The sequence below is a fragment of the Cajanus cajan genome, chromosome 2, assembly GCF_000230855.2.
Source record: "Cajanus cajan strain Asha chromosome 2, NIPB_CcT2T_4, whole genome shotgun sequence".
Lineage (NCBI taxonomy): Eukaryota > Viridiplantae > Streptophyta > Magnoliopsida > Fabales > Fabaceae > Cajanus > Cajanus cajan.
This window is the reverse complement of record NC_138518.1, coordinates 12,837,863-12,909,951: the sequence shown is the minus strand read 5'-3', so window position 1 is coordinate 12,909,951 and position 72,089 is coordinate 12,837,863. Positions and strand designations below refer to the sequence as shown.

Sequence of the window (72,089 nt, the reverse complement as noted above, 5' to 3'; positions counted from 1 at the left end):
TCCTGAGTACTAGGTCCCCCTCTTCAAATGGTCGTGGTTGGACTCTCTTGTCGAAGGCTCTCTTGATTCTCCTTTGATATGTTTGCCCGTGACAAATGGCGTCTAACCTTTTCTCTTCTATGAGATTTAATTGGTCAAATCTGGCTCGAACCCATTCAGTTTCTGGGAGCTTTGCCTCCGTGAGTAATCTCAAAGAAGGAATTTCCACTTCGACAGGTAAGACTGCCTCCATCCCGTATACTAAGGAAAAAGGGGTGGCGCCCGTCGATGTGCGAACAGATGTTCTGTACCCATGCAATGCGTAAGGTAGCATCTCATGCCAATCTTTATATGTAACGACCTTTTTTGAATGATCTTCTTGATATTCTTGTTGGCTGCCTCGACTGCCCCATTCATTTTTGGCCTATAAGGAGAGGAGTTATGATGTTGAATCTTGAAAGAGTCACATAATTCAATCATCATCTTGTTGTTGAGGTTGGACCCATTATCTGTTATAATTTTATCAGGTATTCCATAACGACATATTATGTTTTTTCTGACAAAATTGACTACCACTTTACGGGTTACATGTGCGTATGACGTGGCTTCAACCCATTTAGTGAAGTAATCAATAGGCACAAGAATGAATCTATGTCCATTTGAGGCTTTGGGTTCAATGGGTCCAATGACGTCCATGCCCCACATCGCGAAAGGCCAGGGTGAGGCCATTACATTGAGCTCACTTGGTGGGACTTGGATATTATCAGCATATATTGGGCATTTGTGGCACCTCCTAGCATACATGATGCAATCCTTCTCCATAGTGGACCAAAAGTATCCTGCCCTCATGATCTTTCTGGCCATGACCTGTCCAGCTATATGGGTACCGAAGGTTCCTTCGTGGACTTCTTTCATTAATGATTGAGACTCCTTCTGACCAATACATCTTAACAGGACGGAATCAAAACTCTTCTTGTACAGGATGTTCTCATGTAATACGAATCCGATAGCCCTTCGTCTAATTGTTTTCTTGTCATTGTCAGATGCCCCGACTGGGTATTTCCCTTCTTTGATGTATTGATTGATGTCAAAATACCAAGGATGGCCATCTTCCTCTTCTTCCAGTGTGCAACAATGAGCTTGTGTCTCATGTCGTCTGATTCTGATGACCGGTATTTCACATCTCTCTTTTATAGCAAACATGGAAGCTAGTGTAGCCAGCGCATCTGCTAACTGATTCCCTTCTCTTGGGGTGTGCTCAAAGCTAATGGATTCAAATTGAGACATCAAATCCTGAACGTATGCACGATAGGGGATTAATTTGTAGTCCTTCGTTTCCCATTCATCTCATAGCTGGTATATCACCAGAGCTGAATCGCCGTAGACTTCTAGTTTGGTGACTTTGTTATCAAGTGCAGCCTGTAGGCCCAGTATACAAGGTTCGTATTCAACCATGTTGTTGGTGCATTCAAAGTCTAACCTTGCTGTCACCGGAATATGTTTTCCTTGGGACGATATCAGTATGGCTCCTATTCCGTGCCCCATTATATTAGAGGCCCCGTCGAAGAACATCGACCAGGATTCATTTTGACTTTGCTTTTTTGGCTCATCCCTCAAGGTCAATATTTCTTCATCGGGGAATTCCTCTTTGACCATGTATTCGTCCTTGATTGGTCCATTTGCTAAATGATCAGCCAGGACACTACCTTTGATCGCCTTTTGTGAGACATATACAATATCATATTCTGATAGCAAAACCTGCCATTTGGCAATTCTCCCAACCAGAACAGACTTCTCAAGTAGGTACTTGATAGGATCCATTTTGGATATTAACTGGGTGGTATGTCTCAGCATGTATTGTCTTAATCGCTGGGTGGCCCACACCAAGGCGCAACACGTTTTCTCTAAAGGAGAATACCGAGCTTCGTAATTAGCAAACTTCTTGCTCAAGTAATAGATAACTCTTTCTTGATTACCCGTCTCGTTTAACTGTCCTAGCATACATCCCATGGAATCTTCTAAGACCGTGAGGTATAGGATGAGAGGTTTTCCTTCAATGGGAGGCATCAATATTGGTGGATTGATGAGACATTGCTTAATCTTATCGAAAGCAATCTGGCATTCCTCATTCCATTCCACGGGTTGATTCTTTCGGAGTAGCTTAAAGATGGGAGCACATGTATCAGTCAGCTGAGATATGAAACGAGCTATATAATTCACCCTACCAAGAAATCCCCTGACCTCTCTTTCTGTCCTAGGGGGCGACATTTCTATTATGGCTCTGGCTTTGTCTGGATCCACTTCTATCCCCTTTTCACTGACAATGAACCCAAGGAGTTTTCCTGATCGAACTCCGAAAGTGCACTTAGTAGGATTTAGCTTTAATTTGTATTTACGAAGCCGATTGAACAATTTTCTTAGGTGGATAAGATGATCATTTTCATCTTTCGACTTAGCAATCATGTCATCTACATACACCTCTACCTCCTTGTGGATCATGTCATGGAATAGGGTTACCATTGCTCTCTGATAGGTTGCCCCTGCGTTTCTCAAACCGAAAGGCATCACCCGGTAACAGAAGGTGCCCCAAGGAGTGATGAAAGAAGTCTTCTCTTGATCTTCGATGGCCATCTTGATCTGGTTATATCCCGAATATCCATCCATAAATGAGAAAATAGTGTTCGTAGATGTGTTGTCTACGAGCACGTCAATGTGTGGTAGTGGAAAGTCGTCTTTGGGACTGGCTCGATTTAGATCTCGATAATCCACACAAACTCGCACCTTCCCGTTCTTCTTTAGTACAGGTACTATGTTCGCGAGCCATTCAGGATACCGGGATACAACCAAAAACCCAGCATCTAGTTGTTTTTGAACTTCTTCCTTTATCTTGAGGGACCACTCAGGTTTAATCCTTCTAAGTTTTTGCTTTACTGGAGGAATCCCATTTTTTATGGGCAATTTGTGTTCAACGATTTCGCGGTCTAATCCTGGCATGTCGTGATAAGACCAAGTGAAGACATCGACATATTCCTTCAAGAGGTCGATCAATTGATTCCTGACCACCTTTTCCATCCTCGTGCCGATTGATATTTCCTTTCTATCCTCTTCTTGCCCTAGATTAATCTGCTCAACTTCCTCTTGATAGGGTTGGATTATACGATTCTCTTGGTCCATCATCCTTTGCATTTCGGGGGATAGATTCTCCTCATGCTCAAGCGATACATCACACGAGTTTAGATTTTGCTCAACTTCGTTTTCTTCGGCCATGTTCACTAGGTTCTGTATTTAGGTTTATAATTTTAATGCAGGGATGGTGAAAGGAAGAAGATATAGAGAGAAAATAGGATAGACACAACTTCTAAATGACGTATTTTATTATAAAAGAAATAAATTCATTACAACCCTTTATTGTGGAAAACCCACAACCTTGGGCAGAGTTGTGGGTTAAAACAGCAGCAAAATAATAAAATTCATAATGACAGAAAACATGAACCCTTAATGTACATCCCTATTCAGGCGGTCTTCCAACAGCACCGTTTCACGACATTTAATCTTCATGCTTGGGGAGCGGTTGCTTGTCGATACTAGGCGTGTCCGTGTCAAATTTTAACCACCCGGCGTCAATTAGGCCTTGGACTCGAAGCTTCAAGGCCTTGCATCGCTCCACAGAATGTCCTGGGGAGCCCGAGTGATAATCGCAACGCTCCTCGGGGTTGTACCATGGAGGGAAAGGGGGGCTGGACTGCTTCGACGGCGGGACTCGTACCAACATAGAAGCCTCTAAGAGTTGAGGTAACAGCACCGCATAGGTGGTAGGAATTTTGTCCACCGGCTTCTCCTTCCATGACTCGGTCTGTGTCGCGCCTCTACTCTTTGGAGGGGTGGTGGCTATGGTGACTGCATTGACCCCATCCTCCTTCTTCTTTCCATAGGACTTCTTGTAGTCGTAACTCCCTGAAGCCTTTCCTATTTTACCGCTCTTCAAACCCTGCTCCACCCTTTCTCCTATGGTGACTATGTCAGCAAAAACGGTCGAGGTATTCCCTATCATCTTATCATAATAGGGGCCAGTTAAAGAGTTGAGGAACAAGGTCACCATCTCCTTATCAGAAAGCGAGGGCTCTATTTGTGCGGCTAGCTCTCTCCACCTCTGTGCATAAGCTTTGAAAGGTTCATCCCCTTTCTTGCTTAACCCTTGCAAATCAGACCTATCGGGGACGAGATCAATATTGTACTTGTATCGTTGCAAGAAAGCGTCAGCAAGTTGCTTCCATGTCTGGATTCTTCCTCCCTCCAGCTGCATGTACCAATTGAGGGCCACATCCGATAAACTCTCCTGAAAGCAGTGTATCAAGAGCTTCTCGTTGTCCACATGGGCAGCCATCTTTCGGCAGTACATCTTTAGATGCATTTTGGGGCAGCTGGATCCCATATACTTTTGGAAGTCAGGACTTTTGAACTTGGGCGGGAATTGGATATCCTGTACCAAGCACATTTCAGCGGCCTCCTGGATGTCAAAGCTATGACCTTCCACCGCTCTTAACCTTTCTTCCAAAGCATTTAGGTGATCTTTGGACGCGTCTCCTGCGTGACTAGCGCTGTAGTCATCATGTTGGAGCTTGCTCATGGTTTCGCACATTCGAGCCATTTGCTCCTTAAGCTACTTAAGCTCTTCATTTAGTTCGCGGTTCCTTTCCATTAGTGCCTCCATAGCTTGTCTTTTTTGGATCCTCGTGAGTACGGAGTGTTGAGAAGCCACCTTCGAGGGATAACAATGGATTTCTATTATGCTTGTTTATAGATCTATTGAAGGAGATTCTTGACAGGATGACGCTTGCCCTTATAAAGGTAGGTGTCCCTTTTCGTAATATCTTACGATATGACAAAGGTTACACCGATCTTTAGGAAGTCGGTCATCATCGGTGCCCCTTTCCGTAATATTTTACGATATGCAAAGGTTGCACTGATTTTTGTCGAATACTCCTACCAGTTCTAATATATGTATAGCATATAAGCGCTTCACTATATTTTTTGTGTATATTTTTAGACAAAAGAAAGGGATTATGACAAAAGGCAGGCAAACCCTTTTTTTTTTGACAAACAATTATGCAACAATCATATGCTCAAACAATCGAACATCCATGAGCGGTATAAATCCATGATCTGTGGTCCCTGTAAGAAATGTGCATTGTATAGGACAGTTCTAATCTCACTGGTCTTAAGGCCCCCAAGGTGCCCCCATTAAAGGGACCCAGTATCTCTGTCGCCGTCACCTGGCAAACTTTAAGGTCTGTCACAATATTTCGGGCTAGAGTAACCGGTTATCACCTTGAGTGTGATTTCCGACAAGGCTCGCAGGCTCCAAGGCCAAACTTGGGCCGGTCGTACGTCAACCACTCCCTATGTTTATTACCCTCATGCCCCCGGGTGTAGGGGGAACTATTATGTGCAAAGGATTGTGTACAATTTTTATTTTAAACAAATGCTGAATTTAAACAGGCAAACAAATATTAAAGCCAAACAAATAAAGCAAACAAAATAAAGGGGAAAATATTTAAATCATTATTTTTATTTTATTAACTTCATCAATTAAATGGGCCTGACCCTCTTAAAACGTCTCCAGTGGAGTCGCCATCTGTCGCAACCCGAAAATTTTCGATCTTGCGACCTATGGTTTAAACATCCTTTTAAAAGGCTTATCAATTAAGGAATGCCCGGACACCAGACTAATCCTTAGTTAATGGTTTTGAAAAAATGAGTTCATGGAGTCGCCACCAATGTTTTACTCAAAACATTGGAAAAAGAAAAGGTTTTTTAAAGTCCAATAATGGCCTTGATAGCCAGAATTGGGTTCGGGGGTCGGTTACGTGTAGGGAAGGTATTAAGCACCCCTACAGCGCCCTAAATCGGTACCCTATGATGAAGTTAATATAATAAGAAATAATAAATTAAATATTAGATTCCCTTTTATTAATAATTATTTACATGCTTGAAATTAAAATTATACGATTGACCCTAAAATGTCTACATGATTATTTTTATTATAAATAATATTTATTAAAATAAGAAATAAAAAAAGAGAGAAGAAAATTAGCTGAAATACCTCTTGGACGAGCTCTATTGATCTTCAAAAATGGAGATTTGGGTGCTTTTTGGCAACCCTTCACACTACAGTGCCTCACAAAATCTCAAGAAATACAAAGAGAGGGGGAGAGAGAGAAAAAGAGAGAAATTTCGTGCTATAGGAAGTTTGGACGAAATTTCGGGGTCCTGAAAAATGAGCCCCAGCTGTTTATTTATAGACTTCGGGAAGGGGTCCAGAACGGACCGTTCCAAAATTGGAACGACCGTTCTGGATATGGCCGTTGTGCCTTAATTTGGACCCTGGAACGGCCCGTTCTGAAACCAGAACGGCCCGTTCCGGGGAACCAGAACGGCCCGTTCTGGTTTCAGAACGGCCCGTTCTAGGGTGCTGGTTTAGCCCATTTTTAGGAGACTGGAACGGCCCGTTCCAGTTGGAACGGCCCGTTCCAGTTTACAAAATACAAGCCTTTCAAAATCCTTGGAACGGCCCGTTCCAATTCGAGAACGGTCCGTTCCAGTCTTGGGAACGACCCGTTCCGATTTTGGAAAGGCCCGTTCCGGGACACTGAAAATGTCTGATTTGGGCTTCTGGGTCCCCTAATGTCCTATCTTGTCGCTTGCACTCTTCGGAAGTTCCTTCCCTTCATGACAGAGATCCATGTCCTTGTTTGTGTGCCCCCGGACGAAATTGGGTGTCTACATGTATGAACTCGATTTAAAATATCATATCAATATTAATAATTCTAAATTCTCTATCTACCTATAGCTTTTTCTATTTTTTTATTTGAAATGTATTTAGAATGTGTTTAATATTTCTAAGACATTTTTATATTTACTTTTCTATTTACTACTTTCTTTATTGAGTAGAATATATAACAAGTAATTTACTAAAAGAAACTCTGAATAGATGACAATTTTTTTTTACTAATAGACACATGATGAAAAATGTATCAGAAAATTAAGAGTAGCACCCACCATTTTAATGATAAATCTACATATTGGACTAAAAATATTGTTTGCGATAAATCATTTACAATTAATAAACTATAAATTGATAAAAAAAAAATATTTCTTTAACATCATTTACATGTAAATTTTTCTTTTTACATATTTACACGTGTTATCTCTTGTAAAGATGTGTGTTACATTAATGCATGATATCATTGTAACTTTATCATAACTTTATTTCTACATAAATATCGAGATAATCATCAACTAATTGTCATAACAATAAGAAAAATGATTTTAACTTCCAAATGATATCCATCTTACTTATCATCTCCATAACCTCTGCTGTGAATCCACCACAAAAGATTTGTCAAAGAGTTTCCATCGTCAAAACCTTTTAAACTCTTTATCTTCTGCAATGCACCTTCATTATCATAAATTGCTTCGAGGGCATAGACAAACCCCTTCCATGCATCCTCAGCACCTTCCTTATTCAAATCAGCCAAAACCCACTCCACAAGCTCAATCACATAGTCAACATCTGAGAAAAGGTCTTCTGTGATAGGGCTTATGGGCAAGTTATGACGCCAAAGCCTATACTCTTTTGACTTGTGAGAAGTAAACCACACATCAGTGTCTCTTTTATTGGCCCACAGAATACCCATTATCCTATTCTCCACTGTGAACTCATCCTCGTAGATTTTCTCACCCGTTTTCACATGAAACCACGTTTTGGCCGCACGAATTTCCATTGCTGCTAGGGTTGATCCTAGGGCAACAAGCTGCACATCACCATATGCCATACCCATCAAGGCTGCTGAATAATATGCACTCACAGCTTGACTAGTGCTCTCATGGTTCCTTCCATCTGCAAACTCAGTTAATCCTATTACCAAAAAGAAAATAAAAACAAAACATGTCAATATGTTACATTAACGGTCAATTAACGAGATCAAACGACCAACTAATAGGCTAACAAAATTTGTAAAATCAGTGTTTACGTTAGCAGTCAACTAATGACATTAGACAATTGGTGACAAAATTTTTATTTTTATTTTTTTAAAATGAGTGAGAAAATGTATAAATTTGTACCTGCAGCCCAAGAGTGTAACTTGTAAAAGTCAAAACACCTCAGTTTTGTGTAATAGGGGTTTGACTCTGTGTCCATGTTCAAAAAATCTTGCATTAGTGAATAGGCCTTGGACTTGTACTTCCTACCCCATGCTGGGTCAATCTTTGCAAGCACTGCAATGGCATAAAGGAAATACCCCAAATGATACTGGTGATCATTGTAAATTCCAAACCCAGAATCAGCACCAGCATCATCAGACCCTTTACTGGTAATAATGCCACCCCATTTGTGATCATACATGAACCCATTCAGCTTCAGAGTTCCATCCAACCATGGCTCAATGGAATCCTTCAGAAACTTCCTAACATTTGGAATCACATCATAGAAGAAAACCTCTTCAGCTATCAGTGCCAGCCTTGCAGCTCTTGCAATCTGTTTCCCATATAAGTAAGAGTCGGTGGTTCCCATTTTTAGAGTCTCAACATCATTAACAAGGGCTGAAACAATCTCATCTTGGTTTTCTTCTTTAATGCCTCTTGAAGAATGCCATGTCACTGAAACGGGATCAGTTTTCAAGATCCACGAGTCCCCAACAACACCAACAAGATCCCCATCAATGCTTCTGTACTTAAAGCTATCAACAACAGTTACATCAGTGTCTTTAGTTGACAAAAGCTGAAGATGGAGAGGGTGTGCTAGTAGTAGCAGATCTCCAGACCCTTTTGTCTCCCACTTATACTCCACACAAAATGGTTCTTTGATTACAGCATTCCCTGACACGGGGTAAGTAAAACTGAACAAATCAAGAATGGACTCGTTATCAGGATCAGAATTAGGTAAAAAGGCTATGCGAATTGTGCCAGAAAAGGCCTGAGAAGTGATCTCAGAAGTGGTGTGACTCAACTCGATGGGAGAGGAAGCATAGAGGAGCCATGTTTGGGCGTTGTCAAACTTAATGGTGAACTTGTTGATGGAAGTGGAACCAGTGGAAGAGAAGGAGGCAATGGAATGGTTGGTGGTGATGGAAAGAGGGGTTGGTTGGGTCACGGAGAGTGTCAAATAGGGGCTACCCCTCACGAGGAAAAACCGTAAGTTGGAAGAAGGGATATCCAAAGTGACACTGAGATCAGTGAAGGAAGTGATTGTGTGCTTCCCAGTGGAACTTTGCTTAGAGGTGATGGTGAGATCAGGGTTGAACTCTTGGTATATTACAGAAGAACTGGCTTTGCGAGAAGGGTATGAGAATGAGAGGAAACAGTTGGAGGATTTGACGAGGTAGGGATGAATGTATTCAGGTTGGTCACTATTTTTGAGGACAAAGTTTTGGAAGAAAGAGTTTGTGGGGAGTGGAGTTGAGACAAGGTTTGAGGAGAAGAAGTTGGAGGGGTCAGGGAGGACAGTGGATTGTGTCTGTGGGAAGACGTAAGGAGTGTTCTTTTTGTTGTTAGCCATTGCTTCTGATAAAGATGGTGGAAGTGGTGTTTGATATGATTATGGTTATCATCAATGCTTATGGTGATGGGTTTTGTATACTATAATTTATAGTGTCTGGAGGGTTTTGTTAGTGTTATTCTCCCCTTGAGTTTGGATATATTCTGCATTAGCAGCTACTCTATCTACAAGTTGGTTAGATATTAAATTGTTATAAGTGGGAGAGTGGGGTTTGGAATTTGAGATTTTGGGTTAGTTTATTGATTTTTGGTGATGGTTGAGCGTAGTTTATTGTTGTTAGCAGAAGTTGAGGTGAAGGGTTTGATTTGGTTTGTTGAAGGGGACTTGAATTAGATTAAAGAAAAATGAATAATGGAAGGGTGGGAGTAAAGAGGATTTGATCATTGATTTAAGGGAAGGGATCGATGGGAATACGTGTCTGTCTCTTCTTTCTTAGCCATCAGTTTAAGTGCTTCACAACCAATTAATGCATGCTGATTGCTGTGTAAATAATGTGCAATAATTGGGAAAAGAGTGCACAAAAAAATCCAAGTATAAAACAACAAAGTTGAACCAAATAATACTATATATGTGATCCTTAAATGTTAGTAAGAGTCGTCTGATTCATGTAGTAGAGATATTAAGATGTATTCCATCTTATCAACTCCCTCTGATCTCTATTATTTAAAAAAAAAAAACATATTTTTTTCTTAAATATAAACAAATTTAACTATTTTATATTATTTAAAATATTTTTAAAATATATTTGTTTAAATGTATGATCTTTTAGTTTCATTTCTATTTTTGATATTTATAATAAAAAATAATTCATAAAAAATCTTATGAGAGTAATAAAATTTAATATAAATGATTAATTTTTTTAATATACATAACATTAGTTATTTTTGCGTTGAGAATTTATTGAACATTACTACATGCAGAAGGTGTACATCGGCATTGGCAAAATATCACAAAAGACAAATATTTAATGATAGGTTTGATAGTGGTGCTAAAATGATGAGACGATTTGTGATGATTCACTCAAGAATCAAGAATAAGATGGATGGATGAAAGTTGAACGAACGAAGCTGAACAAGCAGAGTGTGTGTTGTTTACGATTTCCAAAGCTGAACGAGTTTAGATTACATTATTCATTACAACAAAATTTATTATTAACTACAATTATTTAATAACAATAATTTAATTATCGCTATTTAATTATATAATAAAAACATTAATGACTAATATATAATAGTCACTAAAAATGTACTCCTTCCGTTTTTTTTTCATAGTCGTTTTGTTAGAGTTTGTTGTTTTTTTTTTCATTGTCATATTACTAAAATCAATGAGTTATTAATTTTTTTCTTCCATTTTTACCCTTGATAATTAATACATGTTTCCTGAACAATGTGTATATTTATTTTTAATGTCTACCTAATTTTTCTCCAACTACTCATATAAAGTTAATATGTATTTATAAGAGTAATATGTTCCCAACAAAATACTATAAAAAAACAAAAAAAAAAGGGACAACTATTTAATGGAGTAGTTCAACAGTCTAAAAAATGCAAAAAAAAAGGTAAAATTGGAAAGTAAGTAATAAACATTTTTGAAAATTAAAATATCAATGGTTTTCTTAAATCCCGTTCAAAACCTTAAACGACTATGAAAAAAAACGGATGGAGTATTTATATTACACTAAAGTTTACTATTAGCAACAATTATTTATTAAAAAAACCTTAAGTCCCACTGTAATGACCTGCCTGGTCGTCACATTACAGAACAATACCACACACTACTAGAATATACATACATAAAAGAATATATACATATATCCAACCCTGAGGCTCAACAAGTCAAAGTATATATAATATTAACAAAATGCTACTCCAAAGTAGCCTACACAAAAGATCAACTCCAAGCACCACCTGTGGCACTACTGTTACTCTCCAGCCTATCCTTGCTCTGCTCCCATACCACGTATGATCATCGCAGTCCACACCACATGGAAACAAAAGGGTAAACTAGTGAAAAGAATCAACATATACACACACACACACATATATATATATATACAACTTACAACATAACAACACCATATCATCCTCAATAGTTCAACATGCAACATATAACAACACAACTCAACCACAGCTTCACAACTCAACAACATATATTCAACTTGCATCCACATAGAATCAACTCATCAATAACTTATGCGTCATCACGCATTTCAACTCGGAGATCTCCTACAACATGGGTGAGCAGTCTAAGCGGCTAGGTCCTATCGAACCGACAACACATAACCTTTTTGGGCTTGTTAGGTAAACATCAAATTTGGATAACAATCCACAACATGATAATGGTTTCTCAGACTTTGCAACTTAAAAAAGGAAGTATAGTACTCTGTTAGGATAAAACAGCTGGGTTTAGGCCTACCACGACATTAGCTAGCTCAACTAAGCCACCTATGGGATTAGCCTACCGACTATCCTCCAAATACTACAACCCTCCAATACTCAGTTAGGAACTAAGTTCCCGATTTCGTAGTTTACTCAAATTTGGCTTCTTGTAATCGGTATAACTCGACTTGACCCCTATACCGTGGTCGCTTCATACACGTGTGCCTTTACCTTACTCACACACGAGACCAACTAAGTCCTAGAGGAGAACAACACATCATCCACTCTAATACGTCACAACCTAAAAATTTCTGATCTTGCAACCTATGGTTTAAACATCCTTTTGAAAGTCTCATCAATTAAGAAATGTCCGGACACCAGACTAATCCTTAATCAATGGTTTTGAAAATAGGTTCTATGGAGTCGCCACCAATATTTTACTCAAAACATTGGAAAAAGAAAAGGTTTTTTAAAGTCCAATAATGACCTGGATAACCAGAATTGGGTTCGGGGGTCGATTACGTGTAGGAAAGGTATTAAGCACCCCTACAACACCCTTAATTGGTACCCTATGACGAAGTTAACATTATAAATAATAATAATAATATAAATATTAAATCCCTTTTTATTGATGATTATTTACATGCTTGAAATTTAAATTAAACAATTGACTCTAAAATATCTAATGATTATTTTTATTATAGCAATATTTATCAAAAATAAGAAATAAAAGAGAGAGAAGAAGATTAATTGAAACACCTCGTAGCAAGCTTTGTTAAATCTTCCGATATGAAAATTCTAGGTGCTTTGTGGAAACCTTTCACACTACACAAATACCTCACAAATCTCAAGAAATACAATAAGAGGGAGGGAGAGAGAGAAATTTCGAGCTCTGAGGAGTCTTGGACAAAATTTTGGGGTCTAGAGAACTGTGCCCAAGCTGTCTATTTATAGGCATCAGAAAGGGTCCAGAACGGCTCGTTCCAAAATCGGAACGGCCCGTTCTGGATTTAACCGTTCCATGTAAATTTTGTAACTGGAACGGCCCGTTCTGAAACTAGAACGGCCCGTTCCAGCAATGAGATTAACACAATGTTGGTTAGGTTGGAACGGCCGTTCCAAAGATGGGTTTTTAGGCCTTTTCATAACTTGGAACGGCCCGTTCCAGTTTGGGAACAGCCCGTTCCAGTTAGGGAACGACCCGTTCCAGTTAAGGTTTTAACCCCTTTTTTATGAGCTTGGAGCAGCCTGTTCCAATCTTGGAACGACCCGTTCCAATTTAAGAACAACCCGTTCCAAACTAGGGTTTTTAGCCCTTTTAGGAACTTGGAACTGTCGCAACCCGAAAATTTCCGATCTTGCGACCTATGGTTTAGACATCCTTTTAAAAGTCTCATCAATTAAGGAATGCCCAGACACCAGACTAATCCTTAATTAATGGTTTTGAAAATAGGTTCTATGGAGTCGCCACCAATGTTTTACTCAAAACATTGGAAAAAGAAAAGGTTTTTAAAAGTCCAATAATGGCCTTGATAACCAGAATTGGGTTCGGGGGTCGGTTACGTGTAGGGAAGGTATTAAGCACCCCTACAGCGCCCTTAATCGGTACCCTATGATGAAGTTAACGTAATAAGAAATAATAAATTAAATATTAGATCCCCTTTTATTAATAATTATTTACATGCTTAAAAATTAAATTACACAATTAATCCTAAAATATCTACATGATTGCTTTTATTATAAACAATATTTATTAAAAATAAAAAATAAAATAAAGAGAAGAAAATTGACTGAAATACCTCTTGAATGAGCTCTATCGGATCTTCAAAAAAGGTGCTTTGTGGCAACCCTTCACACTACAATGCCTCACAAAATCTCAAGAAATACAAAAGAGAGGGGAAGAGAGAAAAAGAGAGAAATTTCGAGCTATAGGAAGCCTGGACGAAATTTTGGAGTCCGGAGAAATGAGCCCCAGCCGTCTATTTATAGACTTCAAAAGGGGTCCAGAACGGCCCGTTCCGAAATTGGAACGGCCCGTTCTGGATATGGCCGTTGTGTGTTAATTTGGACCCTGGAACGGCCCGTTCTGAAACTAGAACGGCCCGTTCCGGGGAACCAGAACGGCCCGTTCTGATCTCAGAACGGCCCGTTCTGATCTCAGAACGGCCCGTTCTGGGGGCCAAATTAACCCCACTTGATTGGTCTGGAACGGCCTTGGAACGGCCCGTTCCAGATTTAGGAACGGCCCGTTCCAACCCCGTTCCAGTTAAACTTTTGGCCCTTTTTGGAGGAGTTTGGAACGGCCTGTTCCAATCTTGGAACGGCCCGTTCCAATTTCGGAACAGCCCGTTCCAAATTAGAGTTTTTTTGGCCTTTTGGGAGCCTCGGAACGGCCCGTTCCAATTTTAGAACGGCCCGTTCCGGGCCACTAAAAATGCCTAATTTGTCTTTTGGGCCCTTGACGTCCTATATTGTTGTTTTGTGCCTCCCGGACGAAATTGGGTGTCTACAGCTGCCCCTCTTTACTTGTCCTTTGGAATAATTGTGTTGCTTTTCCAAAGGCAGGTAAAGACGTAGACATTTCGTCCGGGTCTTCTCTTTGTCTCTTTCTGTGATGCTTCTACGTTGCTTCCCTTGGATAGATGTATTTGCTCGTACCCTCACCCTTTAGAGCAGGTGTGTACTCTATTGGGTAACAAGGCTGACAAACTGTACATCTGATCTTCAGTCTTCAAGTAGAGGCTCTATTGTTTCTCTTGTGATAGTGAGGTGAAAATTCGGATCTTCATTCTTGTTTTGACAATAGATACCTTCACGTTGTTTCCTTCGGATAGACGGTGTTCCCTATATCTTTGCCCCATGGAGCAACTGAGTGTTGGATTGTATGCTCTACTAGGTGTCAAGGATGGTGAACCGAAACATCTAGGCTTCAAGATCCATGTGAATGCCCCATGTCGCTTCCTGTGTCCGAATCTTCTCCTTTGCTTCGGCAGTGTAGATGCCCCCACACCATTTCTTTCGGGTAGATGGTGTTTACCCGTATCCTTGTCCCTAAGAGCAATTGAGTGTTGGTTTATGCTCCGTCGGGTGATAAGGATGGTAAACCGAAACATCTAGGCTTCTGGTCTTGATGTAGATGCTTCCTGCTGCTTCTGCCTGTCTCATGGTAGTGTGTTTCTTTATTTGTAGCTTGTTAAAGAGGGAGTATGTTCTGAGCTCAGCCTCTCCAGGCTGGACTGATATTTAGGGCTTCAGCCGGCCCACTACTAGTTTTAGGGTCTAGCAACCCTTACCGATCTGGTACTAGTTTTGGGGATCTAGCAACCCTTACCGATCTTGTACTAGTTTTAGGGATCTAGCAACCCTTACTGATCTTGTACTAGTTTTGAGGATCTAGCAACCTTTTCCGATCTTGTACTAGTTTTGGGGATCTAGCAACCCTTACTGATCTTGTACTAGTTTTGAGGATCTAGCAACCTTTACTGATCTTGTACTAGTTTTAGGGATCTAGCAACCCTTACTGATCTTGTACTAGTTTTAGGGATCTAGCAACCCTTACTGATCTTGTACTAGTTTTAGGGATCTAGCAACCCTTACTGATCTTGTACTAGTTTTGGGGATCTAGCAACCCTTACCGATCTTGTACTTGATATCTTCTTGTTGGTGTTGTGAGATGAAAAGACTGCCCCCAGGTTGATGGGCAGGAGATGTTGGATGACAGGGATTAGTGTTGCCCCTGCCATGTGAGTATTGTGATGCCTCTCCAGGCGCCTTCATTGTGGGATGGTTGGTAAGAGTTTGCTCTTGTCAAGGTGAGTATTGTAATGCCTCTCCAGGCGTTGCTTGTGATAGATTTTTTTGAATTTTATTTTTTGGTTAGCTTCGGCTTTTTCATATTTGAAGCTTGCCTTTTCCTGGGATTTTCTTAAATGCTTCGGCTTTTTCAACATGTACGAAGCTTGCCTTTTTTTGCTATTTTTTTTTTATGCTTCGGCTTTTTCAACGTGTACGAAGCTTGCCTTTTTCTCATGTTGTTGCTGTTGATCTTTATTGTCATCATTGGTAGAGGGATCTATTTCATGATGATGTTATTTGCTGAGTCTTTATTGATGAGTATTATTTTGGAAGTCACTCCTGGCTTTGGTGAGGAAACCATTCCTAGTCTGGCATTCTCTTGGATCATCTTTCATTTGCTGAAGAAGTAAGGCGTGGTGGCCTCTTCATGCCTATAGTTGCTTGCTTGGTCGATTCCATTCTATTCCACTATTGATGTGTCTTTGCTTAGTGGGCACATAGAATCACTTGGGGTTTTTGTTTGTCACCGTTTCAACTCATGCTTTTGAGCTTTTACGAGTGTTTTGTCCTGATGACTCTTCTTGACCCATAGCAAGTAGAATGCATGGATGCATGGATGCAAAGAAAGTGCAAGACAAGAATGATTCTTTTATTTTTTTGTGTAACGCCCTTCCATATGCCCCTAACTCATATGCATGCGATGCAGTTTATGCTCATGTGTTTGTTCCTAAAGATGCAATTTATTTTTTTTGTCGGGAAATTAACCTGTACGCATTAAGGTTAATGATGACGATTCCTTTTCATACATGTCGTTTATGATCATTGTTGGGATATGTTCCTTTGAACACGAGGTTCCAGTGGCTCCTCAATTATCAATGTGTAGTCAAGCGTCTCCTAACTCCGTTCGGGGACGTCTCGATCTTTCCTCTGTGAGTATTCACTGTGCATTCTCCGTGTATATTTTTTGTACCATTTTAATGCCATAAGGGTCAAGCGAAAAGAAAGAAGGGATGTTTGTATTTTTTCAAAAGATTGTTAGAAGGGCCCTTTTTTTTTTCTTTTTTTTTTCAAAAGGGGTTTTTAGAAGAATGGCTGGCCAAGGTGGGCTTTAGAGTTTATGGCTATTAAACAAGGCATATTTGTTGCAAAGAAGCTATCATTGTGTTTTAGCCTTTTTGGAAAGTGGAGTGATGACTCGGGGTTGTGTTTTGCTTAGATGATCCCCCTAAGCTGCCTTTCGGTTTTCAACTCAGGTTGCTACTTTAACGTGCTAACTTTTACCTAGGTCACTTGAGATGTGTTTCCTAGCGGACATTTTTCTTTTGATCTTTTCTTTTGCCTAGGTTACCCAATTTTGTTTGCGGGTTGCCTAGCAGATCTTGCCCTAACTTTTGCGCAGCCCCCTTAGTGGGTTTCCTGCCGGGCCTTCTTTTTCGCAGCGTTTGTGTGGGACGACTTTATTTTTATTGAACCCTAGTCATGTTTGGTTTTCTGATTGTTCTTTTGTTATCCTTTCCATGCTATTATCGAGTAACATCTTTGTCGCAAATATATTTTGTTTATTAAGGGTTGATGGATGAGGCCTAGAGTGAATATTTTAAAGGGAGAAAAGAAATGAAAGAATGTCATGGCATTTAAAACAGTACTTCTAATTTACACGTGCCCCTTTAGCGAAGCTCGGAGGCCCGGGCATGCCCCGAGTTTGTGATTCACACACAGAGAGATTAACCGAGGTTGCCCCCTAGAGAGGCATGGTTGACGATTGGTTGAACTACATTATGGATGCATTCCCACTTGCTTGAATGTGGGTGTTTCGACTTCGGAGTGAAACCTTTATGAATTCTTGCTTTCTAAAGGGAATACTCAAGCCGCCTTTCGGTTTTCAACTCAAGTAGGCATTACCTTTTTTTTTATGTATCCCTAACTTTTGCATAGGACGTATCCTATCGGGATTTTGATTCTTTTTCTTTACCCTAATTTTTGCCTAGGACACCCTTTACAGGTTTTCATCCTAGCAGGTTTTTGTCATGCAATGCCTTTATTTTTCAATTGAGTTTTGTTGTAATTCCCTAGAAGCGAGGATTCATTCATTCTTGATTGTTCCTCCTATCCCAACAGTTGTTATTTCCGCATGGGGAACTCTTGGTGTTTGAATCGTCAATTTGGGCATGTTATGCCCCCTAGTCTTCTTGCACAATCACTGGTTTTTTAAGTGCTTTCAATTTGATGTATTGAGTTTGCACTTGATTACCAGTGATCTCGTTGTTTGATTAACACGCACAGGTTAGGTTTCCCTTTTTATTCTTATTTATTATTTACAAGGAAGACATATTATCTATATGAAGTGCAAAATAGGATGCAAAGATGATTGAGAAATTCAACAAATATCATTCTTATTGATTTATTTGTTTAGAGAACATTCTTTGTACAAATCTTTTGGTGCACTCTAATGATGTTGTTGCAAGCTACAGAAGCTCACGCTTGAATGATGTCCCTATAGACATGCTTGCTCGTTCGTTGATTTGTAATTAGTCTTCGTTTCTTCTCAGATTCTCTTCTTGCTATTCCCATCAGAAATAACCGTCAATAGGATCTTCGGGTTCACCACTATTTTGGTTATGGCCAATATTTTTATCTTTATTGACGAGGTTGATGAGTCAGAGAAGAAAGATGCAGTTTGAAGTGATTTGATAACGAATTGAGGGTGTAAGGGAGTTTATTATCAAACTTTGTTCTTTTGAAGCAAATTCTTTTTTTTTTTTTTTTGCTTCAATTTCTTTTTTTTCGTGCCTCATTTTCAAAATTTCAAATAATCTCCAATTTGAATTGAGGAATGACATCTTTCTAAATCGGAAGAAGTCTGAGAAGATGTAGACTTTGCCTTCTGTTGAAAGGATGACGAGAGTCCAGAGTCTAGTAGGCCTCCTTAGTATGTGCACACGATTCTTGTACTTTAGAATGTTCTCCTTTCTCAAAATCTTTACATACTATGTGTCTTCCATTTTCTAATGAATGTGTATGCTAAACTAAAAGATGCATGATATTTGTTTTTTGCCTAAATTTTATCATTTTTTTTAAAGAGAAATGATGCATGATGCATGATTTTTGCTATATATTTATCTTCTTTTTTTTGAAATAAACTATCCTATATGATGCTTTGAAGTTTGGGTATATAGAAGGGAGTTAAAATTTTATCATATTTTTTATTAATATTTATTTGTTTGTAATTCTTATCCATTTGAAATAAATACACAAACAAATGCAACACACATGCTCAAACAAATGTACACCCGCGAACAATCATGTTTAAATCCTTGGTCTGTGGTCCCTGCAAGAAAAGTGCATTGTATAGGACGGTTCTAATCTCACTGGTCTTAAGGCCCCCAAGGTGCCCCCATTATAGGGACCCAGTATCTCTGTCGCCGTCACCTGGCAAACTCTAATGTTTGTCGCAGTATTTCGGGCTAGAGTAACCGGTTATCACCTTGAGTGTGATTTCCGACAAGGCTCGCAGGCTCTAAGGCCAAACTTGGGCCGGTCGTACGTCAACCACTCCCTATGTTTATTACCCTCATGCCCCCGGGTGTAGGGGGAACTGTTGTGTGTAAAGGTTTGTGTACAATTTTTATTTCAAACAAGTGCTGAATATAAACAGGCAAACAAATATTAAAGCCAAACAAATAAAGCAGACAAAGTAAAGGGGAAAAATATTTAAATTATTATTTTTATTTTATTAACTTCATCAATTAAATGGGCTTGACCCTCTTTAAACTTCCCCAGTGAAGTCGCCATCTGTCGCAACCCGAAAATTTCCGATCTTGCGACCTATGGTTTAGACATCCTTTTAAAAGTCTCATCAATTAAGGAATGCCCAGACACCAGACTAATCCTTAATTAATGGTTTTGAAAATAGGTTCTATGGAGTCGCCACCAATGTTTTACTCAAAACATTGGAAAAAGAAAAGGTTTTTAAAAGTTCAATAATGGCCTTGATAACCAGAATTGGGTTCGGGGGTCGGTTACGTGTAGGGAAGGTATTAAGCACCCCTACAGCGCCCTTAATCGGTACCCTATGATGAAGTTAACGTAATAAGAAATAATAAATTAAATATTAGATCCCCTTTTATTAATAATTATTTACATGCTTAAAAATTAAATTACACAATTAATCCTAAAATATCTACATGATTGCTTTTATTATAAACAATATTTATTAAAAATAAAAAATAAAATAAAGAGAAGAAAATTGACTGAAATACCTCTTGAATGAGCTCTATCGGATCTTCAAAAAAGGTGCTTTGTGGCAACCCTTCACACTACAATGCCTCACAAAATCTCAAGAAATACAAAAGAGAGGGGAAGAGAGAAAAAGAGAGAAATTTCGAGCTATAGGAAGCCTGGACGAAATTTTGGAGTCCGGAGAAATGAGCCCCAGCCGTCTATTTATAGACTTCAAAAGGGGTCCAGAACGGCCCGTTCCGAAATTGGAACGGCCCGTTCTGGATATGGCCGTTGTGTGTTAATTTGGACCCTGGAACGGCCCGTTCTGAAACTAGAACGGCCCGTTCCGGGGAACCAGAACGGCCCGTTCTGATCTCAGAACGGCCCGTTCTGATCTCAGAACGGCCCGTTCTGGGGGCCAAATTAACCCCACTTGATTGGTCTGGAACGGCCTTGGAACGGCCCGTTCCAGATTTAGGAACGGCCCGTTCCAACCCCGTTCCAGTTAAACTTTTGGCCCTTTTTGGAGGAGTTTGGAACGGCCTGTTCCAATCTTGGAACGGCCCGTTCCAATTTCGGAACAGCCCGTTCCAAATTAGAGTTTTTTTGGCCTTTTGGGAGCCTCGGAACAGCCCGTTCCAATTTTAGAACGGCCCTTTCCGGGCCACTAAAAATCCCTAATTTGTCTTTTGGGCCCTTGACATCCTATATTGTTGTTTTGTGCCTCCCGGACGAAATTGGGTGTCTACAGGAACGACCCGTTCCAAATTGGGACGGCCCATTCCAGTTTTGAAACAGTTCGTTCCAGTCTTCTAAAATTAGCTTGTTTGGGATTTTGGGCCTTCTAAAGTCCTCTCTTGTTGTTTGCATGCCCCTAGACGAAATTGGGTGTCTACAGCTGCCCTTCTTTACTTGTCCTTTGGAATAGCTGTGTTGCTTTTCCAAAGGCAAGTAAAGACGTAGACATGTCGTCCGAGTCTTCTTCTCGTCTTTGTGTTGATGCTTCTATGTTGCTTCCCTTGGATAGGTGTATTTACTCGTATCATTACCTTTTAGAGCAGCTGAGTGTTGGGTTGCATACTTTATAGGGTAACAAGGGTGACAAACTATACACCTGATCTTCAGTCTTCGAGTAGAAGCTCCATTGTTTCTCTTGTGATAGTGAGGTGAGAACTCAAATCTTCACTCTTGTTTTGACAATAGATACCTTCACATTGTTTCCTTCGGATAGATGGTGTTCCCTATATCCCTGCCTCTTGGAGCAACTGAGTGTTGGGTTGTATGCTCTGTTGGGTGTCAAGGATGGTAAACCGAAACATCTAGGCTTCAAGATCCATGTGAATGCCCCATGTCGCTTTCTGTGTCCGAATCTTCTCCTTCACTTCAATAGTGTAGATGCCCCTTACATCATTTCCTTCGGGTAGATGGTGCTTTCCTATATCCTTGTCCTTTGAAACAACTGAATGTTGGGTTATATGCTCCGTTGGGTGTTCAAGGATGGTAAACTAAAACATCTAGGCTTCTGGTCTTGATGTAGATGCTTCCTACTGCTTCTGCTTGCTTCATGGTAGTGTGTTCTTTTATTTGTAGCTTGTTGAAGAGGGAGTATATTCTAAGCTCAGCCTCTCCAGGCTGGACTGATATTTAGGGCTTCAGCCGGCCCAATGCTAGTTTTGGGGTCTAGCAACCCTTTTTGTTTGTTGAAATAGTTTCGTAGCTCAGCCTCTCCAAGCTGGACTGATATTTTAAGGCTTCAGCCGGCCCACTCTAAGGTCAGGTAACCCTCTTTGTTGTTGAAGTAGTTTCGTAACTCAGCCTCTCCAAGCTGGACTGATATTTTAAGGCTTCAGCCGGCCCTCTCTAAGGTCAGGTAACCCTCTTTGTTGTTGAAGTAGTTTCGTAGCTCAGCCTCTCCAAGCTGGACTGATATTTAAGGCTTCAGCCGGCCCACTCTAAGGTCAGGTAACCCTCTTTGTTGTTGAAGTAGTTTCGTAGCTCAACCTCTCCAAGTTAGACTGATATTTAAGGCTTCAGCCGACCCACTCTAAGGTCAGGTAACCCTCTTTGTTGTTGAAGTAGTTTCGTAGCTCAGCCTCTCCAAGCTGGACTGATATTTTAAGGCTTCAGCCAGCCTCCTCTAAGGTCGGGTAACCCTCTTTGTTGTTGTATTATTTTTGTAGCCTCTCCAGGCCATAGTATTTTCGTAGCCTCTCCAGGCCGTAGTATTTTCATAGTCTCTCCAGGCCGTAGTATTTTCGTAGCCTCTCTAGGCCGTAGTATTTTCGTAGCCTCTCTAGGCTGTCTGCTGGTGCTGATGATGTGATTGCCCCTTGACGAGGATTGTTGGTAAGTGGTGCCCTTGTGTTGGTGGGCAAATGAGTAGATGGTTGACAGAGATTCTAGTGTTGCCCCCTACTACAGTGAGTATTGTGATGCCTCTCCAAGCGCAATGCTGAGTCTTTTTGATTTATTGATGATTGATTTTTTGATTGTTGATGGATGGTTATGGAATGAAAGACTGCCCCTAGGTGGATGGGCAGGAGATGTTTGTTGTGCCCTTGTGTTGGTGGGCAGAGAAGTGGATGGTTGGCAGAGATTCAAGTGTTGCCCCTGCCACGTGAGTATTGTGATGCCTCTCCAGGCGCCTTTATTGTGGGATGGTTGGTAAGAGTTTGGTGTTGTTCTTGTCAAGGTGAGTATTGTGATGCCTTTCCAGGCGTCTTCTTGTGGTAGGTTTTTTTTTTTTAATTTTAATTCTTTGTTTAGCTTCGGCTTTTTAATATTTGAAATTTGCCTTTTTTTGCTATTTTTCTAAATGCTTCGTCTTTTTCAACATTTACGAAGCTTGCCTTTTTCTCATGTCATTGATTTTGCTCTTTATTATCATCATTGGTGGAGGGGTCTATTCCATGATGATGTTATCTGCTGAATCTTTATTGATGAGTATTATTTTGGAAGCCACTCCTCACTTGGGGTTGCCGTTTTCCACTGCTTGGCTCATGGTTGGCTATTTAGCTTGTGATTCATCTTGATGTCTGCTTCTGACCCATAGCAAGCAGAATGCATGGATGCAATGAAAATGCAAGACAGGAGTGATTTTATTATTATTATTATTTTATTTATTCTTTTTTGTGTAATGCCCTTCCATATGCCCCTACCTCATATGCATGCGATGCAGTTTATGCTCATGTATTTGTTCCTAAACATGCAATTCAATTTTTTTGTTGGGAAATTAACCTGTGCGTGTTAAGGTTAATGTTGACGGTTCCTGTTTATCCATGTCGTTTGTGATTATCACCGGGATATGTTCTTTTGAACTCAAGGTTTCAGTGGCTCCTTGATTATCTATCTAGTTGATGTATAGTCAAGCGTCTTTAAACTCCTTTAAGGGATATCTTAGTCTTCCCTCTGTGAGTATTCACTGTGCATTTTCTGTGTATCTTTTCGGTACCATTTTAATGTCATAAGGGTCAAGAGAAAAGAAAGAAAGGATGTTATTATTATTTTGTTTTTTTTTCAAAAGGGTTGTTAGAAGAGATTTTTCAAAAATGGTTTTTAGAAGAAGGACTGGCCAAGGTAGGCTTTGGTGTTTAGGGTTATTAAACAAAACATATTTGCTACAAGGAAGCTATCATTGTTTTTTAGCTTTTCTGGAAAGTGGAGTGATGACTTGGGGTCGCGCTCTGATTGAATGATTCCCTTGAGCTGCCTTTCGGTTTTCAACTCAAGTTGCTGCTTTAACGTCCTAACTTTTTCCTAGGTCACTTTGGATGTGTTTCCTAGTAGACATTTTTCTTTTGATCCTTACTTTTGCCTAGGTTGCCCTTTTCGAATGTGAGCCCCTAGCGGATCTTGCCCTAATTTTTGCGCAGCCCCCTTAGTGGGTTTCCTAGCTACCGGGCTTTCATTTTTGCAGCATTTGTGTGGGATGCCCTTATTTTTATTGAACCCTAGTCATGTTTGGATTCCTGATTGTTCTTTTGTTATCCTTTCCATGCTATTATTGAGTAACATCTTTGTTGCAAATATATTTTGTTTATTAAGGGTTGATTGGATGAGGCCTAGAGTGAATATTAAAAGGGAGAAAAGAAATGAAGGAGTGTTATGGCATTTAAAACAGTACTTCCAATTTACATGTGCCCCTTTAGCAAAGCTCGAAGGCCCGAGCATGCCCCGAGTTCGTGATTCGTACACAGAGAGATTAACCGAGGTTGCCCCCTAGAGAGACATGGTTGACGATTGGTTGAACTACGTTAAGAACGCATTCCCACTTGCTTGAATGTGGGTGTTTCGACTTCGGAGTGAAACCTTTATGAATTCTTGTTTTCTAAAGAGAAATACTCAAGCTACCTTTCGATTTTCAACTCGAGCAAGCATTGATTTTTTTTTTTATATTTTTATGTATCCCTAACTTTTGCATAGGACGTATCCTATCGGGATTTTGATTCTTTTTTTTTTTTGCCCTAAATTTTTTCCTAGGACACCCTTTATGGGTTTTCATCCTAGCGGGTCCTCATCATGCAATGCCTTCATCCTTCAATTGGATTTTGTCTTGTAATTCCCTAGAAGCAAGGATTCGTCCATTCTTGATCATTTTTCCTATCCCGGCAATTGTCGTTTTCACATGGAAAAGTCTCAGTGTTTAAGTGCTTCCAATTTGATGTATCGAGTTTGCACTTGATTACTAGTGATCTCATTATTTGATTAACACGCACAGGTTAAGTTTCCCTTTTTATTCTTATTTATTATTTATAAGGAAGACATATTATCTATATGAAGTACAAAATAGGATGCAAAGGTGATTGAGAAATTCAACAAATATCATTCTCATTGATTTGTTTGTTTAGAGAACATTCATTGTACAAATCTTTCGGTGCACTTTGACGATGTTGTAACAGGCTACAGAAGCTAATGCTTGAATGATGTCCCTATAGACATGCTTGTTCGTTCGTTGATTTGCAATCAATTCTTGTTTCTTCTCAGATTCCCTTCTTGTTATTCCCATCAGAAGTAACCGTCGATAGGATCTTCGGGTTCACCACTATTTTGGTGATTGCCAAAATTTTCATCTTTATTGACGAGGTTGATGAGTCAGAGAAGAAAGATGCAGTTTGGAATGATTTGATAACGAATTGAAGGTGTAAGGGAGCTTATCATCAATTTTTTTAAACTCCCTAGGTTCATGATTTCTCGTTCATCAGCGGAGTTTTCTTTAGCTTTCCAAACTAGGTTCTTTTAAAGCAAATTCTTTTTTCTCTTTTTTTTTTGTTTTTTTTTTGCTTCAATTTCCTTTTTTGCGTGCCTCGTTTTCGCAATTTCAAATAATCTCCTATTTGAGTTGAGGAATGACATCTTTCTAAATTGGAAGAAGTCTAAGAAGATGTAGACTTTGCCTTCAGTTGAAAGAATGATGAGAGTCCAAAGGGCCTCCTTAGTATAAGGGCACACGATTCTTGTACTTTAGAATGTTCTCCTTTCTTAAAAATCTTTGCCTACTATGTGCCTTCCATTTTCTAATGAATGTATATGTTAAACTAAAAGATGCATGATATTTGTTTTTCGCCTAAATTTTATCATTTTTTTTAGGTTATGATGCATGATTTTTGTTACATATTTATTTGTTTTTGTTTTTTTTTTTGAAATAAACTATCCTATATGATGCTTTGAGGTTTGGGTATATAGAAGAGAGTTAAAATTTGTATCATATTTTTTTTAATATCTATTTGTTTGTAATTCTTATCCATTTGAAATAAATAAACATAAACAAATGCAACACACATATGCTCAAACAAATGTACACCCGCGAACAATCACGTTTGAATCCTTGGTCTGTGGTTTCTTCAAGAAAAGTGCATTGTATAGGAAAGTTCTAATTTCACTGGTCTTAAGGCCCCCAAGGTGCCCCCATTATAGGGACCCAGTATCTCTGTCGCCGTCACCTAGCAAACTCTAAGGTCTGTCGCAGTATTTCGGGCTAGAGTAACCGGTTATCACCTTGAGTGTGATTTCCGACAAGGCTCGCAGGCTCCAAGGCCAAACTTGGGCCGGTCGTACATCAACCACTCCCTATGTTTATTACCCTCATGCCCCCGGGTGTAGGGGGAACTGTTGTGTGCAAAGGATTGTGTACAGTTTTATTCAAATAGGTGCAGAATTTAAACAAACAAACAAATATTAAAGCCAAACAAATAAGATCTTTATTAAAGTAAAGGGGAAAAATATTTAAATTATTATTTTTATTTTATTAACTTCATCAATTAAATGGGTCTGACCCTCTTTAAACGTCCCCAGTGAAGTCGCCATCTGTCGCAACCCGAAAATTTCCGATCTTGCGACCTATGGTTTAAACAAAAAAAAAAAGACAAATCTTATCATATCGAATTAAGAACAAAATGCTTACTAATTTTTTTTTATTAAAAAAAGCTATACATGTTGAAAGAGGACACTAATATCAATTGTTAATAACAAATTTGGTTTTTATCATTTACTTAAGAAAACCCTTAATTTTTACAACTCAAATGCATACTTTGTGAAATATTGTTTATTTATTTAATTAATAAAAATATTTAACGTACATAATTTATAGTATTAATAAATGAAATATTCTTCTTTTTTTTTTTCACACAAATTTTAGACTAATTCATCCCCATAACTAATCTTTTTCTTTCATTATATTTTATTAATTCAATTTTCAAATCTTTCTTCTTTTAAGTAACTACTAATAATAATAATAATTATTTTTTATTTTGAAACACAAAGTGCCTTTTTTCCCTAGTTATAATATAAGAAAATAGTTATCAAAATGTTACTCTACATTTTTTAGAATTTTGTAAAAAAAAATAAAAAATACTCCTTTTACAAAAGAAAGTCCAAAAAATAATCATGAGGCTTTTGTGCGACATATTAATCTCAGGGACTGGAGTCCACAGCAATCCTTTTTTTTTTTTTTTTTTATAGTTGATCCAACCCAATAATTCATAATATAATTTTAAGAAAATCATGAGAAAAGTGGGTTAGTTAGTTTGGTGTAGAAGCATACAACTATGTAATGTAAGTAGAGATAAAAAAAATAAAAATAAAAATAAAAAATCCTGCACCTACAGGTATTTCGCAATTGTAGAATATGCTAAAATTTAAATTTTCTTTACTAAGAATTTTTTTCTTAGCTCCTCTTGAGCCAAAGTTCTGGCTGTGGGAGCATCTTAGATCCTTATTGAATGCGATTTTTACCCCCCAAAAATAAAATAAAAATAAAAATAAACAAATGCTTAAAGTAATAATCAAAATCACCAAACAAATGCTTAAAGTAATAATGAAATCACCAAGTATTCAATATCATTGATCTTCATTCTCCCCTAACAACCCAAATGTTTGTACTGAAACCACTGTTGGCAACAACTAGAAAACCTTTCTAACTTACAATTAGCATTATTTTTTCCCTCTTTCTTTTTAATTCAATTGATTGAGTTCGATAACTTTTATGATTAAAAAATATAATACAGTTTCTTAATTTTTAAAAATCATATAATTGGGAAAAACAACAATAATCATTTGTATGTGCACTCGGTCTCTCTGTTTTTAGTTTAAAACCTTAAATATATTTTTACATTCTAATATATTTTGATTTTAATTTTTTATAATTTTTTTATCTTATAAAGTTTAGAATTATTGTTTTAATTTCTACTGTTATGTAATTCTTTTTTACTATCTATGTATTTATAATAATTATCCGATCATTCTAGATGATGTCCACATTTTTTTAATACTTTATCTACGTGTAACAGTTTTAAAATTTTTGGTAAATTATTAAAATAAGTGTTATATAGGAAATAATTACTTTAAATTTTAGAGATATGAAAATCAAAGAATTTTTTTTATAGGAATCAATATTAAAATTTATTCATTTTACTGATATAACAACAATATTTATAAATTTTAGATTAAATTAAACTTTTGATTTTTCTATTTTTTATATGTAATTTCAGTTCATCTACATATATTTAGTTTTTTTATTTTTAAAAATACGAAATTTTGATCATATTGTTAATTTGATATTTATTAATTTTAAATTTTGACATTATCTAGTCATCTATCATTTAAGTATTTAGTAATGTAATATATATGAACAAAAATTAAAAAAAATAAAATATAAAATATTTTTGTTTGTATCTATTTTTAAGAGTGGCTAATATTTATTTTATTAATAAAAAATATATTTGCACTTTTTTAATTTTTTTTTATTTCTAAATATTATGTTATTAAATGTGATGTCAATTAAATAAATATGAATAATTGTTAAAATTTAATAATTAAATAAAAATTAGAAGGATCGAAATTATAAATCAATAAGAATAAAAGAAATAAAAAGTACTGTTTAGTTTAATTTTTTTTAAAATATGAAAATAAAATTACAAGATTAAAATGAAAACTAAATTATTTTAGGTATAATAAAAAAAACATATTTAAAAATAATGTGTGTTTGGAAAATGAATTTAATTTAGGCTTGAAATTCCGAGCAACGGAAGAAGCACCCCGATTCCGAAATCCGAATTGAAGGAGCAGAAAACGGAAGAAATGGAAGACGAGTGAGAGAGAGAGAGAGAGTGTTGAGTAAAGCATGGCTGGGTTACTGGCATGGGCGGTAGGCGGTGGCGGAGGGAAGGAAGCGGAGGACGATTCCATGATCCCAATCCTGTTCTCGGAAGATCAGCAGAAGTACGTGATCGAACTGGATCAGAAGGCGGCCTCTCTCCGCCGTTTGATCCACGATCTACGCCTCCGATTGCCTCCCCCCGACATCTCCCAGAGCCTCCCTCACCTCCACGCCCACTCCCTCGCTTCCAACGCCGCCCTCGCCCTCCAGTTGAACTCCCACTCCGCCACGCGCCAACAGGTCCTCTTTCTCACATTCACTATCTCATGCATTCAAAATGGAACCGCATGCCTTTTCCAAGATATAGCTTCTGCCTACAACCAATTTTAGGAGGAAAAAAATAATAGGAAGGAAAATTGAAATGAATTTTTTCGTTAACTAGGGTATGTTTGGTTTGAATCAAATTCCATTCTGTCCAAGATGACTAGAATCTAGTTTGTTGCATATTATTAGCAGAATTGATTTCGTGATGTGAAAAGCGGATTTATTTGCCTAGATTTATAATTATACACTCAAAATCAATTTAGATAATGGGTTTTGAAACAACATTCAATTTGAAAATCGAGTTCATATCCCTTTTCATCTAATCAAAACTCATGTTACTTTTGACTCAGGTTTACTCAAAATCAATTATGCAAATTCACGTTGATTTAACATCAATTATATCGATGCATATTCAAACACACACTAAAACTAGTTAATGCATAACTTAAAAATAAGTTTTTGGAGAAACTAATAGAAAAGACCTCCTACAAATTAGTTTATCCGGAAATTAATGTTTATATTTTTTTTTCTTCCTAATTTTATCTCCTAGAAATGCTTCAAGTTTATCCAAAGAGGTGTTATACTCATAAATTTTTTTGAAAGAGTAAATGGCCATTATTTTGTTCCTTGAAATTGGAAGGCCCTATGATATTAATCCTGAAATAAAGAAATTAATCAGTTTTTGAAAATGCAAATTGACTATCAAGTTAGTACAAAACTCAGAAAAAGCAAGTAACGAAAATCATTATATTGATATATATTCAGAGATTCAAATGAGAATAAGTAGTAAGATTTAGGTAATTATTTGACATTCTAAGTATTTATTTGGCATTTGCTTATACTAATGTGACATTGGTCACCACTTTCAGGGACCAAAAGTGACTATTTACTCTTTTTTGAAAACTACAAAATTAGGAGACTCATGAACCCAAAAATGTTGTAAATTTTAATGAATTTTTGGTTAATATTAAGATGTGTTCAAAAGAATGTGCTACAAAGTCTTTGCAAGCATTTTTCTTCCTTTTATTGTTCATTGCTGTCATAAAAAATTAACTTATCGTAAAAATTGTTTACATGGCTATTAAGTTGGTACAGTAAAAACTGTAGTTCATTATATTTTTTTAGTCTCTTCATTATATGTACTCATTGCCCTACCACGTCAGTAATTCTGGTAAATATTGGAAGAAATCAAAATAGGGGGATCTGGTTGTAAAATGTAAATGGAAGAAAAATTGATGATCAAATTCACACAATTGTGATACTTGGAGACTAAAAATGCAATGAAGTCAAATAATACTAATAATAACTTTTGGTGCAGGCCCAACTTAGAGAGGTGACATTGAAAGAAGAGAATGCTGCATTTGAGAATGCAATATCAAATTGCGAGAATAAAATAAAGGAGAAATTGCAGGAGGCAGATTCACTCAGGGCGAGGTTGCAGGTTAGGATTGTGCTTGTGATTGTGAGGTTGGGTTTGGTTCTATTGATTTATTTATTCTTTTGGGGGGATTTATTGTGATACAGGAGATGGATGAAACTGAGAAGAAACTGAAAGCTGAGCTGGAGAATATGAATCCGCAAAGTACGGTAACTGATGGATGGGAGGAAGAAATAAAGACGAATTCTAAAGCTGGGTTGGATGCAAATGCAGAAGCATCGAGATTGGCTATACTAGATGAATTGGAAAAGAAAAAGAAAGAGCTGGTTCGTCAATCATGTAGTTCTCTTTTATTTGCTTAACTGTAACATGTTATTATTTAATAGTGATCCACATTGGAAGTATGAGATTCTAGTGTGAGGTTTATAATGTCTTAGGTTTTTCAACTACAATAGCCGGCTTTTGTGGTGTAGTTCTCCCTGGATTCTTCTGTTGGGACTAGGAGCAAATATGTGGAGTAAATAGTGAAGCAACAATGGCAGTCATACTAATTGTTATTTCCATTGTTCAAGGACTAATATGATATATGCTATATATTTCAGGACTGATTTAACTACTTTCTAATATTGGTACTCTTACCAAATTAAGAGTTTTATTTTCATATACTTTGAGTCAGTGCAAAGATTTTTATACTGTCAATCATTAGAAATGATTCTATAATCTATATATGAATTTTAAAGTAATTATTATGAAAGTCAATAATCTTATCATATATTAGCAATTTATGATTCAGTGACAATGTCGATGCATTTTAGTTAAATTCACCAATTTAAATACCCTCGTTTCATTTCAGGGTTCAATGGAGAATGTTGTACAAGAGTTGGAGAAGAAATGGGCACAAGTGCAGGAAAATGCACTTAAACAGCCTTCCCCAGGTATTATATCTTATTCTAGGGTGAAGGAGTTTTAAGAATAGGAATAAATTGTTAGAATCCAATTATATGGTATGGAACTTAAGATCCACATTGGAAGTATGTGATTTTAGCATGAGGTTTATAATGTCTTAGGTTTTTCAACTACAATAGGTGGCTTTTGTGGTGTAGTTCTCCCTGGATTCTTATCATAAATCTACATGTGGGAAGGAAAGATATGAGTATAAATCACAGAACCATTTTCCTTGAAAGTGGGACTCGACATTTATCACCTGGACCGATGCTTGCACAGATATCTCACTAGTTATGCTGTTTTCAGTGCTTTGAACTGGAAAGGAAAAGTGAAAATTATTAATACCTGGATTATTTCATTTTCTCCTTGTTATATGATGGTTTTATTTTCATATTTCAGATGATAATTTTTTAATCTGATGGCATGAATCATGTTCTTTGTTTATTATTATTTTAATTCCTTGTAATTTGTTTATATGCGTTTTTGCCTTTTTGCTTTAGGTGGTATATTTTTTGTACTTTCTGTGTGCATAAGTTTTGTAGCATTTGGACAAATTGAATTGATCACATTGAGACAAGTTATCATAAACTTAATTCTAGTAAGAAAATGTTGCAAGCTATAATTATGTATGCATTGTACCATGATGCCATAAAAATCTCACCATATGACTGGATTAGGTTATTTCTCGAATGGTGGATATTCTTCGAGCATTTATTTTGTGCATTGGAAAATGAGTGCAGAGAACTTTTAGTACATTCGTTACAAATTTTTACAAATATGGGAGTGTCCTGCATCTGCATTTCTGATGGCGTACCAATAATTTTCAAAATGATACAAAAATCTAATTGGATTTGAGTGTTTATGTACTGGACATTTCAAGGGACTAGGTTGTTTCGTTTTATTTGATGTATTTTCATTTTCTTGCCTCTGTTGTTTTTGTTGCAACTTGAGGAAGATCCCTGATGCTCTTGTTTGTATTATTCTTTTTAAATGATCTCTTTTATCACAAAGATAAAAGAAAGAACCTAGTTGGGGAGACTTTAAATGCTTTCCATCTCTGAATAACATTGGATATTATTTCATGCTAATCCATGTTGCTTATCAGGACCTAAATGTTATTCTTTTTATTGTTGTGTTAATTCTGCCAGTAATTATGTACAGTTAAAGAAGCATCATCTTGCATGAATTCACGTATTGTTTTGGCTTTAAGGCATTCTTGTTCTGCAGGGCAACGAGAGAAGACATTGGATAAACAGCTACATGGTCTAATTGAGCAACTAGCACTTAAACAGGTTCTTCTTGTACTTCATAGTGTATATGTTAAACATATAGGATACTGTTTGTGTTTACAAAACGGTATTAAGATGTTTTTGGATAAACATTCCAAAAGCACCTGTAGGGAAAGAAAATATAAAGGAAAAATGAAATTAACTTCTCTATAAGCTAAAAGTCACTCGTGCATGAGCTAATTTATAGAAGCTCTCTAATATTAACTTCTCCACAAACTTATTTTAATTTATGTATAAGCTAATTTTAGCTTATGAAAAAGTTTATTTCATTTTAACTTCTATTTTCTTCTCTTATAAGTGTTTTGGGAGAAGTTTATCAGATCATACCTTTATTCTCTCCATCACACAAGAATTTTTGTTTTTTTGATAATAGCGAGTTAGTAACTGTTTGATTGATTATTTGCATGTGAAAGAGTTTAACAAACTGTCTTGCTCCCTTTCTTTCAGGCACAAGCTGAGGGCTTACTTGGTGAAATTCATCTGAAAGAGATGGAGCTGGAAAGATTGAATGGGCTATGGCGGCGAATGGAAAGCAGCAATACAGAGGTGAATACCGCGAGGAATCGTTTCAGTAAAGGCTCCTCTGATAAGTTACATGGTTTGTCAGATTATGAGGGCCAACAGAGGCTTCCTTATCATTCTGCTGCCAGAACTGAAAGCCAGCAGAGGCTTATGCTACTCAGGTCGGCATTTGTGCTCTATATTTTAGCCTTACATATATTGGTATTTATCAGGATATCTTTTTGACAAGCATTGACACATTAAGATGACATGTTAATTTTCACTCTGCATGATCAAACCTGTATTTGTTTGTATTCATTAAATATTCCTTGCACATATATACAGAAGCCTGTAAAGATGTCAATTTTTTTCATGCATGCTTTGAAGTTTGATCTAAATGTAGGATCTGTGCGTACAGTAACAGTTGAAGGAGAGATGAGTACTAGAAAAGGCAATTTTCTTAGCCAAATACGTGCTGAATATAAAGAACATATGATATAGTAGCTACAGTAAACTAGATTTTATTGTTATCAGAATGCCTTTCCAAAAAGAACTAGTTCAGCTTCACGTGATTGTTACTGAGTGGCTAAAATCTGACCAAGATTATTCTAATTGATTTCTTGAAGCTAAGCAATGAAATAGATCATGTTATCCTTTTCCTTTTAAAATATTTTTTTTACCGGTTGATATCCAATGATTTTTGCAGATTTGGGTTCCTTGAAACTGCAAATCATTTCATATTCTTCCTCTACAACCTGAAAACTTATAACCGACTCTCGTTACAATTCTAGTATTTTTGAGAAACCATTCATAGATAAAGTATTTTATCCTTAAATTTATAGATTCATAAAAATAAAATAAAATAAAAAATTGACCGCAAGGTGTATATTTTAATTGTTAGTATAAACATCTCATCAAGTTTATGTCATGGTTCTGTCTCGTATATTAGTCATGAGCCCAAGAATAGAACAGAACAGACCCATGTATGGTTAGCCTCACATGCTCAAGTTAATATTGTTATTTTGGCACGATGAAATTGCTCATCAGCATCTGCATGTTTCTGGGATTGTGATTTTCCATGTTATCGAAGAAGCGTTATTTATCACGTTTTCAAATAAAATTGACTCCTTTTTTTTTTTTTTTTTTTTTTTTTTTTTTTTTTTTTTTTTTTTTTTTTTCCCTTTTGGCAACCTGTTTTCAAATGCCCGCTACATATCATGTGCTAATTTGTTCCATGGGAAGAGATCTAGTAATCTAGTAATTTTTGTTTTTTGGGTCATTATGAAACGGGTATAAAATATCTACCAGCTTTGTTAGTCACTAATTTTTGTTAAAAAATCTTGTTGACCACCTTTAGTTAATCTCTTCTCTTAATTTTCTTTCACAATATTTAAATTTGAGATCTTATTAGATTCAAGTCCAATATTATTCAGATCAAGGATTTGTTAGTTTTTTTATAATATGTTTGGATTTAAATAATGACATTTCTGTTTAATTAAGGAAAACAAATGAGAGAAATTGATTTTTTTTAAAATTATTTTCTTCTGTTTTCTCCTAAATTAAATTAAAAAAAAAAAAAAAAAAAAAGCTGTCCACTAATGTTTTTTTCCTCTAAACCAGACGAAGAATAACGTTATCAAGATAAGATAATGCCTCTACGAAGTCCTAAGGGGCATTCCCTTGTTTGGTCCTGTTTCGAGGTTTTTCTGCACCTTTTGAGTGTAATACTAATTCTCCCTCAAAGTGGGGTTGCTCCTACACACAAGTAACTAATAAAATGATGATAAAATGAACACTTTTTCCGCAAAGATTGTGTAATTGCCGAATTAATATGGTTTTAGTCGGGGCTGACCAAGGACTGAGCCAATAAAATCCTCGTCTTGGGCTTCACTTTAAAAACAATTATATTAATATTTTTATAATTACTTTTAAAGATTTTATAATTTAAAAATAACATTTTACATTTTTAAAAATTTATTTGAAAATATTTATCTTTAAGAAATACATAAATATAATTATTATTTTTAAGATTTGTCTCTAAAATATTATTTTTTTCATCAATTATTTTTAAAAAGACCTCATTTTAAAATTTGTTTTAAGCCTAATAATATATCGGGTCAACTCTAGTTTTAGTTATCTAGGCTAACGATTAAATGAAAAATTAAAGTAAAATAATTCAATACGTAGATAAAGCTAACTGAAATTAAATAAGCAAAGTTAATTTAATCAATAAAATGTAGTTTTTTCTTATAGATCAATTAAACATGTAGGACATGGATTTTACTATTTCAAAGTCATTTTATCATGCAGGAAATTTAATTCCATTCATATTCTTGAATTTGTGCCCTTCATCGAGTAATTGAGGTGATTGCTACTAGTATTGGAATGTGGATTTCGTTGAACATACAATTTGCCAAATCTCTCGATCACAATGACAAATATTGTATTGAGCACGTTGTATAAATTTTAATTTTTAATCTAACACATTATGTACAAAACTAGTTATGTGTTGGCAAAGACGGATTAAAGCATTGAATTTTTAGTTCCAATGCATTGTGAATAGCATGTCATTAGAATTATTATTTTTTACTTTTGAAAAGTCCACATTTGGCTTTAGATGAAAGTGATGGAAAGTTTTTGAAGGTGTTTAAAGATGATCTTGTGAAGTGTCGAAGCACGTCACAACGTGTTTGGTTTCCCATTTATTTGCTTTTGATGTGTATTCGTTGTGTGAAGAAGCATTAAGGAATAACTTTTACAATACGTTTTTGGACGTGAAATAGGCTAAAAGTGTGATAATACACACTCGATCCATGTGCAATAAAGGAAACCAAGTGTGAGGGATAATTTGTAGTGAGATGGTTTCTTGCGAAAGAGTACTCATGATTTCTTATATTTATTTTAGTAGAATACCGGGATTTGTAGGGTAACGTACACTTTGGACTAAATTATCAAACTTGTGACTTTATTTGAGATAATAAACGTTTTTCAAACGTTTATTGAAACATTTTTTTTAATATAAATAAGAGATATCGAATCATCTAAATTTATAGTTTTTTTTTTTTCTGAGTTCAGGCATCTTCAAAGTTTAATCCTTATTGTGTGTGATTTTTGTTCAAGAAAATAAAAATAAAGTAACTAAACAAATACCTAAAACATCAAGTCATCAATTTTTTTAAGGGTATTTTTGTGTGTGGGAATGACCAAAATGGACAGTGTAATGACCTGACAGATCATTATACTTAATATAGTATAGTTATTATGCAGTAAAAAACATAGAATAATACGCTTCACTGAGATTCTCATACAACAACTAGATATTCATGCAACAAATATTTGTATAGGGTACATAAAACATAAAATAGTTTCTGCTAATATAATTGAAAAACATAAAACTCATTATGGGGTTACATATAATCTTTATACATATATACAATATACATGAAATATACAATATTGTATACAAAATAATCTTAATGCTAATCAAGTATCTCTGTTCAAAAATACTACATCAGAGTAGTATTTCTAAAATAGGTCATCTCCAACATGACGGTCTATCATGAAGTCAAATCATCTAAGCTAATTATGTCTTACTTCCATACCAAGAATGATCATTGTATTCCAACAAGGAAAAAAAAAAGGTAAACTTGTGAAAAAAAAATCAACATAATAACATTAAGAAAGTAACAAATTCATCAATTAAATTCAACTTAAAACAACAGGTTTTAAACTTAAACCATAACCTCAACTTGTAACATCAAATATAACTTACAACATGAATAATATTCTCAATATAAACAACTTTAATCACAACTTAAACAACTAATGTTTCGTTACACATATCAACTTATGGAGATCCTCTACAATTAAGGTGAACAGTTTAATTACCTTGTTCATACCGAGTCACTACATTTGACCTATCTCATCCAAGTTAAGTAGATACAACTTCAAACCACTCAAGCCCATGTTTAATAACTTAAATTGATTTCTTAGATTTCGTCACTCGAGTTATGAAAGTCTAGTACTATTGTCAAGATAAAACAACTTGAGTGTAAGTCTACCACGACCTTAGCATGCATATCTAAGCCTCATGTGAAATTGATCTGTCGATTACCCTCCAAATACTACGCACATTTCCGGTAATCAATTAAGGATTGTACCTCTCAACTTCATATTTTACTCAATTTGGTCACTTATAACACGCATGACTCGACCTAAACTCATACGATTCTACATTGGTTACTTTATATTCAATATGACTCAATCTGACCCCCATATTGTTTCACATAAAATCTAGCGGAGACAACTTAAAAACAACTTCCCATTTAGAAAACAACTTTCTCACTAAAGGGTTTTCTTCTTTAGGCTCTTAGAGCACCACAACATATATTCACAAAAAGGGATATTTGAGTTTCTAAAATAACTTTACTCTCCTCTAGTTTTTATGAATCCCAACTTTAACATGCATCTCATCACCACATGTCTATATAACTTAACATCTTTAATCAACTAACAACTTACAACTTAGTCAACTTTCATTCATAAGCAACTTACAACTTAAGCAACTTTAACATCATTATACAACATCATAAATCATGTGAATTATGAATGAACTTAACATATTTCTAAAACTTAGTCAAATAAACAATAATTTTCATTCAGTAACTCACACCCGATGTCATTCTCCCAACGTTTGACCTCATTCCTCTAGCTTGCTTACACCCGATGCCAATCCACCTACGCCCGACGCGGATGATATAGAAAACCCTTATGTCAATTACTCTAGGAGTAGTTAAACCTATGCCTAACTTCATCTAAGAAGAGAGTCTTTGCTTGATCTCCACTCGATGCCATAAAATCTGCACTCAACATCGTTTAGGCAGAGAGCCACTGACTTGATCACGTTCGGCACCACTAATCTTACATCTAATGTCACAAAGTTAGAAACCTCCTTTAGTAATCACACCCAATGTCTCTCATTTCACCTTCAACGTTACCAAGTCAGAAAACTCCTTATTGAATCAAAAAAATTTAATTAAATTTTAATAATCAAATAATTTTAAAATCTCACTTAATGATATATAATTTATATCAATTGAATATAAAAAAAAAGTAATTTTAAGAATTTTTTTTTTGCAATGATAATGATTGCAAATATTCTAATTATTCCATAAATATTATATGGATGTAATCTTTTTAATATATTTTAATTTTCTAATAAGACATTAATTTTTTTTGTTAGTGTTCCTTTTAATATTTTTAATTTAGAAAATAAGTCAATCCTACTAATATTAAATTAATACTTACTAAAAATTAAATTAAAATAAGTCAATACTATTATTAGAACTGATGTAAAAGATTTAATTTGATTTCATATTTTAAAACTTGTTAAAATATGCTATGAGTATAAGAAAACAAAATTATTTAATTTATACATAAAATAATCAAAAATAAAATATTTTTAATGAAAACAAAATATATTAATCTTTAAATAATGTATAATTTATCATTTTCACTTTCTTTAAATTATTGTTTACAAATTGTACTATTTTTATTTTTATGAAATTCATTTGAAATATTCATTCTAATGTCATTTTTATTTTGAATTCAAAGAAAAATTAAAATAATCTTTTTTAATAATTTTTTAAATAAATAACAAACTTTTTAATTAATATATATATATATATATAAAATTATTAACGTACTCTCATCTTAATTTTAATTGAAATATAATCGCAAGCAATACTAAAACTTTAATTTTGAACTAAATAACCAGTTAACTTTTATTTTAATAATATTATAATTATTTATTATTTATTATTTAAAAAATTAAACTCATTTTTCCCTCTAATTTCATTCATTCTCACTTTTTCTCTTCTCATTCCTCTCACTTGTGTCATTTTTCAGAGTCTGTTCATGTTGGGCTCATTCTCCATCTTCCAAATTCTTCAGCACCATCGACATGCTTCTCTTTAAATGAAGAATGTGGAGGTGTGTCAAGACATTAGTCGCTCAACAAAATAGTCGGAGAAATGCATGGATAAAATAGGAGAAAAAAATAATAATTAATAAAATATATATATTTTAATAATTGAGAGATTTTTTTAAGTGATAATTAAAAGTAAAATTATAAGTTTAAGTTCAAAAGGGATAATATTTTGTCAATAATTCATGTTTTATATCAAATTTCAATAATTTAATTGTTGAATTTATAATTCTTAATGCATAGATCAAGTCTGTGAATTTTTAAAAAATTTAAAAATTATTTGATATTTTATTTCATTAATTCAAATTAACAGATAATCATAAAATCATTTTAACAATGAAATTTGATGTAGAACATATGTTATTAAACGAAATAAGTCTTGATATATTTATTCCTAAAATAAATTGATACCTCCATATATATATATATATATATATATATATATATGGAGCATATCAAGTGAGGGGAAATTTATTATGAGAGATGAGAGAGTTAAAATATAACCCTTAAATTAATCAAGTGAGAGAAAATTTGGAGTTTAATCAAGTGAGAGAAAATTTGGAGTTTAATCAAGTGAGAGAAAATTAATCTAAGGGTTATATTTTAACCTTCTCATCTCTCATAATAAATTTTCTCTCACTTGACCGTGACCAAAATGAATCCTCTTTATTTTTTTTTTCATTTTTAAAAATTTAATAAAATAAAATTTATGAAGTTGATATATTCTCTAAGACAAATTATTTTATATTTTAAAATTTTTAATAATAAAAAAATTGAAGAAAAAAGAAAATAGAGAAGATCCTAACTCGCGACGGCTGCTAGGAAAGCCTTTCTTCTTGTTTACAGAGTTGCGAATATTGGCCAACTTAAGACTCATAATGCGTGCCAGCTAATAAAAAATAATTGTTTCCACAAATACCTTTGAATATACATTCTATATTTAATTATCTAGAGCAGATACATACATTCAGTGAGTCCTTAGTGCAAGTACAGTCTACAAAATTACAGTATACTTTGCGTCTGCAAACCCAAAAACCTTAACAATAAACAATTTCTTTTCACATGGTTAACATGGGATAATCCCTAGAGATAAACTTCTCAATAAATATTTTTTAAAAAATACGAAAAAAATAAAATAATTTTCTTTATAAATTAAAATTAATTTATGCATTAAAAACTCTAATATAATTTTTCCAAAAATTTATTTTCAATTTATGCATAAATTAGTTTTAATTTATAAAAAAAATTATTTCATTTTTCTTCTTAGAACATGTTTAAATATAAGTTTAGAAATTTTTTTAAAATTTTTCTACTAAAAGTAAAAAAGCTTTTTCAGTAGGAAAATTTTTCAAAAATACTTTTAACTTATATTTAAATAGGTTCTTATTTTGTTTTTTTTCTCACAAAAGTAATTTGGAAGAAGTTTATCAAAACATTTCCTAAATTAAGTTTTTCAAAAAATTCTCTCTGGCTTTGGAGTATAATATGCCTCTCTTTCCACATCCAACATATAGAGCAAAAACTCATTCCATGTGTCAACTGGCCCCGGCAAGCACCAGTGAACACAGTCATTGAGTGTAACATTTTTGTCCTTGGTGTGTCCATAGTTATTAGGGTGTCCATCAGGCCTCATCAGCATAATCTCAGTTGTGTTCATCATCAAAAACTTCAGACCCCTCTTAGTGGCTTCCCTTTGTGCTTCCCTAAATTCCTTCACTTGTGTCATATACATCTCTAGAATGTACCCATCAAGCCTCATTTCATCCCTAGTGAATGGCCTAGTCCTCACACACTTCCCTCCCTTGTTCCAATCCCCACCCTCAAAGTGTGCTGGTGAGAATGTCCTCAAAAATGTGACACCCTTGTACCCTTCAAGGCTATTGAGAGTCCTAAATGCAGTCCTGAAGGCCTTTTTGTATCCATAGTAGTATGAAAGTTCCTCCACATTCTCCATTTCACACTTGTTGCATCCAACTAGTTGACCCTCTTCATAGAACAATAGAGGCCTAAAGAACCATTGTCCTGTTGAGATTATGACAATGTCAAAGTTTTCTACCTGGCTTGTCCATGCTTCGTCTGCCTCATCTAGATAGAGTTTCATGATGCTGTTGAAGCTGTGGCCTTTGGGGTCAGCATCACTTGATCTAACAAAATATGGAGACCATAGGTTTCCAAGGGTGAAATTGTAATCATGGTAGAAATAGCGTTTGAAGTATATGACATCTGAAGAATATTTGTGAGAAACATCCTCAGGTTCAGACACCTGAAAGAGTAAACCAACCACATAAGAATGTGATTAGGATTGCTATCTTCATATGAGTAGAACTTTTTAACATAAAAAGGTTTTAATTTTAACTGTAATGTCAAGAATTTTGGGGTCTCTGCCAACACAATTGTGGCTATAATAATCTACGATTTTTTATAACATCAAGAATTGCAACGAAATTGGGAACGTGCTCACAATTTAACACAATTATGGCCACAATAGTCTATAATTTCCTGCAACATCAAGAATTGTAACAGAACTGTGACCATGACCACAATTTAACACAATTGTAGCTGTAATAGTCTACAATTTGTTACAATATCAAGAATCATAATGAAACTATGACCACAGCCACAACTTTACTCAATTGTGACCACAATGATCCACAATTTCCTGCAATATCAGGAATTGCAACGAAACTGTGAACATGGCCACAATTTAACACAATTGTGGCCGCAATATTCTGTAATTTCGAGCAACATCAAGAATTGCAACAAAAATGCAACCGTGACCACAATTTAAAATCTTGAACATAATCATGCAAAACATCTCCTTAACAAAATTTTCTATCAGAAATACTAGTGACTGATTAATGAAGAATTTAGACAATGGGGTAGATTGAGTGGTATAATGCAAGGATGGTGTCACATGGTACAATTTTTTTAGATTCTATTCTCTCGGAAAAGCCAGAAAAAGAAGGTATGAATTGATTACTTACATGACTTAAGAGGCACAACAAAGACTGCATCTGGTTTCTCCCCACTGAGTCCCCAACAAATGCCATCTTCTTTCCTCTCACAAGATTTAAGAATTGAGTTGCACTGAAGAGTGGAAGGTCACATTCATCGGGTTTCCACCTCCAATGCAGGTACTCTCTATCAGGCCTCCCAAACTTCATGCAGTTTTGTTGGTCTATTATCCAATGGCATGTTTCATTGTTGTAGTAAGGTTCTTCCAGACTATGGATCCACCTTCCAGAGAAGATGTTACATTGCTTTATTTCTGTGTTGTTCAAACGTCTCACACTGACAGAAGATATCTCAGGAGCTGATTCATGAGAGTTTCTCATAAGAGTAAGAGGGATCATAATGAGAAGAAGAGTGAAGGGTACCAGGAAAATACTTTTGGCAGTGTTTCTTGTTGTGTACTTCCCATTGAGAATCTCATAGGCCCGAAACTTCATTTTAATTGCTGAGCTATGTTCTGAATCAAAAGCTTTGCTGAATGTGTCATATAAATATGAACTTTATTCTAATGTTTGGTTAGGATAAACCTTTCAAGTTTTAAACTAAAGTTTCTCAAGGTCTGCCTTATTATAGCCAAATCATCTTCATTAGCTCATATGTCCAAGTCTTGTTAAGGTGTAATTATTCATTAATGATATTTTGACTTTACATAGATAAAGGGGAATAAAGAACAAAGCAAAAATAAAGTCTTATTTTCACTTTTATTTTTTTCTATGCTCATCTTCAATGTTATAGTTGTAAAAAGGGGGCAATTGCTTCTTTTCTAAACCATTGAGTCATATAACACTCTGGCTTCTGTTCTGCTTCTAGATTTGCATAAACAATGCTCCTTATGCACATCTTTTAATATGCAAGTGCAAGAACAACGAACCTTTGAGGTTGCTAGCCAATTCATAAACAACCAAGTCTGATTAATAAAACATGTCAAAAACTACAAAGTGAAAAATAAAATACAATAGGTGTTAGAAACCACCCAAAGGGAATCCAAGAATATTGGTCCCTAGTGCATTAATTGTTTACTGTGATTTGTCAGTTTCTTTGGGGAAGTGAGAGAACCAAAGACAAAAGGAAGAAACTAAAACTGATAAAAAAAAAATTTACTTATTAGTTATTAGTTTATTACTATTACTACTATTTTTTTTATGTAAGTAAGCATGTGTGGCTGAAGTAATCAGGTAGATCTCATGCTGGTTGGTAAACCAGCCTCCTTCTGAAGCATGAATAGTAAAGTTTAAGAACTCTCAATGCATTTTGTAGACGATGTTGATCATAGAAAAAGCAATCTAGTTTCATCCCAATACAAAAGAAAAGAGAGGAAAGCTGAGATTGGTTCTGGATTGAAAGACAGGAGCAAAAATCAGTACTGAAATATCAGTCGTGTCTCTTTTATTCCTTCTTAATTTTCAGTCCCTACTCTTAACATAGTTATTCTCTAAATTTGATGAGTTTATATTATAGAATATTATTATATTATTATATATACTATTGGCTCTGGCACCTTGTATTACATATTATTATCCAATGATGAATGCTACATCCAAAACTAATTATTAGTGTGTAACATTGAGGGCATATATATAAAAAATATCCTAATAATCACATTGAACATGGTTCTAACATGCCCATCTACGATGTGATGGTCTTTATGTAATTTTTTTTTTATCAAACTGGAGAAGTAAACACTCACTTTATTTTCTAAAATTGGAAGATATTATCATATTTAATCATTAAAATTGAGAATTTGTCAAATAAGTTTTTAAATTTAATTACTTCCTATCATTTTAATTTTTGAATATATAATATTTCTTTTTTGAGTTTTGGACTAATGTGATTATCAATTCTCACTTTGAAGAAGAACCCCTTTTTTTTTTCTTTTACAATTTTTTAATTGCAGGAACTATTATGATAATCTCTTCCAAATTTGGGATTAAAGTGAATGTTTATACAAAATAGTGATAAGAAGGAATAATTTGTGTTCCTTTGTATCTCCATAGTTGTGACTCTATCATTGTTGACACAGCTAAAGGCACATGAGAACTATATTTGTAGAGTTTGGAACAAAGTGGTGGTTCAAGGGGGAAGAATATTGCCGACAAATTGTTGAGGTTTTCCAACAGATGTTTTTTTTTTGCATAAAAGTGAATGAAAATATGACAATAGATAATAGCAAGACCTGTGTGAGTGTGGTTCAATTGTTTTAGAAAAAAAAAGAGACCAAAATGGTGGGTTCGTGAGAATGTTAACCAAAGTTGGCATTTTTTGGATGGAAGTGGTGGGTATGGGAATAAAATAAAGGTGATGAGAGTGAAACATATAAAAGCCAACAAAGCAATGACTTTTAGCAAATCCACATCTTTTTTAGTGATTGTTGCATCATATCATCCAAAAACGCCCTATCTGTAAGTCCAATTTTCATTTCATAATATCTCCTATGTATCCATTCTTGATATTAAAGATGGCATTATGTAATTATTGAAGTATCTTTAATGCCGTACACGCATAATAATAAAAAAAAATTGACATTTAATCCATACCAATAAATTATAATCATGATTATATAGATATACTGAATAGTTTAATTTCTAATTAAACAATGTCGGTATAAAAGTTTGTATTATTAAAGACCACCAATAAGAAATCATGATAGTTGTGATTTTTAAGAGAAATATTAAAAAATTAATGACTTTACCGTCATACTAATTATTTTGTGATTGCATTATTTTATTGGACTATTTTATAAATAAAAAAAATAGTTTATGCACGATAGTGTAACAACGTTTTTAATGCTCTTTTAATAGGTAATTATTTTATTTTTTAAAATAAATTTATATATGTCACTTCAATTTAAGTAATTTATTTAATATTTTTTTCCAATGCAAGTTTCTAACTCACAAATATTATTTTTTTCTTTCTCTTTAATATCTCATTTTCTTTTTCATGTACAAGAAGTATGCTAAACAAATCCAAAGAGTTGCTTTTATAAGCAAATCTCTTTAATTTTATACAACTTAAAATCACATATGACATTCTAAAATAATATTTTATTATTAAATAATCAATAAGTAATTTTCATTAAAGATACTCTAAAACAGTTTTATTTTATTATTTAGTCACAAATCATTAGGTAGGATAAGTTTAGTGACTCTTATATATAATTAACAATGATTTTTGATTAATTTTGTAAAAATTTACACCGACAATGAACACTATTTTTATGCTAAATATAATGTGATTTAATCATTTACATAAAGAAAAATGTTGACAAAGAAATGGTGTAGTGATCTCTCTATGCAAAATGTCGTAAGATATACCTTTAGTAACTTTCTAAATATATAGACATTGTTTGGTAAATTTTATCAAAATTAATTTCTTAGATTAAATCATTTTCATGACAGTTTAGATTAAGTTTCGTATTGGAGTATCTTATCAATTCTATATGACAATCATTTCTGGCAGTACCATTTGAACTAACTTTTATCTTGGTGGGGTTCTTGTAGGGTTCCATCATCAATGACACCCCAAAACATTGTCCAAACCTTGGTGGTTAAGACATCAGTTTCTGTATAACTATTTGATCACAACCAATCAAGCAGAACCTTGAATTTTAGCCACAAATATTTATGATTGAATTAAATAATAATGATAATTATTATAGTGATAATAATGCAAAAATAATTGGAAACAACTCGTTCTAATAAATTAGGTTTAACTTTGTTACCTTTTTGAGTAATTATTTTTATACTATTCTTTATTTTTATTTATTTTTTTATTAACACTGGTCGATCAGTTTAGTTATGTCAAACTATTACATAAATATATGTCAATCTTAATGATTAGTTCAACTAGCAATATTCTCTTCGGTAATTCTTTTTCCACTAATAATTAATCTGTCACAATCAAGTTTTTAACATTATTAAACTTTATCTTTGAGAACTTTTCGTACAAATTTTCATATGTGAAATTACTTTATACAAATTACCAACCTTTTTATTATCTGTTCATCATACCTGGGACCATACTATATATTAAAATAATATTCTAACTGGACACGTGTTAATAGTTGAAATTATTATTTTTCTTCCTATTTCCTTCTCTCATCCTGGCTATTGATAGATTTTACCTAACATGATCTGACAAGTAATATACATTAAATGTCTTCTCTCCAACAACGAGAGATTATATATGTAAAAAAAACAAAATTGTTTCCTTTTAAAAAAATCCATAAATCATATGAATTTAACGGATACATTGATTGTCTACTTCATTACGTCAATTCAAATTAATATATTTAGATAAATATATTATGTATTAATTTAAATTTATATAAAATATATATTAAATTTTTTAGTTTAATATTAAAATTTAATAAAAATTATAAATTATTTTAAATTTATTTTTAGAGTAAATGAATTCTTCTCCTTTGTATTATAAATTTGTAAACACAAAATATATTTATACTTATACTATTGAAAATACTTCCACTTGTCTGCTTTTATTTTATTTTTATTTTACTTTTAATAATTATCCTTAATTTTTAATAACCACACAAATAATCATGAGAGATTTGTTATTATCTCTCTCTACTATATATAGTGTGTAGATATCAAGTACCAGAGTTAATACATTTGGTTAAGTCTTCTAGTTTTCACTAATTGTAACTTGAATTTGATTAGTGAAATTTCACTAACATAAATATTAACAATATATATTATTTTCACTAACATGATATAATATTTATATTAATATCATTTATCATATATATATATATATAGTTAAATACTTTAATTGTTGGTATGTATTTATTTAATTTTATGATTTAATATTTTAATTATATATGACTTAAGACTAATATATGGTGCCAATAAATCGAATTGACTTGATATTGTCTCAAATATCATTTGTTATGGATTAAAAAAACATTGATATGTAAATGCAAAGAAACTTATAGAAAACTTTGAAGCTTTATTGATAATTCAAAGTTTACAAGGAGATTTGTAGTACAAAGGTTCTCTTAAGCTAATACTTATGTGTAGGATTCTAAATGATACCTTATTTATCAAGGGAAAGAGGTATTTATACAAGAGGAAAAAAAAGGACTAGATTTCTTGCTACTTTTGGGAAAGAAAACTTAATAATTACATATTTTGAAAAGTAAACTGCTTTTACTATTTTTGGATGATATCCTTTAGGCTCTGATTTTGTTGTTTTGTGTCAATACTTATTGTTAATAAATTCTTATTTTCTTATTATTATTGAATTTTTTTTTCTTTTTTATCTTCTTGTGTTGATGGTCTCTTAATCAAAGATTTTGTAATAGTTTTCAGGTTGAATTTGTATTCACACACTCAAGCTATTAAAATTTCATAGCAAATAAATATAATTAAACTCATTTCAACTTGTCTCCTTGAACACCCGCATCTTAAAAGGAAGGGTTTGGTCTTAAGTTAAAACTTGGCCTTATGCAAAGCAAATGAAAACTTTTGTAGTCATTGCTGATGAGTTTTTGAACTTGTTCCACAAAGTGTGTCAACTAATTCCTTTAGAAATCATTAAGCACTTGAACACTTTTGATATGAGTCATCTCAAAGTGGGTAATTTCTCTTGAAATGATTGTGGTTCATCTTTGAATCTCACAAGACTTCCAACAACTCTGCCCTAGCCCTTGGCTTCACTTCGCCGTGAAGTCATTCAAATTCTAGACACAATTTTCACATTTCACGTTATGTAACGTTTCTTCAACACTTGTCTTTCATATTCATTCTTATAACACACGATCACACATGTTAGAGGCTTTTGTATCCCACAAGTTGCTAAAAGATTGTGCGAAATGCTTTAATTGAAAACATAGCAAAGATATGTAACATTGATTATAGTAAGACTAGGTAAAAGTAGCTTTGAATACATTGCAATCCGACTCCGTTGTTAATTCAATGTTAACACATAGGATTGAATAATCAAGATTACTACCATTCTTTATGAGATGCACCACCTTAATTTCTTTGACTAACAAATTAATTAATACACCGAAAATGTTGATCCAAGTAGCCATCAATCCATCATGGGTTAGAGTGTCCTAGGTAAGGTTAGTTACATCCATAAATTGAAGATGAAGATGCAAAAGTATCACCCATTTTTTGACCATTTTCTTGGGTAAAATGAACTTGGCTATATGACTAATCACTAATCTAATCACAAGAGTATCAATGAGCTAATGGGCCTACATTGCACCAATCATAATTTCCATCATACTGTGCTAGCTTGATGTTATGAACTTAAATTTCGTTTTTACCATATTTTTCCTTTGCTAAGTCTACAAAATACTCCTTTTATTTTAAGCGTTGATTTTTCAGAAGTTTAATTTTCTATTTATTTATTGTTTTCAAAATTTATGATAAGATTATTTTTTTGTCAACTATACTTTTTTTTACTTAATTTGTAATTAATTTACATGGTTATCTAAAAGTGAAAATGAAAAATTTCTATGCATTCAGTAGAGTAAAAATAAAGATGCGATAAGAAATTTCATAACTATTTTTATAGAATTAAGAAAATTTAATAATTTAATATATTTATTGGTTCCAAGAAAAAACTTAAGACACTTAAAAAGAACAAATTATGTAGTAATAGCGAATTATGGAAATTATATGTTCAAAATATCGATGAACCTCTTACATAATTTCAGTTTCGTGAAATTAATCTTTAAGAAAAGATACTCTAATTTCACCTAAAAAATACAAGGGGATTATAGATACTATAGGTATAAAAAAATATTTTTTTTTTAGCTTTGTAATTTTTTTTTCTTTTCTAATTTTATAAATGATAGGTTAGAAAAATAATATACGTATTATAGTTTTGCATAAATATTTTAAAAAAGTTATTTAAATTTTATTTTTTTAACTGATTGCCTCACTCTTCTGTTGTCCTAGGTTTCAAATTTCAACTAGCTAATAAAATGACTAATTTAGTTATTATTTTCTTTTTACTTTCCTATTAGTACTCTAAGACTCTTTAAACTAATTTTATTCGACTAAAAGATAAGTTAAGTTAGATTAAATATTATTTTTGTTAAAGATTAAATTTGAATACTATTTAAACTCAAACTAATTTATTTTTAATACTTTATACAAATATAAAATAAATAACAGATAATGTTATTGGTATTATTTTTATCCTATTCTCTTATTGTCGAATATAATTTTCATACATGTCAAAGCTTATACTACAAGTGTAGTCGCTATCTCCGACACTCGATCTTTCCTAGTTTAATCCTTACATGGAAAATGCTTTACAAATTAGCCCGTCCCTATCATTTAATTATAAAAAAATAATAACTGTTTTAAAATATTTTATTTTCAAATGGAGACAAAAATGATAAAAAAAAAATATATATTTCGAAAGTATAAAGACTAAAATTTAGAAGAAAAAATAATGTAGAAATTAAAATTGAGTTTTCATTTATTAATTAATTTATTTTTATTTTAAGTAGGGGACTAAAACGAAAAATAGTGTTATGTATTAATGCATGCTCCAATATATAACAGCATGCAAATTTGACTTATTCCCATTTAAAAAATTCAATTTAGATGAATTATTTTAGTCAAATGGACAAAGAAATTCTATGAATTAAATACCTCTAAACAAACTAGTTAACTAAAAATGATATTTAGTGTATTTGTTAAACTTTTTATACTCATATATTGTAGAGATAATTTATTTAATAAAAAATATTGTATTGGATACCTATCATATATGAAATTTTTTTGGATTAATATCAATAACATTATTGCGTGTGAGATTTATTAGTTTTTAGTCTAATATACAAATGATAAGAAAAAAAATATATATAGTGAATTAATGAAGGCTAAAAGTGTAGCTAAAGTGGGGGAAGGAAAGAATGAGGATAAAGCTATTATTGAATTATGGATAGGCAAAATGGCATTGCACCGGAAAGTGCTGGTTGTGATATGGACACAAGCTTAAGAAGAGGACAAACCAACAAGAATGAAATGTCTAAATTCCACATACAATGGTGGGGTCTATACTTCCATCATCTTCGTAGATAGAATAGTAGTTGGCATAAAGGTTTTCACGTGGATATGATTTTGAGGCTGATAGTTCAGAGCTGTAATTTGTAGTTGATGTTTCACAAACAAGTTTCTTTTGTATAGTGTGTTTGATTGCATGTTTTTTATGCGGTTTTTCAACGTTTATTTAGAAGCGAATAGTTATTACTTTCACGTTTTAGGATGAATTGACGTGATTTTTTACTTTCTAACGCGTTTCCAAACATGACAGTAGTGGTTGCTCTTTGAAATTTTGTTTTCTCTTTTTAATATTTTCATTTTGACCCTTATGCTTTGTCATAGTGATTTATGTAATAAAATATTATAGGAAGATTAGGGCTCATATTTTATGGTCGAAATATATATGTTATCGGTATGAATGAAAACTTACCATGATAAATCAAGTATGTGTGGGATTATAGAACCGAATAAAAACATAGATGAACACTTTCTTTAAAAATAATAAAGAGTAACTTTTCTATTGATGTAATTCTAAATATACGTGCAAATGTGTTCTAAGTAAAGATACTGATGATAGTACCCATGTTGTATCGGTGCCAAATTCATATCCACCTTAAATATTGATTAATCGAAACGCAACCTTGATCTTTGTGTGTTATTGAGGAGAAATTTGGGGAATTTTGTATCTGAACATGGTAGTATATTTTGTGTTGGTTTACACTGAGTTTTCCTTGTCTTTTTACAAAATTGAAGGGATTGACCGTATGGGTGAAAGATGTGAAAAAAGAAAGGCACGTTTGTAGTGCATTAGGACCTTTTAATCTTGGTTTTCATCCCCTAGACATCAAGCAAAATTGTATAAACTGCAAAGGGTCTGACTTTGAAAAAAAATTGAAACATTAATTATACTTTTTATTTTTTTTAATTTTATGTATTGTTTATATCATACATTAAGAAACCTAAATATATCTTGAAATTAAAATAGTTATAAGACTATATTGACACTAGTGAAAAATTAGTATATTACGTCACCTCTTTAACGTTGGAAATACGAAAATCCGACGTAAAAAAGACGTGATGGCATTTTTGTAATTTTCGCGAATTTTTTTATGTCGGACCTGGTATGGTCTGACGTAAAATGTCAAATCTACGTCGGATGTATGTTGTCAGACCCTACCAGGTCCGACGTAAAAAAAGGACGCGAAATTGAATAAGAGAGTGCGAGACACACCGCGCACATTCACTCTTCATCACTTTTCATTTTTTTCTCTGTAAACCCTCTCCCTCTCCTTTGTTACTGAATCGTTTTTTTGTCTTTTGCAGAAGGGTGAACTCTTTGTTACTCATTCGCACACTATTGCAGCTCATCAGGTATGAATCAAGGTTTCGTTAACACTTTTTTGCTTCGCATATTGCTATTGTGGCTATCTGTTCTATTTGATTTTTTGGTTGTTCTATTTGTATAGGTCGTTGGCCTTTTCTTTTGGGTTGTTCTACGAAGCAGAACGGTCCGTTCTTCAAGCAGAACGACCGTTCTCTAAGCAGAACGACCCGTTCTCCAAGCAGCACGACCCATGCTCCTTGCAGAACGGGCCGTTCTGCTAGGAGAACGGGCCGTTCTGCTTGGAGAACGGGTCGTTTTGCTTGCATTCTTATATTTTTTTTTACCTTTTTACGTCGGACCTTGATAATGTCCGACGTAAATTTACGTCGGTTTTACAGGGCCGTTGTAAATTTACGTCTCCCGCATTAATGTCGGTATTTTTTATGACGTAAAAAACTCAAAATATCTGAAATACCTCTTTTGTACTAGTGTGATTAATCTTAAATATTTATCTTGTAATTAAAATTTTTATTTTACTTTTTTTTAAATAATAAGATGTTGACACATGGACAAATATTATCCATTGATTGACATTTATTAGGATTATTTAAGTGTACCCATCTTTAAAAGTTATCTATCAATACATATATTAAAACATCAGTTTTATCTATCAATACATTTATTAGGATTATTTAAGATTTTTTGTGCAACAAATTTATTGGAGGAGTTATCATTTTTATTATTATTTTAATTACATATCTATTTTATTATGTAACAAATCTGAGATTTGTTAAGTAGTAAATCAAATTAAATCGGTTTTAATTTAAAATTTACTTTATTATTTAGGTACTAACTTATGTCAGTACTTTAGATATTCAAAATATATATATATATATATGTTAAAAGAAGTGCTTAAAATAAATATGTAAACTTTTTTTTTATATTTTATTTTATTTTTATTTTTTGGGGCGCTAGCGGGGCAATCCACCCTTAGGTGAGATGGGTCAAGACGTCCATCCCGTTTTTACTTGGCGTGCCTGTTTGACCCAACCCATTTTGGAAAATCGATGGTGAGGCGAGCTTAAATAGGCTAGATTGACCCATTTTGTCATCCCTTGAGACAGGGAATATCAAAACCCTATGAGATTCATCTTTTCAAAATTGTATAGATTTTAAATGATTGTAAAAGAGACCCTTGAAATAGATATGCAGTTTTTACCTGACAACTACACATTCTATTGGAGAGTGCAATGAATTTAAATAGATTCTATAAGGGTTGATTGACTCCAGCTTGGTTTAAATAAGTCAATTGTAAATAAGATAGGATGTGTTAATGGCTCAATCGAAAGTTAGGTATGACTACCACTACACAAATGTTTTATTTTAAAGGCAATCAAAAGTTGACTCTAAGCAATAAAAATCAGTATAAAATTATATTTATCATTGATCATTCGTCAGATTTTTAGCCGACTCTAATTAAGTTGATACAAATTTTTTGTGTTGGTTAATCCGTCAAAAATAATTTTTTTATAGTCGATTTATTGTCCATATAGTCAACACTAACTTAATAATTTATTTTAATTTTTTTTATTGTCAATGTAGTCGACACTAACTTAATAATTTTATTTATTTTAATATTTTTATTGTCAACCTAGCTGACACAAAATTTATTTTATTTTTTTCCTAATCGTTTTTTTCCATCTTACCATTTATTCGTTCGCATTTTGTTTAGCTTACCATTTATTCACCTAGACTTAGCATTACCCTAACTTGAACCTAGACCCTCAATGTGTTAAGCTAACTTGATAACCAATTGTACCATGACACATTATGCTTATATAAGATTGAATGAAGATATCTTCATCTGCTTGCTTGATTTGTAGTCCTAAAAAGAACTTTAGTTTTCCCATCATATTTATCTCAAACTTTATCTATATTAGCTTATAAAATCCTCACACAAAGATAATCTATAGCATTGAATATGATATCATCAACATATATTTGTACTACAATAAAATTTGTGCCAGGTTCTTTTAAACAGAGGTGTGTTTACTTTGTCTCTCATAAAGTCATTGCTAATTAGAAAATTTCCTAGTTTTTCATACCAAGCTCTAAGAGCTTCATTAAGACCATAAAGAGTTTTCTTTAGTTTAAAACACGATCGTTCAAAGTGGGGTTTTCAAAACTAGGAGGTTGTCTAACATAGGTTTCTCCTTCAATTATACCATTCAAGAAGGCATGTTTTTTACATCCATTTGAAAAAGTTTGATGTCTTTATGTGTTGTAAAGGCTAACATGATTCTTATAGCTTTGAGTTTAGCTACAAGTGCAAAGGTTTTAGTGAAATCTATACCTTCTTGTTGATTATAACCTTGAGTTACTAATCAAACTTTATTTCTTATCGTTTTTCCTTGCTCGTCTAACTTGTTTTCAAAAATCAATCTAGTTCAAATAATACTTTGATGTTCTAGCTTAGGAACAAGTGTCCAGACATCACTTCTCTCAAATTGATAAATTTTTTCTTACATGGCTAGGATCCATTCATCATCTTTAAGAGCTTCACCTATCATCTTCAACTCAAATTTTGACACTAGAGCCTTGGAAACATTATTTCTAAAGGCAGACCTCATCTTGATTCCGTAGTCCTATATCTAAGAATTTTTTCTTGAGGATGATAGGTGATGAACTTCCAATCATTATGTAAGATTTGGATGTATCATCTTATTGATTTGTCTATTCTTCAAATTGATCAATTGTTTGTTCCTTAGCATCTATCTCAAAGGTCTTCTCAAGTTCAATCTACAAATCTACAAAGTTCTATTTTAGATTTGATAGTTTCCTATCAATCATTAATGGATCATTAGTAAACTTCACATGAATTGATTCTTCTACAACATAAGTTCTAAAGTTAAAGACTATATGTCTTTGAAGTATTAGAATATCCAAGAAAGATACCCTTATCCACTTTTGAATTAAAATTTCAAGTTAACCCTTAGTGTTAAGAATATAACATTCGCATGCAAATGGATGAAAGTATAATGTGTTCAATTTTCTTCCTTTACACAATTTGTAGAGAGTATTATTTAACAATGATTTCATCAATATTCTACTTTGAATATAATAAGTTGGGTTAACAACTTTTGCCCATAAGTGTTTTGGCAACGAGATTTTGCAAATACTAGTCATTTCTTGTAAAGTTCGATTTTTCCTTTCAACTATCTCATTTTATTGAGGTGCTCTTGGTGAAGAGAAGTGGAAAATACCATTCTTGTCGCAAAAAATTTTAAAATATGATTTTTCAAACTTAGTTTCACGATCATTTTTAATGGTAGATATACAAAAACTTTTTTCATTTTAAACTCTCTTATAGAATATTTCAAATGTAACGACCCGTCGTGGCCGTCACACTACGAAACAACACTACACACTACTAGAAAAATAGTATAATAAAATATTTACAACACAAGTTGCTGATCAAGCAACCAACAACAACTAGTTATATATAACCAGAATATGCTATTATAAGGTAGCCTACAAAAAAATATCTATCTCCAAGCACCTCCTATGGCCTCTAATAGCTATCTCCTAGTCTATCCCTGCCCGTCTCCCATACAACGTATGATCATCGCAATCCAAATCACATGGAAACATGCAAGGGTAAGCTAGAGACAATAAACAATTCATAAATATCAAATATGAAACACAACTATAGAATCATCTTCACATCCGATACAAAAGATAAACAACACATATATTATACATCTTAACATCATTTCAACTTGATTTCACATATCAACGTTGTATCAACACTTCAACGCATCTACTATACAAACCATTGGAATAGTTATCATATTCATTATAACAACAACCAACACATGTGTTACACACCTCTCAACAACACATCTTTAAAATAACTTACAACACTGGTAATCTAGCGACACTAGCATCATCATCAACTTGTATACAATTAAGCAACTTACAACATAACAACACTATCATCATCCTCAATAGGATCAACATACAACACAATCACAGCTTAACAACACAACAACATATTTACAACTCAACCGACAACACATAACCTTTTTGGGCTTGCTAGGTAAACAACAAATTTAGATAGAAATCCACAATGCGATAACAATTTCTCAGACGTTGCCACTTAAACAAGGAAGTATAGTACTCGGTTATGAACTAAGTTCCCGACTTCGTACTATACTCAAATTGGTCGCTTTGTAATCGGTATAGCTCGACCTTGCTCCTATACCGTGGTCGCTTTGTAATCGGTATAGCTCGACCTTGCCTCTATACTGTGGTCGCTTTATAATCGGTATAGCTCGACCTTGCCCCTATACCGTGGTCGCTTTGTAATCGGTATAGCTCGACCTTGCCCCTATACCGTGGTCTCTTTGTACACACATGTGCCTCGACCTTGCCCACATACGGGACCAACTAAGTCCTAGAGGAGAACAACACAACATCCACTCCAAGGGACAACTTCCCAAGGAGGGTTTTCAACAAATTGGGCTCTTGGAGCACCACAACTATCTCAATCCACACAATGGGATGAGCAACTTCGAAAACATCTCCTCTAATCCTAGTGATCAACAACTTATCATCAAAACTGAATCAGCTTACAACTCAACAACATAGCTCAGCTTAACAACTTAAACAACACACAACTTTCAACTCATCATCTTAATCAACTTTCAACTTAAACAACACACAACTTTCAACTCATCATCTCAATCAACTTTCAACTTAAATAACACACAGCTTTCAACTCACCATCTCAATCAACTTTCAACTTAAACAACACACAACTTTCAACTCATCATCTCAATCAACTTTCAACTTAAACAACATGGTATATCAGCACAACAATTCATCAACGTTGTTTAACAACACATTTTAACAACACAACATCTCATTTCAACTTTAAACAACACAATCAACTCAATAACTTATTAGCTCAACTCATAATTTTCAACTCAATCATCATAAAATAATATCTTTTCAACACATGGCACAACATACAACTTTATAGCAACATACAACTCTTTTCTAACAATTTAACAACATGGTCTACTAATAAATTTTGTATAAATCTCAACACGTCTACACATTTCACATCATGCTCCTCACAACTCACGACATTATCATTTCATGATATTTTACAACATATAAATAATCCACACATAAATATAGCAACTTTAGCAACATACCATGTATTCAACGCATTTTCTATTTGGCACAACTACTCATTTAGTTTACAACACTATACTCAACTTGCATCTCTTCATTTCACTTTCTACTCATCATACATCTTAATGTAATTATACAACTCCATATGAGTTCCTAAACTCACATACAACCAAACAACATATAATCTAGCTTCCCTTACCTGAAGATTGGCTCATAATAGCCAAGAACTGAGAAGAAGTGGAATTTCCTTTCCGAAGCTCAACCCGAGACTTCAATCCACCCAAAGCAAGCTTCCTAGTCCAGAGTCCTTCTCTCTAAAACTTCTCTCTAAAAACCTCTCCTTCTCCTCAACTGCACCATCTCTATTTATAGAAGTCTGAAGTGGCCAGAAAGGCCTATTTCAAATCCGGAACTGCCCGTTCTGGGCTCCTTCATCATGTGTAAAATTCACATGTAGAACGAACCGTTCTGAAATCGGAACGACCCATTCTGAAATCGGAACGATCCGTTCTGGAACGTCTAGAATTGCCCGTTCTAAAATCGGAACGGCCCATTATGGAGTTGAATTTAACTCACAATGACCATTTTGGAACGGCCCATTCCAGTCCAAGATTCATAGGCCTATTTAGTAGTTTGGAACAGTCCGTTCCAGTTTGGGAACGACTCGTTCTAGGCTACTAAATCATCCTTATTTTAGTAGTTTGAAATGACTCGTTCCAATCTGAGAACGCCCCGTTCCAATCTGGGAACGCCCCGTTCCAGTCTACTAACTACGTTACATCAAAAACATTGAAAGACTCGTGCTTGTGAGCTAGGAAATATACTATGTATATCTAGAATAGTCATCTATATATGATGAAAAATCCATATTCTTTACCTCCTAAACTAAGAGTTTTGGTTGGTCCAAAGGTATCCATATGTAACACCCCTAAAGGTTTAAAAGTAGAAACAACCTTTTTAGATTTAAAAAAAAATTTAATTTGTTTCCAATTTTAACATGCTTCATAGAAAATATGAGTTTTTCACGATATCTTAAATAAGTCTTTTATTGAACCCTTTAATTTTGAAATATGTTTCAAATTGATATGCCCTTTTATGCCAAATTCATCTTTCGTCTTCTTTAAAAACTAAACAAGTCACATTTTGTTTGACAAATTATCCAAATTAATCTCAAAGATTATTCTTTCTATAGGTAGTAAAAGGCATAAATTCATCATTTTAGCCAACTATGCATGAATCCTTGTCAAAGGATACAATATATTCATTGCACAAAATTGACTTATGCTAAACAGATTATACTTTAATCCTTCAATGTAAAGCACATTTCAACAATAACTATAGAGTTCTTACCAATCTTACCTATACCTTTGATTTTTCCTTTTCTACTTCCTCCAAAAAAGACTTTTCCCTCATGCAATTGGAGGTCTTGGAACATAGACATTTCTTCTATCATGTGTCATGAGAAACCATTGACATGTTACCAATGTGAGTCCTTCCTTTTTTCCACTAAGGATATTTGCAACAAAGATTATCTAAGATTTTAGTACTAAAATATTTTTGAGTCCTTTCTTGTTAGTACCCTTAACCCTAAACTTTTTTTTAAACTACGTATATTAGTATGATGATTATTTTTACCACAAATGTTGCAAAAAATAGTATTAAGTTTTGAGGAAGAAGCTTCAGATCCCTCTTTCTCAAATCCAAGACCATTTCTTTTAGATGGTAGCCTTCTATTCTTTACAAGCATATTCAACTTAGAAGATCCAACAATAAATTTAAAAAGATCCTTTTTGAATATTGTATGTTTTTAGCTTGTAATGTTGTAACCTCAGATAGTTCATTGCTTGTGGTTTTACATTTGATATTTTGGATCTCCTTAGCAACATTTGACAGATCATTTTTGAGTTTTTATTTTATAAAACCATCAATTTGTATTTTTCTATAAATTTTTTATACTCGAGTAATCATGTGAGAGTTTTCTAGAAGTGTCTCACTCTTCTTCATTATAACTATTGTTTGATCTCTTAGAGAAACTAGAATGAGAGCTAAATTTAGATTGTACTTCAATCCTTATTTGTTTTGTGTCTACCAAAAGATAAATGTTGGCTTTCTCATCGCCTACATTGTTGCTGCTACTATCCAAATTTTTCCATGTGGCCACCTGACTCTTCTTGACCTTATTTATGCTTGACCTTCCTTTTCAAAGTGTAAGGCATTCAACTTTCATATGTCTAGGTTTCTTACACTTATAATAGATGATCTCCTAGTTGTTTTCCTTAACAGATTTCTTAAACCTATCTTTCTTTTTGTGGAAGTTCCTCAATCTTCCATTCTTCTTTAACATGTTCTTATACTTCTTAGACATGAGAGATATCTCATCATTCATTGAGTCTTTAGAACTTTCTTTTGAGTTGTTGTACTTAGTCTCCATCTTCAAAGCATTACCATTATCCTTTTTTGTTGGTTTCATCATCCTTTGAGCAACAATGTCATTTGCTTTCATATGATCTCTATTGCTCAGATGGACTTCATGAACTCTTAGTGCTCTCGAGAGTTCATCCATCATAAGATTTTTAAAGTCACATGCCTCTTAGATGGTGGTGGCCTATGGCTCCCAGCCTTTTGGAAGGTTTTCCAAGATCTTCAAGTTGTTATAAGCTTTGGAGAACTTAGTTCCCATATATTTTAATTCACCAAGAATAGTTTGAAATCTTCCAAACATCTCATCAATGGTTTCGTTCTCTTTCATAGAGAATAACTCATAACTCATAATCTTTCTAAAGAGTAGTAGATCTTCTGAGCCTTACATCTTCAATTCCTTCATGAGTTACCCTAATGGCTTCCCACATCTATATAGTAGCATCACTATTTGTGATGATCTTCTAGAAGTGATATTGGTGGACTTTAGGCATGGCAATCTAACCCGTCCCCGTGGGTACCCACCCGAACTCGCCCCGATTTGGATGGGAAAAACCCGTGTTTATCGAGTTCGAATTTTCCTTGATTGATAAAATCGGGGGCGGGGACGGGGACGGGGATGTTAATACTCGCCCCGCCCCTGCCCCCGTACCCACCCCTACCCCCCGCCCCGCTTAATAATATAATTAAAAAACTATATATATATATATATATATATAAACCAAAATTAGAAATATTTATATGTAAAAATTTGTATTATTTTACTTTTCTTTTATATTTTTAAAAATTTGTTCACATTTATTTAAAAGAAAAAAAAAAGAAATAAAAGGTAGGAGCGAGGGTGGGGGCAGGGTAGGGAAACCCGAACCTTGCCGGGGACGGGGATGGGTACCCAGATTTTACCCCCAGCAGGTATCGGGAGCGGGGGCGGGGGCGGAGAACGTAAAACCCGCCCCCGCCCTGCCCCGTTGCCATGCCTAGTGGACTTAATGAACATCTCCATTTTGTCTTTCTCATATGGGTACTCTTCCCCAAAAAAAGGCTACAAACCTTTTAAGATAAGCTTCTTCTAGTGAGTATTGTCCTTCATTGCTTCTCATTTTAGGGTCTTTTTCTTTAGCACACTAGGATGTTGAACCCCCTCAAAGACTAAGCTCTGATATCAATTTGTGGAGAAAATAAAGACATTAGAAGGGAGGCTTAATAACGTCAATTCAAAACTTAACACTTTCGAAAATAGTGAAATAGTAATGTAAGACTGAGAGGAATACAAACAAAGTAAGAAACAAATAACACAATATTTTTATATTGGTTCATCTCAACCACTGAGACTACTCTAGTTCTTTATCAACTCGATCAAGTTTCACTATCTTTCATGAAGAAACAAGTATTCTTTTACAAGTCATTTTTGACTCAATCTAAGTATTATTTGACTTGCCTCTTCAAGCAATTATCCAAGTATTCTTTGATTAACATAGCCTTTTCAAGCTTTAAAACCAAGTATTCTTTTTACAATAAAGAAATTAGAAATGAACTTATCTCTAAGTAAAGAAATTATAATTTTGTAATTCAATTCTAACTACAAAATAAAATAAAATAAAAAATTAATAATCATTACCAATTCGCCTATAAATAGGGACGGGTGGGGAGACCTTCAAGAGAAATTGAGAAAGGAAGAAGAGAAAGAGCACGAGGAATAAAAGTGAAAAAATTCCTTTTACTTTGTATTAAACTATCTCTAATTAGTTTCATTTTTCTAATATGGTAAAGGGAGGAAAATTTTATCCCTTTTAAATATTTTATATTATTATATTTATTTATTTTATGTTATATCTATGTATATTTATTTAATGAGGTGTTTCTAACCATATCCACTTGTTTAGTCTATGATACTTTTAACTCTAAATAATCAATGAGGTGTTCCTAATTTATGTTGTTTAATTATTTTATGATATTTATAAATGTCATTTGACTAGTTTAATATTCTTAAACACATCTCATTTCTTTTAACTATCTTGTACTAAATTCTAAATAATTAAAAATATTCTAAATCGTTTAGTTTAATTATTTTTATATTATTGCTAACTATAATCTAATTATTTAGTTAATCGTCCTAAGCTCATCTTATTATTATAACATCATTCTTTTTAAAGATAAATGTTAATTTATGGTCATAAGAAAAATAAAGATTTAGATTAATTTATAGTTGGAGGTTTGACCTTAGGGATTTAAATGAGTAAAACCTTAAGGTGAAATATTCTTTTGTTATTTGAGATTATGATATAGTTCATTTATCCTGACTAATCACTACAAGAATAATTCAAATTTCACCACGAAAAAAAAATCTAAAATACATGATTAATATTGATTACAAATAATTCTGTACATTCTATTTATTTATTTATACTTATTTGATAATTTTTCTCACTCCTTATTTTTCTTTGTTTTAAAATTAAAATAATTATGATACAAAATAGATGGATCTTCCAATAATTCCAAATCCTTTTACGATTGTTATTTCCACTATTTTTCTTGATGGTAGTTGGACTATCAACACTATATAATTCCATCACTTTCCATGAAATAGGATTGTCCACTTTTATATTTTCCCTAGAACAAGAGCCTTCTACCATTATTGATGGACCTATTATAGTTACTTTCTTTTTACCACCTACCGATCATACAAATCCTATTGTAACTTTATTTCCACCTTCAATGTAATCTTATAGTAAGAATATGACATAGTGAAGGTATGAAGGATAGATTGTACAAAAATAAGACTCATTTCCTTCATGTACTTGATCAAGCTAAAATAAGTACGTTATTGTATATATTTTGGAATAGTTTTTGATATATATATATAATGTAACTATATGTACATTAGTACATGAAATTTTCATACTAATTTTATAAATATTAATTTATAATTGAATTAATAATCTATGAAAAAAATGTTATACAATTAAGTTTTTAATTATAAAATTAGACGTTACAAGAATAATATTTTAGATGACTTTGCACATTTCAAGATATTTGTTTGTTCTTTCTTTGATGAAAATCAAATATTTGTTCCCTTTTGAAGTTTAAGTACTAAAGAAGCTTTTATTCCTTTGATTTGTTAAGGAATAAAATAGAAACAAACGATATGATTATTAAATGTAATAAATGACATATTTTATGCATTCGTCTTACGTAGATGAAATGTTTCATTTGAAAGACTTATTGTCAAAATGCATGTCATTATAACCAATTGTCTTATGTTATTATTTTTCTTGTATGATCTTGAAAAATGTTTGAGTTTATTAATATTAAAACATATATTACTGAGGAATCTAAGATTGTCCTTTAATCTAACAATAATAATATGAGATGATGTATATTAAGAAAAAGGAAGAAAGTTTATCTTATCCTGTTACTTCCTAATTAACCTAGCTCCCTTCTTAGGATAAAAAATACACTAGACCACCTAGATAGGATAAGGGATAAGATAATTGATGGAATCATGCATAGGGATCCAATCCAAACAAAACCAAGAGGAGTGAGTTAGGATTTAAGGTAGAAGGCCCAAATTGATTATGAACCTTGGGTTATCTTTTAGTCCATTTCCTTTTCTTTGTTAATAATTTCTTATAATATTTTTTATTTATTTATTTTGACCTTGTATTTTGGGTCATATGGCTTAAGGAGTTATTTCCTTGTATTTCATTTTGGGTTATATGGCTTGCTCCCTAAGCTAGCTTAGTCTATATATAGATTCCTTTGTATATATTCATGTCACTTTTGGAGATTATATGAGATAGAATTTAGAATTCTCTTTTCCAAAGGCTTGTTCTATCTTTAGAGAATTTTCTCCTTAAGAACTTTCATCAAGGAATTCCTTCTTATGACAAGTTCTTCACTTGTTGCTTATTTCTCACTTGAGAGTGGCATGCCATTCCCTTTCTATTCTCCCCATATTTGCTTTATTTTCTTTGCTATTTGGTTCCATGGATGAAGAATTAAGGAGTTGGGAGTCTTCTATGAAGAAATCACCAATCATCTTCCTAGAGGATTTCATCAATAACATTGTCGTATCTTGCTGGCACAACAAATAACGAATTATAACATGATATGATAATTATTGTATCTTATCATATTCTATCTTAGCCACCAAATGCACCATAATGTCTTACGAAAATCCAATGACACTGTCATTAATAGTGTTTAAAAAGAGTTAAATATAATTAGATTTAAAAAATATGTAAAAATAAAAATTGATAAACTATTGAACATGTAAATCTTCAATTGTTTTTTCTATAAATAAAAAATGTCCAAAATTATTATAGCACGACAAATGTTATCTTTAAAAATAAAATAAAAAAATAGTATTGTCAATAATAGTTTACAAGAAAAAATAGTTAACTTGTTGCAGAACTAATGCCCTCCATCTTCAACATTTCCAACAAGAAATCACTCCATGTGTCTATCGGTCCTGGCAAGCACCAATGCACACAATCGTTATATAATGTCACATTCTCATGTGGCCAATGTCCATATCTACTTGGATGACCATCTGGTCTTAATAACATTGCTTGTGTTGTGTCAAGTAACTTAAATTTCAAACCCTTATTTCTACCTTCCTTCTCAGCAATCTTAAACTCTTCCAATTGGATCATATATAACTCCAAATTAGTGCCCTCTAAGCTTGTCTCACTACTCCTAAATGGCTTAGTTCTCAAACAATTCCCACCTTGATTCCAAATTCCATTCTCAAAATGAGACGGTGCAAATGTTCTAAGAAATGTTACACCCTTGAAGTTTTCTAAACTATTGATGGCTTTAAATGCAGTCCTAAAAGCCTTTCTATAACCATAGAACATAGTCAAATCAGGGACATCTTCCAAGAGGCAAAAATGGCATCCAACAATTTTTTTCTTCTCGTAGAACACCATTGGTCGGAAGAACCAATGGCCTCCATCAAGAATGATGTAGTCAAATTCTTCAATTTGGGTTGTCCATTTATCATCAAACTCATCCAGATAAAGATTGAAAAGGCCAGTGTTAGTTGGACCATTTGAATCTGCCATTTTGGTTCTTACCAAATGGGGTGTCCAAAATGTTGCCATGGTGAAGTTGTAACTTGGGTACTTCCATCGCTTAAAATATTCATCATTAGTGTAGGATACATCTATTGGCCATTCCACCTGAAAAGTTAAAGAAAACCAAAATTCAATAATTTACAAATATCAATGAAAACAAAAGGCTGCACAATTCACAAAGATGTGTACACTCCATAAGGAAATTAAATTGAATATCTATAACCTAAAGTTTAAAATCTAGCTTACTTGTTGAACATAAATAGAGAGAGAGGACTCAAAGAGATAGCTGAAAGAAAAAAGATTATTTAAATTCTTCCAATACACCGTGTATGCTGTTTTAAAAAGATTATAGTATGGGTTTATCATAATCTATGTTAGACAAATATAATATACTACTATCTAATTACATATTAATCAATTGCACTAACTCCAAGAAAGTACTAATAGGTAATTTCTATACTTAATTTGAATCAATTAATATCCGGTTAATGATAATAAAAAGCTTACATGATTTGTGAGGATATAAATTTTAATCTTATTGTTATTGTAATAACAAAAATAATTATATTTGATTTTACAATTTTTTTATCAACATATCTTATAATTATCGAAATTTATAAAAGAATTATACTTTTTGGTAACATAAAAGAATTATACTAGCTAGTATATACACTTAAAATACAATAGAGCGCTTTAATATTTAGGCATTAGAAAATAAATTTTACACTATATATATAATAAAAAGAAATACATGTTTATCTATCGAGATTAATTAAGATACATCTTAGTCATATTCAGATTCAAAGTTAATTTTACCTAACTGTAAAATAAACAGAAGTCCTCAAACTATAAATAATTCTAGAGAAATCAAAACACAAAATTGATTGTGTTTACCAATAAAATTATACCAATGCATGAATTTTTTGACACATAAAATGAAAAGTTAAATCAGGCCAGAATGCAATTAGACCCACAATTTATAAATATTTATTGATTGCCTATTATATTAGTTGAACTTTCCGTGGTATTATTTAAGAGAATAAAAAGTATTGCAATCAGGCCCCATTTTCTCACCATTAGTATTTTTTATTAATCATTATTAAACTTTCAATAAAATTATTTTCCATGAAAAAGAACACACATTCTTAATTTAACTATCTTAAATTAATTATTTAATTATATTTTATTTGAATATAACAAAGATAGGGGCAACCGGACAAGAGAAAACCCACTAAATGTCAATTTCCCACTCCTAAAATTATGTTTAATTCAAAGTGATATTGCTTGCAATTTATGTACTATGTACTATGTACTGATTTTAAATCTTATAAACTTAGCAAAAGTCCCCAAACATTCTAAATTGTTACGTAGTATTTTTGTAAGTAACATCATATTTATAAACATTGCGATTCGTGCCAAATTTTCTTGTTCCCACTTCCCAATAGGGTGCATGTTACAAACTTGAAATCCAGCCCATAGCTAACTAGTACTACTATATATTTATTTGTTAATAACGAAAAAATTGACTGCTAATATATTACGATATGCATACAATTTTATGAAAATGTTGAATGCCTTGGATTGGTGTGAAGGGAAGAGAAAAATAAAATAAAAATAGAATGACAAATATAATAAGTGATTTGATAATAAAAAAAAGACATAACAAAATTAATAATTAATAATATTTTTAAAATTTAAAAGGAAGATTAAATTATTTCCTTCTTAGAATTATATACATATACTTAATATCATTACAAAATTAGTTTGTAAGATAAGTGTATTTTATTTATATAATTTTTGTTTGTTTTATATCTAATTTATGTGAGGTTTGAATTTCTTTTAATATATTTCTTATATTTAGTATTATTGGATTTGATGCATGAAGAGATGTATTGGAAAAGAATTTAAGTTACAAATTACCTATAAATAAGACAAAAAAAAAAATAGTCTTAATTTTACAAATATCAAAATAAAACATTTCGAAGTGCGAAAGAAAAGGATAAAATTGAAGGGAAAAAAATAATACATGGTTGCTTTATAATAGATGGAATAATTATATGGATTAAAAAAAAACCTTTATTCTCTCTATTATTTAAAAAAGACAATTTATTACAATATTAGTATACAACAAATAGAAGGTGATAATACAGAAATTCAATTTTAGCATAGTTATCTACTTAAATAATTAAAGGGCCCTCATTTGGTTTTGTCATTTTGGATTCCACAATCAATTATTCATTTTTCACATACAAACAACAACTTAAGCCCAAAGGATTGGTTGGTTGGATTGTCAAACAACAGTGTGCATCACTTCCTTTGGTTTAGTTAGATTAGTCAACAACTACCTCACTCTTAGTTTTGCCTCGTGCTTTTTATTTATGATTAATGGTATTTGTAAATTGAACAAACTTTTATTAATTTAACATTTTTGCAGAGGAGTAATTATAAAAAATAAGTATAATAGATATAAATTATTAAATCATATTTAGATAATGCAAAATAAAAAATAAATATATTTAGTATTCCTTTTTTAATAATGATAGGAAAGATTATAAAAATAGTCATAATAAGGATTGTACTTAAGTCCTCATTTCATATTTTTTCGATATAAATTTATAGTTCATATATAATAAAGAAAACTTCTTATTTAATAGTTTTTCAAAATTTTATAATCTAATTAATATTTATTAACCATTAATATTTATTGAACTTAAAAATAAAATTTTTTGACTCTTTCATTAAATTAATATTTATTAACTATTAAATTTTAATGTTAATTCATATTTAAATAATATAATTTGATAATATGATATTTAAAATAAAAAATTATAAAATACAAATAAAATTTATTAATAAATAAATATTTATATTTGTCAAATATATACAAATAATTATTTTTTAATTTTTATTATTACATGTCAAATCATTTAAATAGTAACAAGTTTCTAAACAAAGTCAAAATTAACAACATCAGGTTAATATAAAAATAAAATTTTATAATTTTTAAAATATAAAATTAAATATCTTTATTTTAAAATAAAAAAATTAAAATTATACATCAAGAAAAATAAAAAGTGTAATTTAGATTATAATAAATAATGTGATAAACAGAAGATTGAGACCGGAGATAGAGACAAAAAAAAATTGTTTTCAAAATATGTTGTACAGATAGACACAATAAATATGAGATAGACACACAATAAATAAGGTAGTAATAAATCAATTTGTGTTAACTTGGACTTCCAATAATGAAGTCAGTGTTTTAGACTAAACCATACCAAGGGAGAAATAATTATAATAATATCGAGGCAGAGGAATAATAAATTAATATACAATATGCAGTGGCACTTTGTTTTTTCCTTTGTATTCTAATTCTAATTGTGACGTCTCAACCAGTTCTACAACGTGAAATTTGCTGGGATTCAATAATTAATAGCTGGATTAGTTGACATGATTGACCTCTTCATTGTATCAATACCATCCACATATATTATGCATAGAGCAGTGCTAAATAGAGCTAATAAAAAATTATTATCTCCTAAAATGAATTTGTGTACAAATAGAATCATATTTGTTTTCAATTTTTAAAAATTATGTTTTATAGTTGTTTATAGAAATATTCCAGATATTATCTCTATTTTTATATATAAAAGAAAAATAAAAAAAAGATTTTTATCTAAGATTAGAATCACATATGATACAATTTTATGTATAAAAAATAAAAAGAAATGATTTCTTTTTTAGAAATAAAAATATATATTTAATAATTCACAATAAAGGATAAAATAGGAAATTAATGAGATAAAGAGTGATAAATAATTATAGTATAAAGTGGCATAGATTATGAGATAAATAACACAATATGTTTGTTTTACACCTCATTAGAAGGTGTTAAATGAATGAAAAGAAAAAGGAAGAGAAAAAAAAAGTGATGTAATTTAGAATATAGTTAAAAAATATTTAAACTTAAAAAAAAAAAATATTTTTGCTGGAACCCAAAAGTAGACAGAAACAAGAACTGGAGGCATAGAAGGAAAAAACACTGACTTTACTCTGTTTCATGTGGCCAGCCTAGGGACAAGGCATGCAACAATTAATGTGATCGACACAGTTTTCAGACCAGAGATTCGATTCCTTTTGGCATGCATGCATGCTTTGATCATTATATCCATGTTACTACTTTTGTATAATTTATTTTATTATAATATTAATAATAAAGAATGTATACTTAGTCATATTTCAGTCTATTATTCTGATTTAATTAATAATTTAATCTTAAGCTTATATTTGAGTTAAATATTTAGAAAAAAAAATTACCATTCAAATTATTGTTTGACTCAAAGTACTTTCATCCATTAAAGAAAATGTGTGATTTTTCCATAATGGGCCTAGGTGAACCAATTCCTTTGGAAAAATAACATTTTAAACTCAATGTTAAAGAAAATTATCAAGTGATTATTAAAATATGTAATGCTGTAAGTAATATTAGTTACATTAGAGATTTATGAATGGGTGGTTGAACCTTATTGATGGCTATAATCTCTATGCTTAACAGAGAAGGATAATGATTCCTCCTCACTAGTGTGAAATTCCCATGCATATGAATTACCATTAAAAAGCATTGAAAAGGAAAAGAGTACAATTGAATGAAGGTATATATTTTGGGGCTTAAAGTTTGAGTATATAGAAAAGATATCTAAGCTTAGCTTGCTCAGCAATGAGATACCAAATAACGTAACACCAAAGCAATGTAAAATATCACATAGAAAAAAGACAAAAGCATATAGGAAAAGAACAAACAAGGCATGATAAGAAGACCAATAATAATTGTGGAGCCAGAATTTCAGAATATTTTTCAGGTAGATAAGAACATAGAAGAGTATGGGATAGAGTTTTAGTTGAGAAAAAAAAAAAACCTTTTAAGTTTTATTCACAGAAATTAATTATATTCAAAATCTAGGTATAATTTATTAAATATGATTATCAAAATTAAAGTTTTATCTTAATTTAAATTTTATTGATATATATATATATATATATATATATATATATATATATTATTAAGATAAAATTTTACTCTTAATTTGAAAAATAGTAATAATTATATTTAAAAAATTATATCTAAATTTTACTTAAATGGATAGATATTTTATACAAATAATATGATTATTAAAAAAAAACAAGAGCATAGTGATTGAAACTTACCCTTGAGAGAAGGCAAATCATGGACTGCATCTGATTTCTCCCCACAGAGTCTCCAACAAAGGCCATGGATTTTCCTTTGACAATTTCAAGAAACTGAAAAGGGTTGAAAATGGGGAGTTCACAGTCATTAGGCTTCCACCTCCACTTGATGAACTCAGAATCAGGCCTCCCATACTTGATGCAATTTTGGTGCTCATGAATTGCCCAACATGTTTTGTTTGTGTAATATGGAGCCTTTGGATTTGGCACCCATTCACCACTGAAAATGTCACACTTTTCCACATATGTTGAGGGAAGGTTATTTGAGCTATCATATGATGAGGGTTGTTGCTTATATTTGTTGATCTTCAAGAGTGAGGAGTAACTGAACAAAGGGTAGCTCACTGGGGTGATGGCAAATAGTAGCAAGGCTAGGATTGCTAGGAAGGTAACCTTTGGGATCATGTGTTTTGGGGTGGTGCTCCCAAGGGGAAGTTCAATGTCATGGAACTTCATTTTGGAAGAGAAGAGAAAGGGACAGAAGAGGAGGGAAATAGGATAGGATCATGTTGAAGGAGTTTCTTTTTGCTCTATATATTGGGTTTGTAAAGTGCCTTAAAGTTGTCTGAGTTATTCATTTCCTGTTCTGCTTGTGTTCCTCTTTTCTGTTTTTTCTTTTTCTTTTTTAAATGAATATTTCTAATGTATTATATATCTTCATTTATAGTTAAGATGGACATAGCGGTATATGATAAATTTCTTTTATCACACTTAGTTAAAATTTATTAAATAAATATAAAATTTAATGAATGATTTCAATAAATTTTAACAAATAAGAGTGAATATGTGTAATGATGAGTATGTTAGTGAATATATTACTAGTATTTCTCTGTAAAGAAAATCATATTTTAATAAAAATTAAAAGTTTATTTTATATAAATACTAATTAATAATGTTACTTACGGTGTTTATTAAATATATTATAAAAATAAGTTGTAATAATATTATTATATGGTAATATATATTTTATTTAAACAAGTTAATATATTGCTAAATATGATATTTACTATTAATATATTATTGGTCCCACTGAAATTAGATTCAATTTCTTTATCAAAGTTTTAAATTTGAATAAATGAAAAATGTAGTATTTTTTTTCTTCATTTCTTTCATTCTTAAAGTTTTAAGAGCATAAATATTATTCTCTAAATTTTTTTATTATCTTCATTTTATTTACTTTTCAAAAGTTAAGAAAAAAACAAGAAATGGATAAAAAAAGTTGAAAGTCAAATTCGAAAGAATGTAAATAAGAGAAGAAACTAATTAAATATAGTCAACTATATTTCTTAGTAATACCTCTTTCTATATTATTATTATTATTATTATTATTATTATTATTACTATTATTATAGATAAATTTAATATATTTATATATAGATATTAAATTTTATAATAATTATTTTTTATTTAAATAATATTTTTTAATATACATAGATTGATTCGAAAAGGCATATGTCTAATATAATACATAAATTAAATATGATAAAAAAAAATATTTAATCAATATAATATTTAATAGTATTATGAAATTCAGATTATATTCAAATAATTGATGTTATAAAAGAACTACTATTTTAAAATGTTTTAAATATAGGCTGTTAAAGCATATTTAATATTTTACTATTTTTTAATAATTTAAATATATATATATATATATATATATATATATATATATATCTGAAATATTTAACATTTACATTGAATACTCAGTAACGCTTCATTTACGAACAATTGTTTAAATATACGTATAAAACAAAACTAGTCAATATCTCTTAAAAATATAAGTAAAATATAAAACATATCAATCTTAAAATTATTTTATTAAGGATAAATCTATAAAATAAAATATAAATATATAAATATTCTAAAATTTAATTTTATAAAGCTTTAAAAATTATTTTAATTAGTGGTATATTATATTGTTATATTACTAGTATGTATAAATATCTTATTATAATTTATGTTAATAAAAAAATTTAAGAATAATTAAATAAATTAAAATTTTATTTTAATTGGATAATTAATTTAAGAAAAATATAAATTTAATTGGACATAAAAGCTTATAAAATGTGTCAAAAGGTTAAAATATAAATCTGACTTTATAATTTTTAAAAATGAAAATTTAAATACTCGAACAATTACCTCCAATGAAAAATATTAATTTTTATATATGAATAAAAATATAGTTTAATTTTGATGTACATAGGGTAATTAATATCACCTAATTAAAAAAAATGTAATTACTATACATTAATAATCATTATATATGGGTTTCCCTTTTTTCATAAATAATACAACAATTAATTTGGGTTGATTCTTTCAAATTTCAAGAGTGAACACATATAAAATCAAATGACTTAGGTTACTAATGTTGGAATTTCTAATTTTAGAAATGTAAAAAAATTGAAGTTGAATAGAAATGTGTACTTATTTAATTATTGTCAAATTTTTGAAAAGAATATCGTTTCTGTTTTCGGCCGAAAATATCTCTTACTACTACTAATAATAATAATAATAAAACTTAGGCTTTGTTTTGAAGCTACAACATCGATTAATTAAATATCAATTAAACCATAGTGATACTCAACTGCATTAAAATATGTGAGAACGTTTTTACAGACAATTATTTGTGTCTAAACAACTTTAGCAAGAATTGAAGTGGGCTTGCCAACTAAACTACTGAAATCTTTATTTTATATTTGCACGTGTCAAATGAACACTGAATAATAAATTAGAACTACGTTCAGATCTGTCAACTAAAGTCATATTTTAATTAATCTCAAATAATATATATATATATATGTGTGTTCAAAATGGTGTTGGTTCAAGTTAAGTATTTGTG

At 32.6% G+C, this 72,089-nt stretch overlaps 6 protein-coding genes across 6 annotated transcripts in view; 1 reads left to right on the top strand and 5 right to left on the bottom strand.

Annotated features, from left to right (window-relative positions):
• Window positions 1-232, bottom strand: part of LOC109803755 (uncharacterized) — a 402-nt gene extending 170 nt beyond the window's left edge. Inside the window, exon 1 of the mRNA XM_083069416.1 lies at window positions 1-232. This exon is cut by the window's left edge and continues 170 nt beyond it. Coding sequence (XP_082925542.1) covers window positions 1-232 — 232 coding nt within the window.
• A 3,294-nt stretch (window positions 233-3,526) lies between these two features.
• Window positions 3,527-4,606, bottom strand: LOC145954725 (uncharacterized). Its single transcript, XM_083069415.1, has one exon. It carries the CDS (start codon window positions 4,604-4,606, stop codon window positions 3,527-3,529), a length of 1,080 nt encoding a protein of 359 aa, XP_082925541.1.
• A 2,417-nt stretch (window positions 4,607-7,023) lies between these two features.
• Window positions 7,024-9,883, bottom strand: LOC109789274 (glucan endo-1,3-beta-D-glucosidase). The gene is made up of 2 exons (XM_020348189.3): window positions 8,104-9,883; window positions 7,024-7,897 (listed from the first exon to the last, which is right to left on the bottom strand). The coding sequence occupies exons 1-2, from the start codon at window positions 9,533-9,535 to the stop codon at window positions 7,332-7,334; spliced, it is 1,998 nt and encodes a 665-aa protein (XP_020203778.2). The 5' UTR covers window positions 9,536-9,883; the 3' UTR covers window positions 7,024-7,331.
• An 18,542-nt stretch (window positions 9,884-28,425) lies between these two features.
• LOC109789282 (golgin family A protein) lies at window positions 28,426-33,336 on the top strand. Its single transcript, XM_020348195.3, has 6 exons — window positions 28,426-28,822; window positions 30,165-30,287; window positions 30,371-30,550; window positions 31,078-31,159; window positions 32,397-32,461; window positions 32,906-33,336. Exons 1-6 carry the CDS (start codon window positions 28,547-28,549, stop codon window positions 33,203-33,205), a joined length of 1,026 nt encoding a protein of 341 aa, XP_020203784.2. The 5' UTR covers window positions 28,426-28,546; the 3' UTR covers window positions 33,206-33,336.
• Window positions 33,337-39,828: 6,492 nt separating this feature from the next.
• LOC109789277 (protein trichome birefringence-like 19) lies at window positions 39,829-43,344 on the bottom strand. Its single transcript, XM_020348192.3, has 2 exons — window positions 41,930-43,344; window positions 39,829-41,208 (listed from the first exon to the last, which is right to left on the bottom strand). Exons 1-2 carry the CDS (start codon window positions 42,392-42,394, stop codon window positions 40,399-40,401), a joined length of 1,275 nt encoding a protein of 424 aa, XP_020203781.2. The 5' UTR covers window positions 42,395-43,344; the 3' UTR covers window positions 39,829-40,398.
• Window positions 43,345-63,189: 19,845 nt separating this feature from the next.
• LOC109789280 (protein trichome birefringence-like 19) lies at window positions 63,190-69,795 on the bottom strand. The gene is made up of 2 exons (XM_020348193.3): window positions 69,209-69,795; window positions 63,190-64,108 (listed from the first exon to the last, which is right to left on the bottom strand). The coding sequence occupies exons 1-2, from the start codon at window positions 69,701-69,703 to the stop codon at window positions 63,323-63,325; spliced, it is 1,281 nt and encodes a 426-aa protein (XP_020203782.2). The 5' UTR covers window positions 69,704-69,795; the 3' UTR covers window positions 63,190-63,322.
• Window positions 69,796-72,089: the final 2,294 nt, after the last annotated feature.

Coding starts and splice junctions, on each gene's coding strand:
- LOC109789282 (XM_020348195.3), top strand. CDS start 28,547: ATGGCTGGGTTACTGGCATGGGCGGTAGGCGGTGGCGGAGGGAAGGAA. Junction 28,823..30,164: donor ACTCCGCCACGCGCCAACAG/GTCCTCTTTCTC, acceptor CTTTTGGTGCAG/GCCCAACTTAGAGAGGTGAC. Junction 30,288..30,370: donor CACTCAGGGCGAGGTTGCAG/GTTAGGATTGTG, acceptor ATTGTGATACAG/GAGATGGATGAAACTGAGAA.
- LOC109789274 (XM_020348189.3), bottom strand. CDS start 9,535: ATGGCTAACAACAAAAAGAACACTCCTTACGTCTTCCCACAGACACAA. Junction 7,898..8,103: donor GTTACACTCTTGGGCTGCAG/GTACAAATTTAT, acceptor TTTTGGTAATAG/GATTAACTGAGTTTGCAGAT.
- LOC109789280 (XM_020348193.3), bottom strand. CDS start 69,703: ATGAAGTTCCATGACATTGAACTTCCCCTTGGGAGCACCACCCCAAAA. Junction 64,109..69,208: donor TGATTTGCCTTCTCTCAAGG/GTAAGTTTCAAT, acceptor TTAACTTTTCAG/GTGGAATGGCCAATAGATGT.
- LOC145954725 (XM_083069415.1), bottom strand. CDS start 4,606: ATGAGCAAGCTCCAACATGATGACTACAGCGCTAGTCACGCAGGAGAC.
- LOC109789277 (XM_020348192.3), bottom strand. CDS start 42,394: ATGAAGTTTCGGGCCTATGAGATTCTCAATGGGAAGTACACAACAAGA. Junction 41,209..41,929: donor TGTTGTGCCTCTTAAGTCAT/GTAAGTAATCAA, acceptor TTACTCTTTCAG/GTGTCTGAACCTGAGGATGT.